The 65,322-nt window shown below is 38.8% G+C and overlaps 2 protein-coding genes and 3 pseudogenes across 3 annotated transcripts; 3 read left to right on the top strand and 2 right to left on the bottom strand.

Annotated features, from left to right (window-relative positions):
• Positions 1-7,037: 7,037 nt before the first annotated feature.
• LOC105734049 (homeobox protein Meis2-like) lies at positions 7,038-8,416 on the bottom strand (annotated as a pseudogene).
• Positions 8,417-13,056: 4,640 nt separating this feature from the next.
• Positions 13,057-13,623, top strand: LOC105734042 (folate receptor alpha-like; annotated as a pseudogene).
• Positions 13,624-19,308: 5,685 nt separating this feature from the next.
• Positions 19,309-21,067, bottom strand: LOC105734048 (N-acetyllactosaminide beta-1,3-N-acetylglucosaminyltransferase 2-like). The gene has a single exon (XM_012476744.2). It carries the CDS (start codon positions 21,065-21,067, stop codon positions 19,919-19,921), a length of 1,149 nt encoding a protein of 382 aa, XP_012332167.2. The 3' UTR covers positions 19,309-19,918.
• Positions 21,068-24,982: 3,915 nt separating this feature from the next.
• CLEC6A (C-type lectin domain containing 6A) lies at positions 24,983-58,009 on the top strand. Of its 2 annotated transcripts, none has more exons than XM_012476764.3 (6): positions 24,983-25,196; positions 26,949-27,038; positions 28,821-28,922; positions 33,774-33,919; positions 54,648-54,763; positions 55,835-58,009. In XM_012476764.3, the coding sequence occupies exons 1-6, from the start codon at positions 25,169-25,171 to the stop codon at positions 55,977-55,979; spliced, it is 627 nt and encodes a 208-aa protein (XP_012332187.1). In that variant the 5' UTR covers positions 24,983-25,168; the 3' UTR covers positions 55,980-58,009. The 2 variants fall into 2 exon arrangements, with proteins under 2 accessions (XP_012332187.1, XP_012332188.1); XM_012476765.3 differs by having other exon boundaries at positions 24,984-25,190.
• On the top strand, positions 29,848-30,492 carry LOC105734063 (large ribosomal subunit protein eL15-like; annotated as a pseudogene).
• Positions 58,010-65,322: the final 7,313 nt, after the last annotated feature.

Genomic DNA, 65,322 nt, shown 5'->3' with positions numbered 1-65,322 from the left:
ACAAATCTTCTGCCAAAGGGAAGACCTGGGAGTGTGGGTGCTTGGGCAGGGCCTTCACTCTTAAACCAATTTCTCAGAGAAAACTCTGTGGAACTGGGGACTGGGATGGGCATTCCTTTTCTCTTAATTTCCAGTATTTTCTGGGAAATACTTGCTCACATTGTATGTTATTTACTTGTGCGTTTGTGTGCAAGCGTCCTTTCCCAGAACTTAAAGGATAATTAAAAAAACATAAGGAAATGCAAAAGCCTCTTTCACTTTATTTTATGCTATACTTGTATATATTTTAGCTCCCATGCATTTGGGAGGTTTTGGCAGTCTGATGATGGACTTTTTTTGGTTGGTACGCTATTAATTACTGCCTCTATTTCAGAACTTGTTATTGGTCTATTCAGGGATTCAACTTCTTTCTGGTTTGGACTTGGGAGTGTGTATGTGTCCAGGAATTTATCCATTTCTTCTAGATTTTCTAGTTTATTTGCATAGAGGTGTTTATAGTATTCTCTGGTGATAGTTTGTGTTTATGTGGAATCAGAGGTGATTTCCCCTATATCATTTTTTATTGCATCTATTTGATTTTTCTCTCTTTTCTTCTTTCTTAATCTGACTAGCAGTCTATCATTTTGTTGATCATTTTAAAAAACCAGCTTCTGGATTCAAAAATTTTTTTGAAGAGTTTTTCTTGTCTCTATCTCCTTCAGTTCTGCTCTGATCTTAGTTATTTCTTGTCTTCTCCTAGCTTTTGAATTTGTTTGCTCTTGCTTCTCTAGTTTTTTTAAATTGTGATATTAGGGTGTCAATTTTAGATCTTTCCTGCTTTCTCTTGTGGACATTTAGTGCTATAAATTTCCCTCTAAACACTGCTTTAGCCATGTCCTAGAGATTCTGGTATGTTGTGTCTTTGTTCTCATCAGTGTCAAAGAACTTCATTATTTCTGCCTTAATTTTGTTATTTACCCAGTAGTCATTCAGGAGCAGGTTGTTCACTGTCCATGTAGTAGTGCAGTTTTGAGTGAGTTTCTTAATCTTGAGTTCTAAGTTGATTGCACTGTTGTTTGAGAGACTGTTTGTTATGATTTCTGTTCTTTTGCATTTGCTGAGGAATGTTTTATTTCCAATTATGTGGTCAATTTTAGAATAAGTGAGATGTGGTGCTGAGAAGGATGTATATTCTGTTCATTTGGGGTGGAGAGTTCTGTAGATGTCTATTAGGTCTGCTTGGTCCATAACTGAGTTCAAGTCCTGAATATCCTTGTTAATTTTCTATCTCATTGATCTGGCTAATATTGATGGTGGGGTGTTAAAGTCTCCCACTATTATTGTGTGGGAGTCTAAGTCTCTTTGTAGGTCTCTAAGAACTTGCTTTATGAATCTAGGTGCTTCTGTATTGGGTGCATATATATTTAGGATAGTTAGCTTTTCCTGTGGCATTGATCCCTGAATTTGAATGTTGGCCTGTCTTGCTAGGTTGGGGAAGTTCTTCTGGATAATATCCTGAAGAGTGTTCTCCAACTTGGTTCCACTCTCCCTGTTACTTTGAGGTACACCAATCAAACATAGGTTTGGTGTTTTCCAATAGTCCCATATTTCTTGGAGGCTTTGTTTGTTCCTTTTCATTCTTTTTTCTCTAATCTTGTCTTCATGCTTTATTTCATTAAGTTGATCTTCATGCTTTATTGCATTAAGTTGTTCTTCAGTCTCTGATATCATTTCTTCCACTTGATCGATTCGGCTATTGATACTTGTGTATGCTTCACAAAGTTCTTGTGTTGTGTTTTTCAGCTCCATCAGGTCATTTATGTTCTTCTCTAAACTGGTTATTCTAGTTAGCAATCTCGCTAACCTTTTTTTAAGGTTCTTAGCTTCCTTGCACTGGGTTAGAACCTGCTCCTTTAGCTTAGAGTTTATTACCCACCTTATGAAGCTTACTTCTGCCAATTTGTCAAACTCATTCTCCATCCAGTTTTGTTCCCTTGCTTGTGAGAAGTTGTGATCCTTTGGAGGAGAAGGGACTTTTTGGAACTTTTAGCCTTTTTGTACTGGTTTTTCCCCATCTTCATGGATTTATCTACCTTTGGTCTTTGATGTTGGTGACCTTCAGATGGGGATTTTGAACAGACATCCTTTTTGTTGATGTTGATGCTATTCCTTTCTGTTCATTAGTTCTCCTTCTAATGGCCAGGCCCTCTGCTGTAGGTCTGCTAGAGTTTGCTGGAGGTCCACTCCAGACGCTGTTTGCTTGGGTATCACCAGTGGAGGCTGCAGAACAGCAAAGATTGCTGCCTGTTTTTTTCCTCTGGAAGATTTGCCCCAGAGGATCACCCACCAGATACAATCCGGAGCTCTCCTGTATGAGATGTCTGTTGACCTCTGCTGGGAGGTGTCTCCCAGTCAGGAGACATGGGGATCAGGGACCCACTTGAGGGGGCAGTCTGACCCTTAGCAGAGCTCAGGCACCATGCTGGGAGATTCGCTGCACTGAGCTGGCAGGCAGGGACGTTTAAGTCAGCTGAAGCTGTGCCCATAGTTGACCCTTCCCCCAGGTGCTCTGTCCCAGGAAGATGGGAGTTTTATCTGTAAGCCCCTGACTGGGGCTGCTGCCTTTTTATCAGAGATGCCCTGCTTGGAGAGGAGGAATCTAGAGATGCAGTCTGGCTATAGTGGCTTTGCTGAGCTGTGGCCGGCTCTGCATAGTTCCAACTTTCCAGCGGCTTTGTTTACACTGTGAGGGGAAAACCGCCTTCTCAAGCCTCAGTAATAGCAGATATTCCTCCCCCACCAAGGTTGAGTGTCCCAGGTCAACTTGAGACTGCTGTGCTGGCAGTGAGAATTTCAAGCCAGTGGATCTTAGCTGCTGAGCTCCATGGAGTTGGGTTTGCTGAGCTAGATCACTCGGCTTCCTGACTTCAGCCCCCTTTCCAGAGGAGTGAACTTCTCTGTCTTGCTGGCATTCCAGGTGCCACTGGGGTATGAGAAAAAAACTCCTGCAGCTAGCTCGGCATCTGCCCAAACAGCTGCCCAGTGTTGTGCTTGAAACCCAGGGTCCTGGTGTCTTAAGCACCTTAGTGAATCTCCTGGTCTGTGGGTTGCAGCCATGGGAAAAGTGTAGTATCTGGACTGGAGTGGAGTGTTCCTCACAGCACAGTCTCTCATGGCTTTTGTTAGCTAGGGGAGGAATTCCTCGACCCCTTGTACTTCCCAGGTGAAGTGACACCCCACCCTGCTTTGGTTTGCCCTCTATGGGCTGCACCCACTGTCTAACCAGTTCCAATGTGATGAACCAGGTACCTCAGTTGGAAACGCAGAAATGCACCCTCTGCATTGATCTTGCTGGGAGTTGCCGACTGGAGCTGTTCCTATTTGGTGTCTTGCCAGGTCTACTTTTGCTTCTTATAGGCAGGGGAGGGCACTAGTAGTCTTTAGTCATCTAAATCCATTTTCAGTGATTAGGTGATTCACAAATGAGCTGCTGGATCTGGGATTGTCAGTCTACTTCTGGTTTACTCTTATTCCTAGAATGTAGAAATCCAGTTCAACTTTACCTAAGTCAAACAGTAGCAATTTACTATTAAGATGTATTTTTAATCAAAACAATTATTTAACTTTGTTTCATTAGTAAAATATTATACTAATTCACTAATTTTTTGGAGAAAACACTCAGAGTGGATGGAGAGGCTATGCTAAACCCGAGGCTAAAGAATGAGGCAGCTGTGAACCCTGTGCGTGGTGCTTGAATGCCAGGGTAATTCCCCACCACACAGAGGCATACCCAGCTCCCTTAATTGCCCCTTTTCCCAGAAGCTGTGCCAGGGAGCTGAGGGACAGCTCACTCTTGTCCTGGACCTCTGAAATCCTAGCTATAAGAGACCCTATGTCTCCTAGGTATGAGCTGGCAGGGTGATCTCCCTGAAAAGCAGGCAGAAACAGGCTTTTGGACAACATAATGCCCAGGAGTTTTTGTGCACTAGGCAGCTCCAGTAGAGTGCAGCTACAGACGCCCATCCCCCAGGTTTCTCCATACCCCTCTGGGAGGCAGGGGTGCCAGGTAATTTCTGAGCTAAGACAGTGAGTCCAATTTCCCTGAGGACCTGTGATGCATCTGCTTTACAAGCCCTTCTGCCCACTGACCCCTCCCAAGGTCCATGTTTAGCTGCCTTGCAGGATTGGGTGCACATTGCAACTCCCACAGCCCAGCCTGAGTGTTTTGCTGCATCTGAGTACTTTTCTGGTATCTCAAGGGCTCAATGGATTGCCCCAGGGTAGCTGGAATGTAAACATGAGCCTCTGTGGGATGTCCTGGTGCCCCAGGGCTGTAGCATGTAGTTTGGGAGTGTGGTGCCAAGATCTGCAGCTGGCATTTGAGTGAGGGAGAAACCCGCATCTTCAGAACACTGAGAAGAGTGAGATGAGCATGCTCTTGGGCAAGGGTGGTAACAGGGCATTCCTCCTTCCACAGGGCCAGTCCAGAGAGAGTGTGGCATATCTCCCTTCTGCAGCCTTGCACCTAACAAAAGATACCTGGGCACAGTGGCAGCGATCGGAGCAGGCTCCCTCAAGGACCAGGAGTGGACCTGGTGGGGGGAGCCATCTCTCTCTCCCACCCTACACAGAGCATGCCTAGGAACACTAGGTATTAACTTAGCTACTGGTCATTACTCTTAAACCCCATCTACTGGACCATGGCCTAAACCACAGCAGCAAAAACTTATCCCACTTTTATGTGCACCTGTGAAATCAAACACAAGAATTCACCTACACATAAAGATTCTATACAGACTTCGACCCTCTGAAAGCATCTAGAAATAAAGCCAACTGAATATATTCAACTTACACCACAGTTAAAGGAACACCAACTCTTCCAGATGAGAAAGAATCAGGTAAGAACTCTGGCAATCCGTGGGCATGGTGGTGCACATCTGTAATCCCAGCACTTTGGGAGGCCAAGGAGGGTAAATCACAAGATCAAGAGATGGAGACCATCCTGGCCAACATGGAGAAACCCTGTCTCTACTAAAAATACAAAAATTAGCTGGGCGTGGTGGCATGTGTCTGTAGTCCTGGCTACTTGGGAGGCTGAGGCAGGAGAATCACTTGAACCCAGGAGGCAGAGGTTGCAGAGAGTTGAGATCACCCCACTGCACTCCAGCCTGGGCGACAGAGCGAAACTGCATATATATACATACACAAAACAATTTTGGCAATCCAAAAAGCCAGAGTATCTCCTTACTTCCAAACAAATCCATTAGGACCCCACTAATGATTCTTAGCCAGTCTGAAATGACTGAAACATCAGACATAGAATTAAGAACCTGAATGACAATGAAGCTCATCAAGATTCAAGAAAAACTAAAACTTACTGTAAGGAATCCAAAGAATCCAGTAAAATAATCGAAAAGCAGAAAGATAAAATAGCCATTTTAAGAAAGAACCAAACTGAACTTCCAGAGCTGAAAAACTCACTTCAAGAACATAATACGATTGGAAGTATTAGCAGCAGAATAGACCAAGCTGAGGAAAGTATCTTAGAGCTTGAAGCCTTGTTCTTTCAGTCAACTTAGACAAAAATAAACAAAAAAGAATTAAGAACAATAAGCAAAGCCTCAGGAAAATATGGAATTATGTAAGGAAACCAAATCTACAACTCATTGTCACTCCTGAAAGAGGAGAGAGAATGAGAAACTTGGAAAATATATTTGAGGATATAGTCCATGAAAATTTCCCTAATCAGAGGTGGACATGCAAATCCAAGAGGTACAGAGATACCCAGCTAGATACAAGATGACCAGCCCAAGGCACATAGTTATCAGATTCACCAAAGTTAATGCAAAAGAAAAAATCATGAAGACATCTAGAGACAAAGGGCAGGTCCCGTGCAGGAGGAACCTCATCAGACCAGTAGCAGACATCTCCACAGAAACCTTACATACCTTCAGAAGAGATTGGTGGCCTATTTTCAGTATCCCTAAAGAAAATAATTTCAACAGAGAATTTAAAATCCACTCAAATTTAGCTTCATAAGTGAAGGAGAAATAAAATCCTTCATAGACAAGCAAATGCTGTGGGAATACATTTCAACTACACTAGCCTTACGAAGGGTTCCTAAGAGAGTCCTAAGAGAGTATGAAGGGAATTGAAAGAATAACATCTGCTACCACAAAAACACACATAAGCACATAGCCCACAGGCACTATAAAGCAGCTATGCAATCAAGTCTACGTAACAACCAGCTAGCGACATGATAAGATCAAAATCACACATGTCAATACTAACCTTGAATGTAAATAGGCTAAACACCCACACTTAAAGGGCACACAGTGGTAATCTAGATCAAAAGATAACATCCAACCATCTGTTGTCTTCGAGAGGCCCATTTTTTTTTTGTTTTTGAGATGGAGTCTCACACTGTCACCCGGGTTGGAGTGCAATGGCACAATCTTGGCTCACTGCAACTTCTGCCTCCTGGGTTCATGTGATTCTCCTGCCTCATACCAAAATCTGGCAGAGACATGACAAAGTAAAAAATCTTCAGGCCCATATCCCTGATTACTATAGACACAAAAATTAATTTCTCTTTCTCTTTCTTTCTTTTCTTTTTCCTTCCCTCCCTCCCTCCCTTCCTTCCTTTTTTCTTTTCTTTCTTTTTTGAGATGAAGTCTCATTCTGTCGCCCAGGCTTGAGTGCAGTGCTATGACATAAGCTCATGGCAACCTCTACCTTCCGGGTTTATGAAATTCTCCTGCCTCAACCTCCTGAGTAGCTGAGATTACAGGTATGCACCACCACGCCTGGCTAATTTTTGTATTTTTAATACAGATGGGTTTTCCCCATTTTGGCCAGGCTGGTCTTGAACTCCTGACCTCAGGTGAGCCACCTGTCTCAGCCTCCCAAAGTGCTGGATTACAGGCATGAGGCACTCACCTGGCTGACAGAAAAACTTCAACAAAGTACTACCAGCGTGTTGGGGTGGTGGCTGCTATCTCTTTACAGCACTCTCTTTAAGTGTCTGTGAGTGGCATGGACACCTAAGCCCACTCATTTTATTGGGCATGAATGTCCATAACGTGTCCACCAACATTGGGATCTACAGAATTTAACATTGTGGGGCTCTGTGCTGACACTGTCATTCTAGGGTGGTTAGGGGTTCCTCTGTGCGTCATCATGGCTGGGTGGTGGTGATGCCTTGGCAAATATGAATGCATTGGGGGTCTATGTCTTAATTGAGTAGGGTGTGGGGTCATCTGGAGAGGAGTATAACTTGGCTGTGCCATACTCATTCCCATAGGACCACCCTGAGAAACGCAGTCCCCTGGCATGCTCTGCAAACCTGCAGGCCAGATCCCCATGTGTTGCTGACCATCTAACACAAAGCTCCCCATGGGCTGACTCTCTGTACTATATGCCGCTCCTTGGCTCACTGCTTGATTTGACTGGTCAATCATGGGCTGTGCTATTCTTCTTTTGGCATTAATAAACCAGTTGTTTACTTGGAGAATTGGAAGTCCTGTGTCTTGGGCTGTTTCTTCTGCTCTTTGGAAGGGTACGGATGTGTTAGATGCTGGAAGAGCCATGCTCTCATGATATTTGTTGCTACTTTGGGGAAAATGCCTCTTTTCTTCTGTTGTTTTTTGTCCTTATCTGGATCATCATCGTCACCTGTACCAGGTGAAGCTACATTGTTGTCTAAACCATCCCCTTGCTCACTGCTGTTGTCTCAGCTCTGGGAGGCATGGCCCCCACTGGAGGGCCCTGAGGTGCCTGCTGAGTGGGTTGAGGTTGCATCATCGTGGTCTCACCAAGAAGAAGGGTTATGGTCAGCGAGATTTGTGGAGGAGTCTGAAAGTTCTTCATGATCTGACTTGGTGCTGTTATCTCTTTCATCGATGACAAGGTTGATGGGCATTTTCCCCGTCAAACAGCTAAGGTATCAGTGGCAGAAGTTATCGCACAGTTCAGGAACCTTTTCTAACTCCAAAAGATGAAACCTTAGTACTTGTATTGCTTGTATCATCAAATTGTCCAGCTCTGGATTTGAGGAGAAAAGTGGCTTTTCGGCACAAACCTTCTTGGCGAAGACTGCGATGTCCTTGTTGAAGGAGTTGGAGGAGCAGACGTCTCCGCCGGCCACTCCAGGTTCCCGGGGAGTGCAGATTGCCAGCTTGCACTTCTCAAAGACCAGAGCTAACAGAGGAAATGATGGGTGCCCATAGATTGTGTCCTTGTCCTGCTTCAAGGTGTCGTTGACAGTGGATCCCATGCTGGCCAGCATGACACTGGGGTGTGGGGCATGCTGTGTGGCGTGGAGCAGCAGCCTGTGGTTCAGGTGGTGAACTAGGGGGATCAGCCGCAGTGGGTGAAGGTCTCTGTACATGGAAGTGGGAACCCCTACTCCATTCATCCTGCCGTAATGGGGCAGCTCATTGTATTCTAGTTCATTTTCCCGTTACTCCCAGCTCCTGCTTAACTGGGTCATGTTGGGGACATTTGGCATGGCACTCTTGTTTTTGTTCTTTTTAATTCCACGGCATCCCTCTCCTCTGCCTACTGATTACAACACCCGGAAGGCTTCCTGCTAAGGTCCAAGGGCAGCAAGCTCTGCAGATGGTACCACTATTGGGGTAAATTTTTTATTAAGTGGCACTTTCTTTTTTGTGCAGATCTAGCAACCTTGTCAATACTCATTTTTCCAGGACCAGAAGAGAAAACTTAACTCATAGCACATTCCCTCCAAGCAGTGTGGACAAGGGGCCACCCTGAGAGTCTTTGGGGGCCATGGTGGAATGGGGAGGGAGGAAGTGAGGAGTGAGTCATTTGGGTCTGATATAGCCAAGAGCCCAGACTGTTTCGTTAAGTGGGACATTGATCCACTTCTCACCAGGTGGGGCCTGCTTGTGGGAATTTCAGCATCCCCAGCCAGGGGTTTATGGACAGAACTCTGATATCCATGAGAGGAGCTCTTAGGAGGAGTGTGAGAGTTCGGTCAGGGTAGTGACAAAAATATTAAGGGAAAAATATTAGAGAAAGTTATAGAATATAGTCACAAACCTTCTTGGAAGGACGAGAAGTTTGCATAGTTTCACGAGAAGTTTCAGCTGAAGGCAGCCTTATCCCCTTTACCTTTAGTTGATAAGAAAAGTAATTAGCTAGGGAATGTGGGGGAGTTTATCTGAATAACTTGTTTACTCATGTGGTTCTATAAACTAACCTTTGATTATTCCAAATGCCTCTCTCGCGAGGAGGTCAACCAGAGATATTACCCACTAATGGTGTTTGCTTTAGGCCTTGGAACCTGTCCTTTAATCTCTATACCCTAAGGTGTTGACTCAAGGCCTTTGTCATTTAATGTGTGCTGAATAAAGGCCAGAGAGGCTGGCGTGGTGGGGTGGTGACTGCTCTCTCTTTACAGCACTCTCTTCAAGTGTCTGTGAGTGGCCTGAACACCTTGGCCCACTCATTCATTGTATTCTGTGCATGAGTGAATTTATTCATTCATTGTTGAGTCAGGTTTTGCAGGACAAACCCCTGCAGGTAGTGACCCCAAAAGATGTGGGGCAGTTGTGGTATCATGGATCAACAGTTTTAGTCTTTTCTGCCTGCTGGTTCTGGAGAATCAGGGAAGCCTGGATGAGGAGGATTTCCCCAGCAAAGCACACCCACTCCACCAAGAGGCAGTCAGACTGCTTATTTAAATGGGTCCCTTATTCTGCTCCTCCTGACTAGGCGAGATGTCCCAACAGGAGTCTCCAGACACCTCATATAGGAGCATTCTGCCTGGCATTACGTCAGTGCCCCTCTGAGATAGAGCTCCCAGAGGAAGGAGCAGACTGCCATCTTTGCTATTCTGCAGCCTCCACTGGTGATATCTTCAGGGGCAGGAAGGAACCAGATGAATAGGGTCTGGAGTGAACCCCCAGCAAATTGCAGCAGCCCTAAGAAAGAGAGGCATGACTGCTAAAAGAAAAACAATCAGAAAGCAACAACAACAACATTAACAAAAAAGACCCCACAAAACCCCCCTCCAAAGGTCAGCAGCCTCAAAGATCAAAGGTAGGTAAGCCCATAGAAATGAGAAAGAATCAAGGCAAAAATCCTGAAAACTAAAAAAAAACCAAAAAAACAAAAAACAGAGTGCCTCTTCTACTCCAAATGATCACAACATATCTCAGCAAGGGCACAGAACTGGGCTGAGGCTGAGATGAATGAATTGACAGAAGTGGGCTTCAGAAGACAGGTAATAATGAACTTTGCTGAGCTAAAGAGGTGTGTTCTAATTCATTGCAAAGAAGCTAAGAATGATAAAACATTACAGGAGCTGTTAACCAGAATATAACCAGTTTAGAGAGGAATATAAATGACTCAACAGAGCTAAAAAACACAACATGAGAACGTCACAATGCAAACACAAGTATCAATAGCTGTATAGACCAAGCAGATGAAAGGATATCAGAGGTTGAAGACTACCCTGTGGAAATAAGGCAGGCAGACAAGATTAGAGAAAAAAATGAGAAGAAACAAACAAAACCTCTGAAATCTATGGGATTGTGCTAAAAGACTGAACCTGTGACTGATAGGGATACCCAAAAGACACAGGGAGAATGAAACCAAGTTGGAAAATCCATTTTAGGATAATATCATCCAGGAGAACTTCCCTACCTAACAAGACAGGGCAACATGCAGGAAATACAGAGAACCCCAGTAAAATACTCCACAAGAAGATCAACCCAAAGACACATAATCACCAGCTTCTCCAAGGTAGAAATAAAGGAAAATATGTTAAGGGTAGTCAGAGAGAAAGGCCAAGTCACCTATAAAGGGAAGTCCTTCAAACTAACAGCAGACATCTCAGTAGAAATCCTAGAAGCCAGAAGACATTGAGGGCCAAAATTCAATATTCTTAAAGAAAAGAATTTCCAACTGAGAACTTCATATTCAGCCAAACTAAGCTTCATAAGCGAAGGAGAAATAAAATCCTTTTCAGACAAGCAAATGCTGAGAAAATTCATCACCACCAGGCCTGCCTTGCAAGAGATTCTGAAGGAAGCACTAAACATGGAAAGGAAAAAGCATTACCAGCCACTAAAAAAACACACTGAAGTACACAGACCAACAAGACTATGAAGCAACTACATAAACAAGTCTGCAAAATAACCAGCTAACATCATGATGACAGGATGAAATTTACACATAACAATATTAATCTTAAATGTAAATGGGCTAAATGACCCAATTAAAAGACACAGAATGGCAAGCTAGATAGAGCAAAGATCTATTGGTGTGCTGTATTCAAGAGACCCATCTCACATGCAAAAAGATACACATAGACTAAAATAAATGATGGAGAAAAATTTATCAAGCAATTTGAAAACAGAAAAAAGCAGGAGTTCTAATCCTAGTTTCTGACAAAACAGACTTTAAACCAGCAAAGGTAAAAAGAGACAAAGAAAGGCATTACATAGTAGTAGAGGGGTCAATTCAATAAGAAGAGCTAACTATCCTAAACATATATGCACGCAATACAGAGCATCCAGATTCATAAAACAAGTTCTTAGAAACCTAAAAGAGACTTAGACGCCCACGCAATAATAGCAAGAGACTTTAACACCCCACTGTCAATATTAGACAGATCGACAAAACAAAATTAACAAAGATATTCAGGATTTGAACTCAGCTCTGGATCAAGTGGACCTTATAGATATCTACAGACCTCTCCACCCCAAAGCAACAGAATATATACTGTTAGCTCCACATGGCACCTACTGTAAAACTGATCCCATAATTGGAAGCAAATCACTCCTCAGCAAATGCAAAAGAACTGAAATAATAATAGTCTCTCAGACCACAGCACAATCAAATTAGAACTAAAGATTAAGAAACTTACTGAAAACCACACAACTTCATGGAAATTGAACAACTTGCTCCTGAATGACTCCTGGGTAAATAAGGAAATTAAGGCATAAATCAAAAAGTTCTTTGAAACCAATGAGAAAAAGAGACAATCTACCAGAATCTGGGACACAGCTAAAGCAGTGTTGAGGGAAATTTATAGCACTAAATGCCCACATCAAAAAGACCGAAAGATTTAAAACTGATACCCTAATGTTGCAAATGAAAGAACTAGAGAACAAAGAGCAAATAAACCTAAAGCTAGAAGACAAGAAATAGCCAAGATTAGAGTGGAACTCAAGAAAATAGAGACAGAAAAACCCTTCAAAAATAATGAATTCAGGAGCTGGTTTTTTGAAAAAATTAATAAAATAGATAGATTGCTAGCTAGATTAATAAGGAAAGAGAAGTGAATCAAATAAACACAATAAAAAAAAATAAAGGGAATATCACCACTAAAACCAAAGAAATACAAACAACCATCAGAGAACATTATAAACACCTCTATGCAAATAAACCAGAAAATCTTCCAGAAGTGAATAAATTTTTGGATACATACACCCTCCCAAGACTGACCCAGGAAGAAGTTGAATCCCTGAATAGACCAATAACAAGCTCTGAAATCGAGCAGTGATAAATAGCCTACAAACCAAAAAATAGACCAGGACCAAATGGATTTACAGATGAATTCTACCAGAGGTATAAAGAGGAACTGGCATCATTTCTTCTCAAATGATTCCAAACAATTGAAAAGGAGGGACTCCCCCCAACTCATTCTATGAGGCCAGCATAATCCTGATACCAAAGCCTGGCAGAGATACAACAGAAAAAGAAAACTTCAGGGCAATATCCCTGATGAACATCAATGCAAAAATTCTCAATAAAATACTGGCAAACTGAATCCAGCAGTACATCAAAAAGCTTACCCGTCACTATCAAGTTGGCTTCATCTTCAGGATGCAAGGCTGGTTCAACATATGAAAATCAGCAAACATAATTCATCACATAAACAGTTCTAAAGACAAAAAACACATGATTATCTTGATAGATTCAGAAAGGCCTTCTATAAAATTCAATATTCCTTCATGTTAAAAACTGTTAACAAACTGTGTATCGAAGGAACATACCTCAAAATAGTAAGTCATTTATGACAAACTCACAGCCAATATTCTACTGAATGGGCAAAAGCTGGAAGCATTCCCCTTGTTTTCTACCTATATAGATTCAACTGGAACCACTGCAGAGAGATGGCACCTGCCTGCAAACAGCATTTCATCCAGGACACCTGTCCCTACAAGCGCTCCTCCAACTTTGGGCCCTGGATCCAGCAGGTGGATCAGAGCTGGTGCAAAGAGCAGGTACTGAACATGCCCCTGTACAAAGAGGATTGTGGGCAATGGTGGAAAGATCGTTGCACCTCCTACACCTGCAAGAGCAACTGGCACGAGGGCTGGAACTGGACCTCAGGATTTAACAAGTCCCTGGTGGGAGCTGCCTGCGTACCTTTTCATTTCTACTTTCCCACACCCACTGCTCTGTGCAATGAAATCTGGAGTTACTCCTACTAGGTCAGCAACTACAGTCAAGGGAGTGGCTGCAGCATCCAGATGTGATTTGACCTGGCCCAGGGCAACCCCAACGAGGAGACGGCAAGGTTCTATGCTGCAGCCTTGAGTGGGGCAGGGCCCTGGGTGGCCTCTCCTGCTCAGCATGGCCCTAATGCTGTTCTGGCTGCTCAACTGACCTCCTTTTACCTTCTGATACCTGGAAATTCCTGCCCTGTTCAACCCCACAGCTCCCAACTAATTGGTTTCTGCTCCATGGTTGGGCCTCTGACAGCCACTTTGAATAAACCAGACACCCCATCTCCCCCACAAAAAAGAAAAAAGCAAACAACCCCCTTAAATCCCATAGGCAAATGACATAAACAGATACTTCTCAAAAGAAGACATTCATGTGGTCAACAAACACTTCAAAAAAAGCTCAACATCACTGATCATTAGAGAAATGCAAATGAAAACCATAATGAGAGGCCATCATGCCAATCAGAGTGGCAATTATTAAAAAGTCAAGAAACAACAGATTCTGGCAAGCCTGTGGAGAAATAGAAATGCCTTTACACTGTTGGTGGGAATCTAAATTAGTTCCACCGTTGTGGAAGATAGTGTGATGATTTCTCACAGAACTAGAACCAGAAATACAATTTGACCCAGCAATCACCTTACTGTATATATACCCAAAGGAATATAAATCATTCTGTTATAAAGATACATGCATGTGTATGTTCATTGCAGCACTGTTTACAATAGCAAAGACAGGGAATCAACCCAAATGCCCATCAATAATAGACTGAATAAAGAACATGTGGTACGTATACACCATGGAATACTATGCAGCCATAAAAAGGAATAAGATTATGTCCTTTGCAGGGCCATGGATGGAGCTGGAAGTCATTATCCTCAGCATAAGTGGGAACTGCCCATATAAATGGGAACTGAACGATGAGAACATATGGACACAGGGAGTGGAACAACACACATGGTAGCCTGTTAGGAAGTGGGGTGGGGGAGGTAGAGCATTATGAAAAATAGCTAATGAATGCTGGGCTTAACACCTAGGTGATGGGTTGATCTGTGCAGCAAACCACCATGGCACACATTTACCTATGTAACAAACCTGCACATCCTGCACATGTACTCTGGAACTTAAAAATTAAAATAAAAAAAGCATATCACAAAGAAAAAAAGACTCCACCAAATGGATATTCAAACTGAATATCAGTTTTAAGGTTTCAGAATACAAAATCAACATGAAAAATCAGGAGCATTTCTAGACACCAATAATGTCCAGGCTGAGAATCAAATCAAGAACATAACCCTGTTTACAATAGCCACAAGGAGAATGAAATACCGAGGAATACAGCTAAACAAGGATGTGAAAGATCTTTACAAGAAAATCTGTATATCACTGAAAGAAATCAGAGATGATGCAAATAAATGGAGAAACATACCATGCTCAAGGAGTGAAAGAATCAATATCATTAAGATGATCATACTGGCCAAAGCAATTTATAGATTCAATGCTATTTCTGTCAAACTATCAATTCGTTCTTCACAGAATTAGAAAAAAGTATTATAAAATTCATACAGAACCAAAGAAGAGTCTCAATAACCAAAGCAAATTCTAAGTAAAAAGAGCATAGGAAGAGTCATCACCCTACCTGACTTCAAATTATACTGTAAGACTACAGTAATCAAAACAGCATGATACTGATACAAAAACAGACCCACAGACAAATGGAACAGAATTGAAAGCTCAGAAATAAAGCCACACACCTACAACCAATTGAACTTCACCAAGGTTGACAAAAACAAGCAATGGGGAAAGGACTCCTTGTTCAATAAATGGTGCTACAATTGTTGGCTGGGGCATAAGCAGAAGAACGAAACTAGACTCTTATCTTTCACCATATGGAAAAATTAACTTAAGATGGATTAAAGATTTAAATGTAAGTCTTCAAACTATAAAAATCATAGAAGAAAACTGGCCAGATACGGTGGCTCACACCTGTAATCCCAGAACTTTGGGAGGCTGAGGCAGGTGGCTCACCTGAAGTTGGGAGTTTGAGACCAGCCTGACCAATAGGGAGAAACCCTGTTTCTACTAAAAATACAAAATTAGCCGGGCATGGTGGCACATGCCTGTAATCCCAGCTACTTGGGAGGCTGAGGCAGGAGAATCCCTTGAACCTGAGAGGTGGAAGTTGCGGTGAGCTGAGATTGCACCATTTGATTGTCCAGACTGCAGCCTGGACAACAAGAGTGAAACTCTGTCTCAAACACCAAAAAGAAAAAGAAAAAGAAATCATAGAAGAAAACCTAGGAAATACCTTTCTTAACATCTTGACAAAGGATTTATGGCTAATTCCCCAAAAGTGATTGACAAACAAAAATTGGCAAGTGGGACCTAATTAAACTAAAGAGCTTTGGCACAGCAAAAGAAGTGATCGACAGAGTAAACAGACAACACACAGAGTGGGACAAAATATCCACAAACTATGCACCTAATATCCAGAATCTATAAAATACTTAAATCTATAAGCAAAACATTAAAAAAACCTCATTAAAAGGATGTGATCAGAGACTTTTCCAAAGCAGATATACAAGTGGCCAACAATATGGAAAAATGCTCATCATCACTAATCATCAGAGAAATGCAAATCAAAACCACAATGAGATACCATCTCACACCAGTCAGAAGGGGTATTATTAAAAAGTCAAAAAACAACAGATGCTGGTGAGGCTGTGGAGAAAAGGGAACACAAAGTCTGCTGTTGGGAATGTAACTTAGTTCAGCTACTGTGGAAAGCAGTTTGAAGATTTCTCAAAGAACTTAAAACAGGGCTACCAGTCAATGCAGAAATTCCATTAGAGTATATAACCAAAGGAATATAGATTATTACACCAAAAAGACACATGCACTCATATTTTCATTGCTGTGCTAGTCACCATTGCAAAGACGTGGAATCAACCTAGGTGTCCATCAATGGTGGATTGGATAAAAATAATGTGGTACATATACAACATGGAATACTACATAGCCATGAAAAAAGGAATCATGTCCTTTGTAGCAACATGGATGGAGCTGGAGACCATAATCCTAAAGAAATTAACACCAGAACAGGAAACCAAATACTGCATGTCCTCACTTAGGAGTGGGAGTTAAATATTGAGCACACATGGATATAAACATGAAAACAATAGACACAGTGGTATACTAGTTGGGAGAGGAAGTATGGGGACAAAGTTTGAAAAACTATCTTTTGGGTACTGTGCTCACTAGCTGGGTCCAATATGATCAATGAATAATGCTACACATGTACCCCTTGTATCTAAAATAAAAGCTGAAATATAAAGAAAAAAGAAAGGACCTTAATATTTATATGACAATTAAAAAGAGCTTTTTTTTGGGGGGGGGGCAGAGTTTTGCTCTGTTGCCTGGTGCCAGGTTGGAGTGCAGTGGCGCAATCTCAGCTCACTGCAACCTCCATCTCCTGGATTCAAGCAATTCTCCTGCCTTAGCCTCCCGAGTAGCTGGGACTACAGGTGCGTGCCACCACACCCAGCTAAGTTTTGTATTTTTAGTAGAGACGGGGTTTCACCACTTTGGCCAGGATGGTCTCGATCTCTTGACCTCGTGATCTGCTTGCCTTGGCCTCCCAAAGTGCTGGGATTACAGGCGTGAGCCACTGCGCCCGGCTAAAAAGAGACTTTTTTGGAGGGTAAAAATAGCTTATCCTGTTGATGTTAAGGAAGTTAATTTTTGATAAAAATATTATATATTTTTGTGTTATGTATTTATGAAAATAATAGCTTGTTATTGAGTTCAAATCTTTCATCAGAATCTCACATGGGTCATTGGCCCATGAGAGTTTAGTCATTATTTATCTAGATTGATTTCAACTTCCCAACAAGTCCACTCCACTACTCCAAACCCCTGGAAAGGGTTAAGCGAAAACAAAATCTTTTAGGGTTACCCAAATGAACTATCCCATTCTAGTAATGATGAACTAGCTTGCTGATCAACTCCTGCACAAAAAACAAACAGGACCAAGTTGGCTTCAAAGCACTGGAGAGGCATCATGGCACTGAGGGCTTGGGGCACATGAGGGTACAGACATGACCAGTGTGGATCCATGAACAATAAAACGTCATTTTTCCCTTCTTCAATTTCTGGATCGACATAATCTCTAGAATCTTTTTTTTTTTTTTTTTGAGACAGAGTCTCGCTCCATTGCCAGGCGCCAGGCTGGAGTGCAGTGGCACGATCTCAGCTCACTGCAACCTCCTCCTCCTGGGTTCAAGCAATTCTCCTGCCTCGGCCTCCGGAGTAGCTGGGACAACAGGCGTGTGCCACCACACCCAGCTAATTTTTGTATTTTTAGTAGAGACGGTGTTTCACCATGTTGACCAGGATGGTCTTGATCTCTTGACCTCGTGATCCGCCTGTCTCTGCCTCCCAAAGTGCTGGGTTTACAGGCGTGAGCCACCGCGCCCGGCCTAGAATCTTGATATAATCCCAGGGAGAGAGGATAGTCCCAAGAATGACTTTCAAGGAATTTCTTATCAGCTGATGGTAATACGAATCAAAAACAACAAAAAAACCGAAGAAATTGAAAATAATGAGATGCTATAGGTCTTGTGTATTTGAGGATATTTTATACTAATTTGTGTGGACCTCATATGTGAGTCTAAACATCTCCTTGTTATTATTTTACAGATAATAAATCTATAAATAAATCTATAAAATTGGGGGCAATGTTTGTCACTAACAATCGATGTAATTGTTTTTTTAAATACAGGGGCTTTATTTCCATTGTTTATAGTCCCCGGCAACCCATCTGATAAGAACCTTCAATTCTATAAACAAAAATATTTCAAGAAAATATGTTACACGATAGTACATATAAGTAATAGTTTGGCAGAATTTTATCAACTCTAGTAGTTCTTACCCCCAAAAAACAAATTTTAAAATTCAAAAATAACAGCTTTATTTAACATATGTTACATCTTAACATTTAAAATACCGTGCTCTAGTTAAATATTTCAACAACACTGTATACAAATAAAATATTACACAAAATATATTTAAGAATATGCTTTGGTCTTTGATCTGAACAATAAATAAAAACACAGGCACTTCTACATAGACAGGGAAGCAATTACTACTCAGAATAACAATCTTGTATAAGCAACATGTGAAAATATGGCAATAATAAATTCTGGAGTTTTAAACTGACAAACCACCTATGCAAAAGTCTGCAACTTCAATCTTTTCACTCAAGTTCAAAATTTACATATACTTTCCTGGTCCACACTGATAATTCACAAACACGGTATGCTTGTTCCGGACAATTCAATCTTCAGTTGGCCATTAAGGAATCATACTCATTATTTTCAAATACTAAAATTAGGTTATGATATGACCCAGCAAACCAAATACAAGAAAAATTAAACCCTCTTTCTCCTTATTATGACCATAAGATCACAACAGGATAAATTAGATGAGTGTCAGACAATGATTCTCATTTTGCAAAATTAATTAACACAAGAAAATACTGTTGGGGCGTTAGGAAATTTCCACAATTGAAAAAGTGAATTCCAGGCCGAGCGCGGTGGCTCAAGCCTGTAATCCCAGCACTTTGGGAGGCCGGGGCGGGCGGATCACGAGGTCAAAGGATCGAGACCATCCTGGCCAACATGGTGAAACCCGTCTCTACTAAAAAAAATACAACAAAAATTAGTTGGGCGTGGTGGCTCCTGCCTGTAGTGTCAGCTACCCAGGAGGCTGAGGCAGGAGAATTGCTTGAACCTGGGAGGCGGAGGTTGCAGTGAGCCGAGATCGTGCCACTATACTCCAGCCCGGCGCCTGGCGACAGAGCAAGACTCTGTCTCAAAAACAAACAAACAAACAAACAACAACAACAACAACAACAAAAAAAAGAAAATAAAAAGTGAATTCCACAATTGAAAATTAAAGTATCAGTTTTCTAGACAATTTAAAATTTATCCAAATCCCATTAAAAAAACATAATTCCATTTCACGAAAACCACCGGATCACGTTAACAAAGTCTTTGTAGCCAATAGGTTGATAAACACCTGAATTGCAGATAAATCAGTCATTACTATGGGAAGTAGGAATATTATAGAAGAGAGTAAAACAAAAATAACTTAAAGTGGTAAAATTCCAGAAACATGATTTCAGATAAGAGGGGACAAGGTTTTTAAAAATGACCACTAGCCGGTAAGATCAGAACCAATCATTCTGCCGTATCACCCGTAAAAAAATTACCATCTTCCGCTTTCCCTCTTCACTTAAGTACCAGATTGAAGGGGTTAGAGGCCCTCAAATGGATACCACTCATAAAGGCAATTTTCATGGTTTAATATAGAAATTGCTCTAATGTGAGAACATAACATGGGAACCATTCAAATACACCTTTCTATGCAAAATTGAGTTTGTATATATTTTAGCATTTTAAATGAGCACTCTGCAACTGAGACCAATATCAATCATCTCTTGAGGTTTTCTACTATGTACTAACATCAGATCTACGTAGGAGCAGATGTTATTCTTGTTTTTCTCCTCAATATCAAATGTCCTGAAGCCTTTGTGTTTCTCTGGAACGAGGCCGAGTTTCTGAAGGCACATTCCAGTATAAACGTCATCAATGGGGTATAGATGCACCTGGTCAGTGATATGGTACAGCCTCCGCGCCAGGTGGCCGGAGTAGAGGAACCCCACCCCCACCCCCCCGCCCCGCATAGGGTGGGTAGAGGCCGGAGTAAAAACTTCTGGGATGTAGTACTTCAGCTTCTTACCCCGATGAGGTCCAGCATTGTGGATCACATCACCTATAAACAGATCTTTGGCTTTGCTCTTGGATAAGCTACTCAAGTAATTCAGGATGTGATGGGTGTTCACAAAAACATCATCATCGCCCTTGGAAACAAACTCAGTGTCTGGGCAGGAAGTACTTACCCACCTGAGAAACAGCACTTCCTTCAGAGACAAGTTGAAGAAAGTGTCTCTGTAGTTCCACGTAAGAATGTCTTGGTGCTTCTCACTCTCGAGTTTCAGCATATCTGAAAGGTCGGGGTGGTTGTCCTCTGGGGGTGTCTGGCCCAGCAGGAAGACTCGCACCATCGTTCGGTTCCCCGCGTTGCTTTCTCGGACCCAGGATTCCCGAATCGCTTGCCTTCTGGCAAAGTGTGGAGTGAGGGACTTAATCGCCAGCAACAAGAAGGGTTTCTTTGCACACTTCTCCGGCTGATCTATAAGCAGTGAATAATTGCGGCATCTCAGATACAGCAGAAAGTCTAAATCGTCCAGCAAGTTGTTAAAACCCGTGACCACTGACGTGACCCTGAGGTCAGGTTCGCAGGAGTTCAGATGGCTCACGTTGGAGAGCCTGCCTGCCTCCGCAGTCTGGTTGGCCAGCATGCTCAGGATGGGGCTGTACCGCCGGCTCAGTTTCTCTTGCTCTCCGTTCCAGTATGCTTCGGGAGGGGTAGATATCTTCCAGAACTTTTCTTTGGGTATTATTACTTCTCCTTTTCCATTTTTTCCTTGGCTACTGCTTTTGGAGACTTCCACAATGAAATAAATGAAGACATTTGCCATCATCAGGATACCCAACAACTTCTTCGACGTCCAACACTCATTTCTCATGTGTTGTCCGGGAGCAGCTCCATCTCGGTGGGGCGGCGGCAGAGGCGGGAGATCGCAGCCGCGTCCACGTCCCGGTCGCTCCGCGCGGCTCAGCCCGGCAACCGCCGCCGCTAACGCTCCATGCGCGGCACCCGGGACCGGTGGCCCGGCGGTGGGGACAGCTCCGGCTTGGCTCTTCTGGCCTCCGGCACTTGTTGACGCCGCTGCCCTGTAATTGTTTTTATCTCAATTCAGATACAAGAGAATCAAGTTGTGACTACTTAATTCAATCATGGACACCAGTTTTCAAAAGAACAGCCCAATGCTGCTTTTAGGAAAAGGATTCGGTTCACAATGTTAATTCACCTCTCATGTCTCCTTTTTTTTTTTTTTTTTTTTTTTTTTAGACGGGGTTTCACCATGTTGGTCAGGCTGGTCTTGAACTCCCGACCTCAGGTGATCCTGCAAAGTGCTTGGATTACAGGCGTGAGCCACCGCTCCAGGCCTTCATGTCTCCTTTAAAAGAGATCAGGTTAAAACAACAATTTTCACTTTGTCTCTGTCTACTAGTATACTAGTATATGCTTTTATTTTCAATCTCTACTAGTTCCTGTCTTCTCCATTGCTTGTTTTTGCATTACTCCCTGGACAGGCTCAAATAACTCATGTTTGTCTGGAGATCTGACCTGAGCCTGCCCACAGTCGTGCTTTAGCTCTGATTTAGCATTCTCTCTCTTGATTTTGTGTCGTATTATATTTTATATCGGCATAGCTCTTCTTTTTGTCTTTGCTCCTACCAATTCAGCACTCTTGATTCAAAGGCATACCACTGTAATCTAGAAATTTATACAGACAAAGGAACGGAAAGAAACAAAGAGAAGAGAGCACAGGATTGCTAATGGTCAAGACCAGAACGTGATTAGGGGAGCGTAAACAGGAGACAGACGAGAAAAAAAGGGGCTTTGAAACTACGTTACCTCCAGATGGCTAAGGAGAATGTGTTCTTTTACTGGACCTTCAAGTGACTCAGTCCTTGGGTTTGTGTTTCTCTGTCTCTGAGGGGAACTGGAAACAGTTGATGTCTTATAGCCACTGTTGGTGCTGTATAGCCACTTCTCCATTGTTCTTTTATGATCAAATGCATCTCAAATTAACTATTGGGGAAGTTTTCTGAGCCTTTATCCTGTTTCTCAATGTCCATTTCATCACTGGCTATAGCTATAACTATCTTGTCACTTTAAAAATCCCTGTTCAGTTTGAACCCATTGTTTAGCGTTTTTATGGAGGCTCTATTATGAAGGCATGCTTGGTTACATCATTAGCCATTAGTGATTGAACTCAGCAACCAACCCCCATCCTAAAGTGGTCTTGGGGATCATCAAAAGTAACCTCATGAGCATAGGCACCAGGCTTGGATAAAGGGTCTTGTTATGAATAATAAAAGACACTCTTTTCATCTTAAAAAAAATTTTTTTTAAATGTTCAACTAGGTAACTATCGTTAATTTTTATCTTCCTAATAGATTTTCTTGTATTTAAGACTGTTTACTCGAGAATGTGGAAATGTTCGTGATGTAAATAGAGTGATCTACATTTTAGAGACTGTATGTAAATGATAAAGTGTTTGAAAACCCTTGGGTAATGATTGGAGGAAACAAAAATGACCCTCTCTAAGATAACTGCATATTATTGAGCTGAAAAAGGATGTAGGAGAACATTCTTCCCCTCCTTCTGCTTGCCTGATGGCAGAACAACAATTTACAAAGATGAAGTTCTTTCTGCCCTTCTTTCCACTTTTCCCAGCTAAGGATTAGCTCCTTTACAATACTTGTAAAAGGATTTAAAAGCAGACATTACTCTTCCCATAAAAATGTCTTCCTGTATTTCATTTCCTTTTGGAATCCTGAAGATACTCTCTTCTTTGTCTTTTCACTGTCATCCTAAAGGAAGTAGCTGAAGTCACATTAATACAGAGTTTATTTGGGCCAAGGTTGAGGACAGCTTCTTGGGAAAACACTTCCAAGTTGCCTTGGTAAGTGGACTGGAGAATAAAGGAAAGACTGAAGATTTTAAAGAAAAAAACACTTTGGGAGGCCGAGGCGGGTGGATCACGAGGTCAAGAGATTGAGACCGTCCTGGTCAACATGGTGAAACCCCGTCTCTACTAAAAATACAAAAATTAGCTGGGCATGGTGGCACACGCCTGTAGTCCCAGCTACTCAGGAGGCTGAGGCAGGAGAATTGCTTGAACCCAGGAGGCGGAGGTTGTGGTGAGCCGAGATCGCGCCATTGCACTCCAGCCTGGGTAACAAGAGCGAAACTCCGTCTCAAAACAAAAAAAAAAAAAAAGAAAAAAGAAAAAAAAAAAAAAAAAAGAATCTGTGAAATCATGGAACCAGCCCAAATGTCCATCAGTCGGTAAGTGGATAAAGAAACTGTGGTATAAATATATGATGGAATACTACTCAGTCATAAGAAGGAATGAACAGCATTTGCACTGACCTGGATGAGATTGGAGACTATTATTCTAAGTGAAGTACCTCAGAAATGGAAAACCAAATATTTTATTTTCTCACTGATATGGGAAGCTAAGCTATGAAGACGTAGAGATATAAGAATAATACAATGGACTTTGAGGACTTGGGCGGAAGAATGGGAGAGGGATGAGGGATAAAAGACAACAAATATGGTACAGTGTATACCGCTTGGGTAATGGGTGCAAAAAAAATCTCACAAATCACCACTAAAGAAAGAACTTACTTCTGTAACCAAATACCACCTGTACCCCCAATAGCTTATGGAAAAATAAATAAAAAGTAAAAAAAGAATGAATAAGGAGAGGGAGTGATTTGAAAAGTTTTTCATCGGTAAATTGTCATTGGTTTACAGAAACCACATTGATTAGTAATTGGCTATACACGGTTAAACTGAAGGGTTCAGTTAGTTTAGAAGCCACATAACAAGTGGCTTCAAGAGGTAATTGTTGAGCTCAAGGTGGCAGTGAGGCATGACCCTTGTCACGTCTGTCTCATGATTCCACTCTGGACTTGATCGTTTCAAGGGGCTCACATTTCTCAAATAAAAAGTTTTTTTCCTTTCTTACCACCCCGTAAGATTTATAGCTCTTTGTTAAAATACTATTTAAGCAAGGCCTATAAGCCACTGCCTTGAAAGAGTTAAATACATTTGAACTCTCTCCTGAGTGATGGGTACAGCACACATCAATAAACAACTGGTTTTTCTCTTGTTTCTCTAACTTTTGTTTTCAGGAGAGTGTCTCTACTTAGAATCTATGAGGACAAGAAAACTAACTATATTTTCTGTGCTACAATATCAAATTTACGAAGCCTGTTTCTGATTTTATATCACTTCGGCTCCCTTTCACCTAGTCAGGGAGATTATAAAATATCACTGATATCTGCCTAGTATTAGTCTTGATGCAGTAAGAATGTTTCATCACCTGTGCAGACTGATTTCAGAATGTTTCATTTTGCAGTCACATTCCTTAACAATGTTCATAGGTTTTGTTATTTACTATGTTACCCTTCATATCTAAACCATATCCATTCAATCAGACTTGTACTTACTTCCTAGGACACTGTTTAAAACATGGATTAAGGCTTGCATACAATAAGTAACCAATGTAAAGGTTAGTTAGGGAGTACTTAATTTAACCAAGGTCTCCAAATAGATTTCTTTTAGAGGATATAAAATGTTCTATTTTGCATGCCAGAATGAATAGGAATCAGAGTGAGAAATTTTATATTAGGAACTGAAGAAATGATCTAAGTATTCTTGCCAAAGTTCTCATGAATGGTTTTCAATATGTTTCTTAATTCCTCTTTCTCCACGCCCCCGCCACCCCCGTGTATTGAAATCACTGGAAACTTTAGTTGTAACGGTGACTTCTTCTTTTGAGGTACACTTAATATTGGAAGTCTCTTAGTCCTGTGAGTGAATGTGTAGCAGTTTGTCTCTGAGCTCCGGCTTCTTTAAATGAAACTGGGTCTCTGGGCAACATCTTTAGGGAGAGAGATACAAAGCTTCCTGGACCTCAACACAGGGAGCCTGCGTAAGGATGCAAGAGCGGCAACTTCAAGGTACAGGCGAGTATTTTCTCAGTTTCAGAGGAGGAAGTGTGTGATGTAATAAGATCACCTGGAGAGAAGTAGCTAAAGAACAGATTGAAGAGCTAGTGATTGGACATATGCAGTAGACCCAAAGGAATTGGAAAGAAAGAGTAATTCTTCAGAGCCGTAAGCACTTGAAAGAATAAGAAAGCAAATATTTTTTGGGAGGTTTGTATTAGATTTTCTTGAAAGTTTAGGGAGACAGAAAAGATTTACGTGATAGAAGGTAAACAGGGAAAGTATTCATTATTAGATAGCTGCTCTTGAAAGTCTTTTGACTAATTTTGAAATCCAGACAGCAGCATTCTTTCCAATTACCCTGAGATTTTTTTTGTACTTTCTTTTCTCTTTTTTTTTTGTAAGAAAAAAGCTTCCCATTTTTAATGCATGAAAATTTGACTTTAGCTTCAACCTTTTGCATGTCAATGAATAATGTTTTAAAATTTTTTTATTAAAATTTTTTATGGATACAAAAATTGTGCATATTTATAGGGTACATGTGATATTTTGATACAAGAATATGATGTGTAATGATAAAATCTGGAAAATTAGATTATCCATCACCTCAAATATTTATCCTTTCTTTGTGTTGGGAACATTCCAAATCTCTTTTAGCTACTTTGAAATATACAATAAATTACTGTTGGGCTAGGCACAGTGGCCCACACCTGTAATCTCAGCATTTTGGAAGGCTGAGGTGGGTGGATCACTTGCTGTCAGGAGTTCCAAACCAGCCTGGCCAACATGGTGAAATCCCCGTCTCTACTAAAAAGAAAAAAATAAGCCAGACATGGTGGCATGTGCCTGTAATCCCAGCCACTCAGGAGGCTGATAGGAAGAACAGCTTCAACCCGGGAGATAGAGGTTGCAATGAGCCAAGATTTCCTCACTGCACTCTAGCCTGGATGACAGAGTGGGACTCCATGCCAAAAAAAAAAAAAAAAAATCGTTAATTACAATTGTCCTACTGTGCTAAGGGACACTAGATTTTATTTCTTCTATCTAATTGTATTTTTGTACCCATGAAGCAACCCTTCTTTATCTTCTCTTCCCTGTTACCCTTCCTGACCTCTGGTAACCACCATTCTATTCACTATCTCCATGAGATCAATTTTTTAGCTCCCACATATGAGTCAGAACATGCAATGTTTGTCTTTCTGTGTCTGGCTCATTTCACTTAACATGATGTCCTCCAGTTCCATCTATGCTGTTGCAAATGGCAGGATTTTATTCTTTTTTATGATGGAATAATATGCCATTGCATACATTATACTACATTTTCTTCATCCATTCATCTGTTGATAGATACTTAGGTTGATTTTGTATTTTGGCTACTGTGAATAGTGCTGCAATAAAAATGGGAGTGCAGATATCTCTTGGATATCTTGGATGCTGAAGAAACCAAATGTCAATACAGGGATATGAGAAATGGGAGACAAAAGTGATGTTGTGAGAAAGGAAATAAATGGAAATACATAATAGTTAAGAAGAAAGAATAAAGATATGGAAATTCCAGTCGATTGAGCATGTGTTTTACCTGGATTCTTTTGGGCCACAGAGCTACTCCCTGGTTATTTACTCTAAGGGAGTTTGTAAGATCTCTTTTTGCTTTAAGTTTTTAATTGCTCTAAGGTTCTTCATCTAGTTTGATTATTACTGCAAGCTTTCTGGGGATTTTGGCTCCCTCACCCCCTGGTAACTGCATTTGTTGTCTTCCTGATTGAACAGAGAAAAGAGGCTGGTATTCCCTGAAACACTGGTCTGTAGCTGGGATTTTCATTGCACTCCTCAGCGTTTGCTTCATCGTGAGCTGTGTGGGTAAGTTCTTCACTGAGGTGCTTCCCTTCCCTAGAATATTGGTTTCCTAGGATATATTCTCCTTTGCCCCATTAATATGTCAGCTCTTACTTGGAATACTAGCCTTTCCTTGATTTCTCCTTTTCCCTTTGTTATTCTTCCTCTATCCTTTGAAAATTGAATTTTTGTAGATTTACTTTACCTGGTTTTATTAGCATTTTCTGAATCATGGCCTCACATATCCATGTTGTCACTATAGCCATTATCTAAGACACCATCTTTTAGGACTGGGTTCACCAGCAATCATGTGTTTTCTAGTCACAAAAGTCCTCTATTGGGAGTGCAACTCTCATTGCTGTCATAAGTGTAATATTTTATATTGGGTTATTTGCTTCATATGCAGATCCTTTCCAGTGTGAGAGGAAAAAGTATTCAAATGAAATAATGGAGATAAAGGGAATAAAAGATTTCTTTCCTGTTCTGCTTTCCTCTGAACACGTCTCAGGTTCATTGGGTGAGAAGTCTTAAAGACCTTTGTCCTCTCTGATTCACAAATTGACTTTCTATTCACTGATAAGGTGATTAAAAATAGTTATTGAATAGTCTGGGAGGAAGTAAAAGTGACTTCCCCTGTCAATCAGGTCATAGCTGTAGTTCCCTCAGAGATTTAGATAAATCTGACAATATTCAGTAAAATACAATTAATTATCACCAAAGTTGGAATCTGTTTTGCTTTTTATAATCAAGTGCAAGAGAGAAGGGAGTTTAAGAGTAATTATTTCATAAAAAGAAACACCATTCTTTTCATGTACCCCAAAACCTAAAATGCAATAAAAAAAAAAGGAGAAAAAAATTTCATCCAATTAAATAAAACTGTCAATCCATCTCAGTCAAAAAAAAAAAAGGAACGCAAATTCAGGACCTCAAAACATGGACTAACGAGCAAGGTAGAAAGATTTGACTGTATTGAGTTTTAGTTATAGAAGGACAAAAAAGAAATGAATGAAGAATTAGATCAGATTCTGCGAGATAAAAGATCTTGCTGAATGTGAACATTAACATAAAAGTTAACATTCATTTGAGACATCCAAAATATCTTTATAAGTGTTTAAAGTTTCCCCTTTGTTGTTACTTAGCCCATATGTTTATGTGTGGCTACTTGCAGCTAGTATTATTTAGAAAACATCAAAATAAACTGTGTGCTCGCATCAAGGTTATTAAGGCCAAAGAGAAGCAGACATCCAGTGAGTCAATAAATATTTATTGATGACTTTGTGACAGTTACCCTTTTAGGTGTTTGTGATTAAAAAAAAATTATTAGTTTTCACCTTCAGACTTCCTCCTTATTTTTTTAATAATAAAATATTTTAAAATCATTTAAAAATTTTGTGGGTGCATAGTAGGTGTATATATTTACGAGGTATATGAGATGTTTTGATACAAGCATGCAGTGTGAAATAAGCATGTTATGGAGAATGGAGTATTTACCTTCTCAAGCGTTTGTCCTGTCCTTTAAGTTGTGTTTGTGATTACTTGTTGTAGGAAACAGGCAGAATCTCTGTCCATGTGTATGGAGCCTAAATCCTAGTGGTGAAAAGACCGAACAATTAAATGGGAGATATATATATAAAAGCAAGTAAGACAAATGAGTACAAGCAAATAATAATTTGGCATGGTCTTTACTGGGCTTGCATAGAGAAAGAGTGGTGGGGGTCAGAGGTAAGCCAGCACTGTACAGATATAGAGCCTGAGGCTCCATAGCAAAACAATAGATGAACACTAATCCTTCGTCTTCCTTTACAGTAACTTACCATTTTACACATGGCAAAACTGGCAAAACTCTGTCTGAACTACACTCATATCATTCAAGTCTCACCTGCTTCAGCGAAGGGACAAAGGTGACAGGTAAAGCTTTAAAATGCTTAAATAGACTTTCTTATTTCTCAGGGAGAGATCAGGGTTGAGTTCAAAATTGGTCTATTCTATTGTGCATTTGTGTGTGTTATGTTTTATTAAGGTTTCTGCTTGGATATTTTCATGATTTCTCTAAACATACATGTTCATATCAGGCTCTAGACACGCCCCCAAAATAATTTCTTCTTCATGCTTCTTGAGCTTGGTAAATACTATAAACCTACATGCATGTAATTTGCTCAGGCCAACCCTGGAAATTATTCATAACAAATCTCAGTTTTTACATTCTCCTTACCCTCCATTAAACGCATAAAATACTTTCTTTGATATTTAAAGTTCCCAATTAATACTACCTATCTCCATCCCAAATACCAGCTTTACTACTGGTCAAATTGGTTCAGGATGAGATTGATCCCTGTCCAAAACATACTGTTGTTAACTTCATACGTGGAGAGTTGGCAGAGTTGAATTAAGATCATGGTTGGTGTATTAGTCAGTTTTCATGCTGCAGATAAAGACATACATAACCCGAGACTGGGCAATTTACAAAAGAAAGAGGTTTATTGGTTTCAGAGTTCCACGTGGCTGGGAGACCTCACAATCATGGTGGAAGGTGAAAGTCACGTCTCACGTGGCAGCAGATAAGAGAAGAGAGACTGAGAGCCAAGTGAAACGAGTTTCCTCTTATCAAACCATCAGATCTTGTGAGACTTATTCACTACCACGAGAACAGTATGGGGGAACCACCCCATGATTCACTTATCTCCCACAGGGTGCCTCCCACAGCACGTAGGAATTACGGGAGTACAATTCAAGATGAGATTTGGGTGGAGACACAGAGCCAGACAGTGTCAGTCAGCTGCAAGAAAAAGGGAAAGAGGCTTTCCGTCTGGCGGCAGCTCTCCGGTGAGCCAAGATGGGTGCACATAAGCACATCCAGGAGTTATAGAGAAAGAAGCAGTGTGCTGTCCTGCGCTTTCTTTCGAGGGTCTGCGGCTGGCGGTACCACCAGCTCTCTGCTCTCCACAGGTCTCCCTGCCCCACCCGCCCTGATAAAGCGCAGCGACTGGGCTACAAGGACAAGCAAGGTTACGTTATATACAGGATTCGTGTTCGTCGTGGTGGCCAGGACGCCCAGTTCCTGAGTGTAACTTAGGGCAAGCCTGTCCCTCAGGGTGTTAACCAGCTGAAGTTTGCTCCAAGCCTTCAGTCTGTTGCAGAGGAGCGAGCTGGACGCATTGTGGGGCTCTAAGAGTCCTGAATTCTTACTGGGTTGGTGAAGATTCCACATAAAAAAGTTTTGAGCTTATCCTCATTGATCCATTCTATAAAGCTATAGGAAGAAATCCTGACACCCAGTGGATCTCCAAACCAGTCTACAAGCACAGGGAGACGCGCGGGCTGACATCTGCAGTCCGAAAGCCATGGTCTTGGAAAGGGCTGTAAGTTCCACCACACATTTGTGGTTCTCGTCGGCAGCTTGGAGAAGGCGCAATACTCTCCAGCTCCGCTGTTACTCCTGATATGAGTAAACTTTGTAAACTTCATATCTAATAAACAATTTAGAACAGTCAAAAAAAAAAAAAAGAAAAAAAGAAAAAAAAAGAAAAAAGAAAAAGGGAAAGAGAAGTAAATAGTGGTCTTTATGGGCTTCCAAACTAAAGAAATGTAATCTAGACAGATGTCAGACTCTTGCTATTTCAAACACCAATTAATTCCTCTGCTTTTATTGAGAAGCCTGTGAGAATTGAAGAAAGGAAGAAGCTTCTTTGTACTTCCAGGAGATTCAGGAATTTTCTTTTTGGAATTTGTCAAGAACATGGTACATGGGGGATGTAAAGGGTTTTTTTTTTTTTTAACTTTCCCCGACTTCCATCATGCTGAGGGTTTTTTAGTGAAACAATTTGGAGCGGACTCTTCTTGTCGGGGGGTGGGGTAGGGGGGATCATAATTCTACCAGGATAGTCTTCCTCCCACCTGTGTGGAACACTGCTTCAACAGCTAGCATTTGAATGCATATTTTCCTAGAAGCAACAATGGGCACCTTAGATTTTGCCTTCAGAATGCTCTGAAATGGGACAGAGATGGATATTAATTAAATTAACTCTATATCCATCTGACATAAGAGACTGTTAATTTGCCCCCTAAGTATATCCAATGTAAAATTATGACCAGCCAAGTTGTCCAATAAAACTACTTAAAGTTACAGAAAAGCTTATGCGATAAAATACAATTATTTTATATACCATATCAGCCAATAAAAGTGCTCTAATTGTAACAACATCCTTTCAAATTATCATTACAACGAAAAATAAAAAGTCCAAACACAAAATTTCCGTTTTGATTAAGGTTAAAGAATAATTGAAATCCACACCGTATCGTCTTCAGTTTGTTTCCCACTCAGTCTCAGTGTGTGGAGACATTCAGCCGCATAGGAAGAGCTAGAGTTCCTTCAATCCACTTGCACTCCGCTTAGACCAGTTTGCTTCTAACTGTTTTGCTTGTCAACCCCCAGAAAGGATTATGAAAACATATGTACTCTCCTATACAGTTTAATTTGACATTAAATTTTTCATCATGCTATAGAAGCAAAAGCTTTAATTTCTGGAACATTGTAAATGTTGACTTTAAAAATCCAAACTGTTATTTCTCTTTTAAAATGTATTTACTTGTGTGTAAATACTATTACAAAGTGTTAACCCCCATCATCCATTGAAACAATAATAAACATGTATTATTTAACGGTTGGATGTTTTACACCATTCTTCTATCCCCTTGAGCTAAAATTTACATTATGCTTCCCTCATCTGTGAAAATATGTAGATAAGCATGCCTAATATTTTGATTTCCTCTGGACCATTAGGCTTCAAGTGTTATAAAATGTGTTCTGGATTGATTTACTATCATAATTAGTATCAGGACATAATATCAAAACATCACAAGTTTATTATAGACTTTGATAAATCATTAATAATAAAGTATTGGAAGTCTAAATCTTAATGAGATAAATGAAACTTTTAAAAAGTTATCAAATGTAACTATAATATTATTGCTAACATATTCAACATCAATTCAACTCTTATTTTCCAATTTAACAACATTAACTGAAAAATCTTGCTCACCTTAATCAGTAGATAAGAATGAAAAAATTTTGCTTGAATGTAACTCAATTTTTGATATTCTTTCAGCATTATCTGCTTAAGACTATATAGTAATTTATTGCCAAAAATTATTTATAATGATTTGTAAACTGAGAATTTGATCAGGTTACCCCCAGTGTTGTTGAAAGTAAAGAATAAGAAATATTGTAGAGTAATTTTGCAAGAGATTTGTTATTTCTGTCAGTAGTTGTTTGCTTTCTCAAAAGTATACCCAAAAGTGTTCTAATAAGGCTTATCAAATGATTATGATTTTCATCTGTTACTTTCTACACTTGCAAAGTAACTTGATCAGCTCATTATTCTCAGCATAAACTGAGAAAATAAAATATAATTAATGTTAGTTAATTATACGCTTCTAATATATAATTATATATTAGATGCTTTTATTGATCACAGCTGTCAATATTTTTTGTCAACCTTGGAGTAGCAATTTCACATGTTCAGCTTATGAAAAATTTTTGGCATATATATCTCAGTTGGCAAAGTCAAATTTGACTTTTAAAAATTCAAATCATATGTTAAGACATACATTGGGACATATTAAAGCAATCATTAATAATGAGCAGAATGCACATATATTTCTAAAAGCAGCCAACATGTAAATAATATAGAGGTGGTTAATCTATTTTATTCATTTTATAACATTATAAAAGGAAGAATAAGCTTTTTGGTTTTAAATCACTGAATATGTAATGATGTAATAATGTAAAAAAGGAATAAATTAGAACTATATGTGATAACATGGATGAATATTAGCAATGCAAAATAAAAAAAAAAGCCCAAGAAGATCACATACATTATAATTACTGTTTCAAATTTCAAAACCCAACATATCTAAACAATTTACTATTTAGGCATACATAGATATTTGTTTAAATTATATGAAATCAAAATCATATTGATTTTAAGTATAATGAAAATATATCAGTGGATTTATATATGACTAGCTATGGATTTCTTTAATCCTAGGATAGTGGCAAACTGGTACTTGTAAGGGGACGGGAGAGCACTGCTAATTGTTTAAGATGCTTAAGCACTTAATACAGTGTGAAAATTAGTAATAGGTAACATTTATTGAGCAATTATTTTACGTTAAGCATCTTTTAAAATGCTTTATACTTATTATGTGATTAAATCCCCCTGTGAGGTTGACTCTATTATTATTTCCATTTTGGAGATGCAATAATTGAGGCTCAAGGAGGTTACGAATTTGCTCAAAGACATGCCTGATAAATAGGGAAGCCAGAATTCTAAAGAGGCATAATTCTAATTCTCATAACTAACCTGTGAGTAGTTATTATTTTAAAAACCTAAGTCTCTGTGGCTTCTGCAAGATTACTGAGCAGAACTGGGTTTCTAGGTTCGTCTGTGTTAGTCATTTAAAACTCTAGGAGGACTTGCTGCTCATAATGCATAAGGGACATGAAAAAAAACTCAATCGTAATTTTTTTTTTTAAAAGACAATCCAGAGAAATTTTGCAGGTAACTTTAATACATACTGAGGACTTAATGCTAAAGAATATTTATTTGAAATTAATTCTAGGACCCCAAATTATATAATTCAGGAAACAGTAAAACATGAATTAGGAAACTGTCTGTGGAAAGCAACCATAGATCATTAATCTTATTTATCTCATCTTGCACTCACTCTTTTTTTTTTTTTCATGTAACACAAAAATAGCCTGGGGATGTTGCCCAACTTCTTGGAAGTCATTTGGTTCCAGTTGCTATTTCATTTCTAGTAAAGAGAAGTTTTGGTCTAAGAGTGAGCAGAACTGTGCTGAGATGGGAGCACATTTGCTTGTGATCAACACGGAAGCAGAGCAGGTACTGTTTTCATTTTTAAATTATTTAATTGCAGAAAAAACACATAACATAAAATTTACTGTCACAACCATTTTTAAGTGTACAGTTCAGTAGTGTTTACTATTTTCACATTGCTGTGTAACAGATCTCTAGAACTTCTTCATCTTGCAAAACGGAACTCCACCCATTGAACGGCAACTATCCATTTCCCCATTCCTGAAAGCCCTGGGAATCACTTCTCTGCTTTCGTTTCTATGAGACTATTTTAAACACTTTATATAAGTGAAATTATATAGTATGTGTCATTTTTTGAATAACCTATTTTATTTAGTATAATATCCTCAAGATTCATCCATGTTCTAGTATATGACAGGACTTTCTTTCACTCCAGGGCTGAATAACGTTCCATTGTTTGTGCATCTCACACTTTCTTTTTTGTTTCTTTGTTTTATTTAAGGTGTGCACTGTGATGATTTGATATACATATATATTGTGAAATGGTTACCACAATCGAGCTAATTAATATATCCATTACCTCATGTATTTAACCTTCTTTTTCTCCTTTTTTGTGGTGAGAATTTGTAAGATGCCACACTTCCATTCATTTACTTGTCAATTGTCATTTAGGTTGCTTCCACTCTGTGGCTATTGTGAATAATTCTGCCATAAATGAGGGTGTGCAAATAATCTTTTAGAGTTCCTGTTCTCAATTCTTTGGATATATACCCATAAATGGGATTTCTGGATCATGTGGTGGTTCTAGTTTTAATTTTTTGAGGAACCTTCATACTATTTTGATACCAACTGCGCCATTTAACATCACCAGCAAGAGTACCCAAGGGCCTCACTTCACATTCTTGTCAACACTTGTTATTTTGTTTTGTTTTGCTTTTTGAATAGTGGCAATCCTAATGGAGGTGAGGTAATATCTCATTGTAATTTTGATTTGTATTTCTTTAATAGTAATGTTGAGCAACATTTTTTTTTTTTTTTTGAGACAGAGTCTCCCTCTGTCACACAGGTTGGAGTGCAGTGGCAGTGATCTTGGCTCACTGCAACCTCTGCCTCCCAGGTTCAAGCAATTCTCTGCCTCAGCCTCTGGAGTAGCTGGGATTACAGGTGCCAGCCACCATGCCTGGCTAATTTTTGTATTTTAGTAGAGACAGAGTTTCACCATGTTGGCCAGGCTGGTCTTGAACTCCTGACCTTGTGATCCACACACCTTGGCCTCCCAAAGTGCTGGGATCAGAGGCGTGAGCCACCACACCCAGCCGAGCAACATTTTAAATGTACTGTTGACAATGTGTACATCTTCTTTGGAGAAATGTCTATTCAAGTCCTGTGCCCACTTTTTAACTGGGTTATTTGTTTTATTGTTGGAGGTTACATTGTTTTACTGAGTTGGAGGCATTCCTTATATATTCTTGAAATTAACTCCTTATTAGATATATGATTTGCATGTATTTTCTTTCATTTCATATGCTGTCTTTTCATTAGTTGATTGTTTCTTTTGCTTTGTAGAAACTTTTTAGTTTGATGAAGTTCCATTTTTCTATTTTTTTTTTTTTTTTTGCTTTTAGTCCCCGTGATTTTGGTTTCATATCCAATACATTGCCAATGTCAATGTTGTGAATCTTTTTGCTTATGTTTTTTTCCAGGAGTTTTACAGTTTTAGGCCTTTGTTTAGGTCTTTAAAACATTTTGAGTTAATTTCTGTATATGATGTTAGGTAAGGATTCAACTTGATTCTTTTGCCTGTGGATATCCAGCATTTCTAGCACCATTCATTAAAGAGATTGTCCTTTCCCCATTGTGTGGTCTTGGCACCTTTTGGAGATTATTTGACCATATGTGTGAGGGTTTATTACTGGACTTTCTATCCTCTTACATTGGTCTCTGTGTCTGTCTTTATGCCAGCACTGCACTGTTTCAATTACTGTAACTTTGGAACATATTTTGAAATCAGGAAGTGTGAGGCATCCAACTTTGTTCTTTTTCAAGGTTATTTTGGTTAGTAGGGATTTCATAATATTCCATATGAATTTTAGAATTTTTTTTCTTTCTGCAAAAAATAACATTGGGATTATGGTAGGGATCACACTGAATTATTAGATTGCATTTCAACTATATTAACCCTACCAGTCTATAAACATGAGATGTATTTCCATTGATCTGTGTCTTCTTTGGTTTCCTTTATCAATGTTTTATAGTTTTTATAGCACAATTGCTTTGCCTTCTTGGTTAATATTATTTCTAAGTATTTTATAATTTTTGATGCTACTTTATTTATTTTATTTTGCTTTTTTTTTTTTTTTTTATTAAATGAAATTTCACTCTGTCAGCCAGACTGAAGTGCAGTGGCATGATCTCGGCTCACTGAAACCTCTGCCTCCCAAATTCAAATGATTCTCCCACCTCAGCCTCCCCAGTAGCTGGGATTACAGGAGTGTGCCACAATGCCCAGCTAATTTTTTGTATTTTTAGTAGAGATGAGGTTTTACCATGTTGGTCAGGCTGGTCTCGAACTCCTGACCTCAAGTGTTTAGCCCACCTCAGCCTCCCAAAGTTCTGGGATTACAGGCATGAGCCACCACATCTGGCCTTGATGCTACTTTAAATGGAATTATTTTCTCAATTTTCTTTTAGATTGTTTATTTTTAGCATTTAGAAATGATAATAATTTTCTCTACATTGATTTTGCATTCTGAAACCACTGAATTTGCTTCTGAGTTCTAACAGATTTTTTGTTTAATATTTAGGGTTTTTAATATATAAGATTATGTCATCTGTGAACAGAGACAATTTTACTTCTTACTTTCCGATTTGGATTATTTTTATCTCTTTTTCTTGCCAAGTTGCTCTGGATAGACATTCTAGTACTATGTTGAAAAGAAGTGATGAGAATAGGCATTCTTGCCTTGTTCTGATCTTAGAGAAAAGCTTTTAATTTCTCAAAATTTAGTATGATCCAGGGATGCAAGGATGGTTTAACATCTGCAAGTCAATAAATGTGATACACCATATAAACAGAATTAAAAACAAAATCACGGCTGGGCGCGGTGGCTCACGCCTGTAATCCCAGCACTTTGGGAGGCCGAGGCGGGTAGACCACAAGGTCAAGAGATCAAGACCATCCTGGTCAACATGGTGAAACCCCGTCTCTACTAAAAATACAAAAAATTAGTTGGGCGTGGTGGCGCAGGCCTGTAATCCCAGCTACTCGGGAGGCTGAGGCAGGAGAATTGCCTGAACCCAGGAAGCGGAGGTTGCGGTGAGCCGAGATCACGCCATTGCACTCCAGCCTGGGTAACAAGAGTGAAACTCCGTCTCAAAAAAACAAAAAAACAAAATCACATAATTATCTCGATAGACACAGAAGAAGCATTTGACAAAACTCAGCGTCCCATTATTATTAAAACCCTCATTAAAATCTCATCTATAGCAAACCCACAGCCAACATTATACTCAACAGGGAAAAGTTAAAAGCATTCCCCCTGTGAATTGGAACAAGACAAGGATGCCCACTCTCACCACTTTTATTCAGCATAGTATTGGAAGTCCTAGCCAGAGCAATCAGACAAGAGAGAAAAACAAAGGGCATCCAAATTGGTAATGAGGAAGTCAAACTGCCACTGTTAGCTGATGATGTGATTATATACCTAGAAAACCCTAAATACTCCTCCAAAAATTCCTAGAACTGATAAATAAATTCAGCAAAATTTCAGGATACAAAATTACTGTACTCAAATCAGTAGCTCTGCTATACACTAACAGTGACCATACTGAGAATCAAATCAAGGACTCAATCCCTTTTACAATAGCTGCAAAAACAAAAATACTTAGGAATATACTTAACTGAAGAGGTGAAAGACCTCTCTAAGGAAAACTACAAAACACTGCTGAAAGAAATAACATGACACAAGCAAATGGAAACACAACCTATGCTCATCAGTGGTTAGAATCAATTTTGTTAAAATGACCATATTTCCAAAAGCGATGACAAATTCAATGTAATTTTCATCAAAATACCACCATCATTCTTCACAGAACTAGAAAAAAAAAATCCTAAATTCATATGGAACCAAAAAGGAACTTGCATAGCCAAAGAAAGACTAAGCAAAAAGGACAGACCTGGAGGCATTACATTACCTGATTCCAAACTATGCTATAAGGCCATAGTCACCAAAACAACATGCTACTGGTATAAAAATACACACATAGATCAATGAAGTAGAATAGAAAACCCAGAAATAAAGCCAAATACTTACAGTCAACTGATCTTCAACAAAGCAAACAAAAACATAAAGTGGGAGAAGGACATGCTATTCAACAAATGGTGGTGGGGTAATTGGCAAGCCATATGTAGAAGAATGAAACTAGACCCTCATTTCTCACCTTATAAAAAATCAACTCAAGATGAATCAAGGACTTAAATCTAAGACCTAGAAGCATAAAAATTCTGGAAGATAACATTGGAAAAACCCTTCTAGACATTGGCTTAGGCAAAGACTTCATGACCAAGAACCCAAAAGCAAATGCAACCAAAAAAAAGCTAAACAGTTGGGACTTAGACTAAAAAAGCTTTTGTACAGCAAAAGAAATAATCAGTAGAGAAAGCAGACATCCAACAGAGTAGGAGAAAATCTTTGCAATCTATGTATCTGACACAGGACTAATATCCAGAGTCTACAAAGAACTGAAACAAATCAGCAAGGAAAAAAACAAACAATCCCATCCAAAAAATGGGCTAAGGACATGAATAGACAATTCTCAAAAGAAGATATACAAACGACCAACAAACTTAGGAAAAAATGCTCAACATCACTAATGGTGAGGGAAATGCAAATCAAAACTGCAATGTAATAGCACATTATTCCTGCAAGAATAGCCATAATCAAAACACCAAAATATAATAGATGTTGGTGTGGATGTGGTGAAAAGGGAACACTTTTACACTGTTGGTGGGAATGCAAACTGGTACAACCACTATGGAAAACAGTGTGGAGATTCCTTAAAGAACTAAAAATAGTTTAGTTTGTTCCAGCAACCCCACTACTGGGTATCTACTCAGAGGGAAAAAAGTCATTATATGAAAAAGATACTTGCACATACATGTTTGCATCAGCACAATTTGCAATTGAAAAAATATGGAACCAGCCTAAATGCCTATCAATCAATGAGTGGATAAAGAAAATTATGTGTGTGTGTATATATATATAAAAATACAATTTTATAGCTGAGTAGTATTATGTTCTATGCTTTTTATATATATATATAAAACATTTTCTTTATCTAAATATTATGTATATTATATATAATTTATTATATCTCTATTTATATCTGTATTTTTATATATCTAATATCTATATTTAGATAAAGAAAATGTTATATATATATGTGTGTGTATATATATATATGTATATATAAAACACAGAACATAATACTACTCAGCCATAAAAAAAATGAAATAATGGCATCTGCAGCAACTTGGATGGAATTAGAGACCATTATTCTAAGTAAAGTAACTCAAGAATGGAAAACCAAATACGTATATTCTCACTCATAAGTGGGAGTTAAGCTATGTGGATGCAAAGGCATAAGAATAATATGATGGACTTTGGAAAGTCAGGGGAAAGGGTGGGAGGTGAGTGAGGGATAAAAGACTACACATTGGGTACAGTGTACACTGCTTGGGTGATGAATGCGCCAGAATCTCAGAAATCACCACTAAATAATTTATTTATGTAACCAAACACCATCTCTTCCCCCAAAACCTATCAAAATAAAAAATAATTGAGTATGATGTTAGTGGTGGGCTTTATATATGACTTTTATCATGTTGAGATACTTTCTTTCTGTTCCTTGTTTGCTGAGTGTTATTATTAGTAAAAGATGTTGGATTTTATCAAATGGTTTTTATGCATCAACTAAGATAATCATGAGGTTTTTGTTCTTAATATTCTTAATGTGGTTTATTCCATTGATTTTCATATGTTGAATAATTTTTACATTCCAGAAATAAATCCCAGTTGGTCATTGTGTTTAACCCTTTCAGTATACTATTGGAGTGGTTTGTAGTATTCTGCTGAGAATTTTTATATTAATTTTCATCAGGCTTATTAGTCTGTTGTTTTTTCATAGTATCTTTTTCTAGTTTTGATACCAGGAAAATGCTGACCTCATCAAATGAGTTCAGAAATGTTTCCTCCTCTTCAATTTTTTGATATTGTTTCAGGAGGATTAGTGTTAATTCTTTAAATGTGTGGTAGAATGCACCAGTGAAGACTTCTGATTCTGGGCTTTTCTTGTTGGGAGGTTTTGACTATGGATTAATTTTTCTACTAGTTATTGATCTATTCAGGTTTTTATTTCTTTATCATTCAGTCTTGGCAGGTGGTATGTTTCTAGCATTTTATCAATTTCTTCTGTCATCTAACTTGTTGGTATATAATTGTTTACAGTATTCTCTTTTAATCCCTTTTATTTCTGCAGATTTTTTGTAATATGTTATATTTCACCTCTCATTTTGTCATTTGAGTCTTCTTTCATTTTTCTTACTTAGTATAGATAAGCATTTGTCAATGTCTCTCACTTGTAGCTGAGCTCCCACTAATTATTCCGCCCTTCACTTCAGTAATGTTTGCCTTATATATTTAGGTGCTCTGATATTGGGTTCATATATACTTATAATTGCCATGTTTTCCTTCTTTCTCCCTTAGGGCAGCTTTTGAATTAAATTTTATCTGTCTGACATAAATATGGTGATCTGTGCTCTCTCTTTGTTAACATTTGCATGGAACAATATCTTTTCCCTTCTTTTCACTTTCATCCTGTGAGTGCTTTTGAGCTAACATAAGTCTTTTATATATGGCATATGGTTGGATCTTGTTTTTTATTAATAATTGCACCAATCTAGGTCTTGGGAAGTTTAACACATTTGCATTTAAAGCAATCTTTACAGAGAAGGACTTAATATTGCCGTTTTGCTCAGTATTTCTGTATATCTTGTGTATTTTGTTCTTTTATTCCTCTTTTGCTGCTATCTCTTGTGTTTCATTGATTTTCTAGAGTAGTAGGTTTTGATTCCTTTCTCGCTTCCTTTTGTGTATTTCCTATAAGTATTTCGTTGTTGTTATTCTTATGGGGATTACATAAAACATACTAAAGTTATTAAAATTATAACCATTTTAAGATGATAACAACTTCAATTGTATAAAGAATCCCTCTATCCTTCAGATATCCGCTCCTCTCCCACCCCCATTTATGTTACTGCTGCCACGAATTACTTATTTTTACATCATGCCTCCATTAAAATACATTTTATAGCTATTTTAATACATTTTTAAAGAAATATATTAGAAGAATGTAAGAAAGAATCAGTCAACTTGAGGGCAAGTCAATTGAATTCTGTTCCAGAATTAAAGGTGATTCATGCACTAACATTACAATATTACAGAAGTCTGTATTTATGTATATATTTACTTTTACCAGAAAGCTTGCATATGTTTTCATGATTCTATCTATCAGTCTTTAACTTCAACTTAAAGGATTCCATTTAGCATTTGTTTTAGGGTAGATCTAGTGGCAATGAATTCTCTCAACTTTTGCTTATCTGGGAAATTCTTAATTTTTTTTTTTTTTGAAGCAGAGTCTTCCTCTTTCTTCCAGGCTGGGGTGCAGTGGTGCCATCTTGGCTCACTGCAACCTCTGCCTCCCAGGCTCAGGAGATTCTTGTGCTTCAGCCTCCCGAGTAGCTGAGATTACAGGCATGTGCCACCACACCCAGCTATATTTTCACCATATTGGCCAGGTTTGTCTAGAACTCCCGGCCTCAAGTGATTCACCTGTCTCAGACTCTCAGAGTGCTGCGATTGCAGATGTGAGCCACCACTCCCAGCATCTTCTTTAGTTTTTAATGATAACTTTCCCAGATACAATTTTTTTAGTTGGCGGTTTTTTTTTTCTTCAGTATTTTGATATATCATTACAGTCCCTTCTGTTCTGCAAGGTTTCATTGAGAAACCTCCTGCTAGTTATGGGAGCTTGCTTGTACATAATGAGCACTTTTCTCTTGCTGCTTTTAACATTATTTCTCTGTGACTTTTTTTTTTTAAAAGGAAGAAAGAAAAAAAAGAATGAACAAGAGGAATAAAAAGGAAGAGAAAGAGAGAGGGAGAATGGGAGTATTGCTTTCTTGCCCAGGCTAGAATGCAGTTTAGAAATGGGTATTGAAAACCTCTTTTATACCATTAATTATACTTAATAATGTAGACAGGAAGGAATAAGGGAAGAAAATAACAAACAAGCATCCAACCAATATTTCATTTAAACCTATGAAATGCTATGCAATTATTGAGGAGTGATTTACTTCCAATTATGTAGTCACTTTTGGAATAGGTGTGAAGTGGTAACGTATGTTTTGTGTATTTGCAGTGGAGAGTTCTATAAATGTTTATTAAGTTTACTTGTTCCGGGTCTGAGTTCAAGTCCTGGATGTCCTTGTTAATTTTCTGTCTCATTGATCTACAGAATCATTAGCTCTTCTTGTTACATTGATCCTTTTGCCATTATGTAATGTCCTTCTTTGCCTCTTTTGATCTTTGTTGCTTTAAAGTCTATTTTATCAGAGGCGAGAATTGCATCTCCTGCTTTTTATTTATTTGTTTATTTTTACTCTCTGTTTGGTTGGTAAATCTTCCTCTTTCTCTTTGTTTTGAGTCTTTGTGTATCATTGCATGTGAGATGTGTCTGGATGTAGCATACCGATGGGTTTTGGCTTTTTATCCAATTTGAATATATCTGAGTTTAATACTGCCATTTGATGCTAGCTGGCTGTTTTGCCCATTAGTTGGTGTAAATTTTTCATTGTGTTGATGCTCTTTGCTTTTTGATATATTTTTGGAAAGGCTGATATTGGTTGTTCCTTTATATGTATAGTGCTTCTTTCAGAAGCTCTTGTAAAGAAGACCTGGTGGTGGTGAAGTCTCTAAGTACTTGCTTGTTTGCAAAAGATTTAATTTTTCTTTAGCTTATAAAGCTTAGTTTGGCTGGATATGAAATTCTAGGTTGAAAGTTCTTTTCTTTAAGGATGTTAAATATTGGTCCCCACTCTTTTCCGGCTTGTAGGGTTTCTGCTGAGAGATCTGCTATAAGTCTGATAGGTTTCCCTTTGTGGGTAACCTGACCTTTCTCTCTGGCTGCCCTTAGTATTTTCTCGTTCATTTCAACCCTAATAAATCTGGCGATTATGTGCCTTGGGGTTGGTCTTCTTGAAGAATATCTTTGTGGTGTTCTCTGTATTACCTGGAGTTGAATATTACCCTGCCTTGCTAGGTTGGGAAAGTTTTCCTGAATGATATCCTGAAGAGTATTTTCCAACTTGGATTCATTCTCTTCGTCACATTCAGGTACACCTATCAAACGTAAATTAGGGCTTTTCACATAGTCCCACATTTCCTGAAGACTTTGCTCTTTCCTTTTTATCCTTTTTTCTCCAATCTTGTCTTCTTGTTTCATTTCACTGAGCTGGTCCTCGACATCTGATATCCTTTCTTCTGCTTGATCAATTCGACTGTTTAAACTTGTGCATACTTCGCAAAGTTCTCGTGTTGTGTTTTTCAGCTCCATCAATTCACTTATATTCCTCTCTAAATTGTCCATTCTCGTTAGCATTTTGTCAAACCTTTTTTCAAGGTTCTTAGTTTCTTTGCATTGGGTTAGAACAAGTTCTTTTAATTCACAGAAGTTTCTTATCACCCACCTTTTAAAACCTGCTTCTGATAATGGAACACACTCATTCTCCATTAAGCCTTGTTCCATTGCTGCTGAGGAACTGCGATCCCCTGTAGAGAGAGAGGCATTCTGATTTTGAGTATTCTCTGCCTCTTTAGGCTGGTTTCTTCCCTTCATTATATATTTAGCCCTCTGTCGTCTTTGTAATTAGCAACTTTCTAACTAGGTCTCTGAGCGGACGTCCAACTTGTTGATTCCCAGCGCCGAAATCTGAGCAATCCACTGTGCCGGCCAAAACAGCGGTGTTAAGATTGATGGTGCTTTTCTGCCTGGGAATCTCTGGACTCTGCACCAAGAACTGCTGCGCTGAGGTGCCAGCAAAACCAATGTGCCAGTCACAAGAGTCACCCTGGCAACCTGTGGGGCTCTCCGCTGGGAATCTCTTGGTCTGTGAGCAACAAAAATTCGTCTGAAAGTGTGGCATCCCCTCGTTCTCTGCACTTTCACTGCGAGCTACAATCCCAAGCTGCTAGTGATCAGCCATCTTGGATCTCTCTCTCTCTCTGTGACTTTTGACAGTTTGATTAAATGCATCTTAGTATGAGTCTCTTTGGATTTGTTCTAGTTGTACTTGAGTTTCTTGAATTTTGTATGTCCATTTCTCTCACAAAATTTGGGAAATTTTTGGCCATGATTTCTTGAAATAGGTTTTCTTTTCCCCCCTTTTTAAAAAATTCTCCTCCTATGACTCCCACAATGCATATGTTGGTCAACTTCATGGTTTCCACAAATCATTAGGCTCTCTCTACTTTTCTTCATTCCTTTTTCTTTCTGCTCCTGTGACTTGATAATTTCAAATGACTTGTCCTCAAGTTCACTGATTGTTTCTTCACTTGATCAAGTTTTCTGTTTAACCTCTCTAGTGAATTTTTAAATTCATTTATTGGATTCTTCAGTTCTAGTATATTTTTGAAAAAAATCAATAGTTCCTGTTTGTTGATATTCTCATTTTGTTTGTGCATCATTTTCCAGACTTTGTTTAGTACTCTATCTGTGTAGTCTTTTAACTCATTGAGATTTTTAAGATAGTAACTTTGAAGTCTTTGTTAGTTTATTTATAAATCTTTTTGCTTTAGGTCCAGTACCTGGAGATCTACTTTGTTCATTAATTTAGCCTTATTTTTCTGTTTCATTGTATGTTTTGAGATCTTCTGTTTATATTTAGGCATTAAAAAAACACCTATTCTAGTGTTTATTGTCTGGCTTTGTACAGACCTTCACCAATAAGCCTGAGTATAGATCCTAGGAGTCTCTCAAATTTTTTCTGGTGCTGCATCTTCTCTGGACATGTGTGTGTACTTTTCCAGATAAAGTAATTTACACAGGTTTTATTTGTAGAAGCTTGCATTCTCTTGCTTTACCTGGTGTCTATATGCAGTTCCAGTGTATCTGGAAGCAGTAATAAGCTGCCATGCTTGTTTTTGTTCTCAGCAGCTACCAAATATCCCCAATATGTTGTGTTTCCCATCAGTGGTCTGAATTAGGTGTGACAGAAATCAGTTCCTAAGGCAGGCCCCTGGAAAGCCAGAAAGCTGATGCTTGTTTCACTGTTCTCTTTCCCTTCCAAAAAAGATGCTTAGAGATGAATGGTTTTTCTCTATTGCTTTGTGCAGTGCCTCGTATGAGGAGGGCCTATGGCAAGTAAATGCAGCAGACTTTCTTAACTGCTTCAATGTGTTCTCTTGGATTTGGTCTTACCAGTGGTGCTGCAACCTTTTAACTATTTTCTTCTCTTTTTTTTCTTTGTACTTTAGGTTCTGGGGTACATGTGCAGATCATGCAGGATTGTTGCATAGGTACATACATGGCAATGTGGTTTGCTGCCTCCATCCCCCGTCACGCACGTATATCTGGCATTTCTCCCCATGTTATCCATCCCCAACCTCCCCACCCCCCACTGTCCCTTCCCTAGCCCCCTCAACAGATCCCAGTGTGTGATGCTCCCCTCCCTGTGTCCGTGTGTTCTCATTTTTCAACACCTGCCTATGAGAGAGTATATGCAGTGTTTGATTTTTCTGTTCTTGTATCAGTTTGCTGAGAATGATGGTTTCCAGGTTCATCCATGTCCCTACAAAAGACACAGACTCATTGTTTTTTATGGCTGCATAATATTCTATGGTGTATATGTGCCACACTTTCCTTGTCCAGTCTATCATTGATGTGCATTTGGGTTGGTTCCAGGTCTTTGCTATTGTAAACAGTGCCACAATGAACATACGTGTTCATGTGTCTTTATAATGGAATGATTTATAATCCTTTGGATTATAAATCCCAGTAAAGGGATTGCTGGATCAAATGGAATTTCTATTTCTAGGTCCTTGAGGAATTGCCACACTGTCTTCCACAATGGTTGAACTAATTTACACTCCCACCGACAGTGTAAAACTGTTATTTCTCCACAACCTCTCCAGCATCTGTTGTCTCTAGATTTTTTAATGATTGCCATTCTAACTGGTGTGAGATGGTATCTCAATGTGGCTTTGATTTGCATTTCTCTAATGACCAATGATGATGAGCATTTTTTCATGCGTTTGTTGGCCTCATATATGTCTTCTTTTGAAAAGTATCTGTTCATGTCCTTTGCCCACTTTAGAATGGGTTTGTTTGTTTTTTTCTTGTAAATGTGTTTTAGTTCTTTGTAGATTCTGGATATTAGCCCTTTGTCAGATGGATAGATTGCAAAAATTTTTTCTCATTCTGTTGGTTGCTGATTCACTCTAATGATTGTTTCTTTTGTGGTACAGAAGCTCTGGAGTTTAATGAGCTCCCATTTGTCTATTTTGGCTTTTGTTGCCAATGCTTTTGGTATTTTAGTCATGAAGTCCTTCCCTATGCCTATGTCCTGAATGGTTTTGCCTAGGTTTTCTTCTAGGTTTTTATGGTGTTAGGTTTATATTTAAGTCTTTAATCCACCTGGATTTAATTTTAGTATAAGGTGTCAGGAAGGGTTCCAGTTTCTGTTTTCTGCACATGGCTAGCCAGTTTTCCCAACACCATTTATTAAATAGGGAATCCTTTCCCCATTGCTTGTTTTGTCAAGTTTGTCAAAGATCAGATGATTGTAGATGTGTGGTATTGCCTCCAAGGCCTCTGTTCTGTTCCATTAGTCTGTATCTCTGTTTTTGTACCAGTACCATGCTGTTTTGATTACTGTAGCCTTGTAGTATAGTTTGAAGTCAGGTAGCATGATGCCTCGAGCTTTGTTCTTTTTGCTTAGGATTGTCTTGGCTATGCAGGCTCCCTTTTGGTTCCATATGAAGTTTAAGGTGGTTTTTTCCAGTTCTGTGAAGAGGTCATTGATAGGGATAGTGTTGAGTCTATAAATTACTTTGGGCAGTATGGCCATTTTCACAATATTGATTCTTCCTAACCATGAACATGGAATGTTTCTCCATCTGTTTGTGTCCTCTCTTATTTCCTTGAGCAGTGGTTTGTAGTTCTCGTTGAAGAGATCCTTTACATTCTTTGTTAGTTGTATTCCTAGGTGTTTTATTCTCTTTGAAGCAATTGTGAATGGGAGTTTGCTCTTGCTTTGGCTCTCTGTTAGTCTGTTACTGGTGTATAGAAATGCTTCTGATTTCTGCATATTGATTTTGCATCCTGAGACTTTGCTGAAGTTGCTTATCAGTTTAAGGAGATTTTGGGCTGAGATGATGAGGTCTTCTAAGTATACAGTCATGTCATCTACAAATGGAGACAGTTTGAGTTTTTCCTTTCCTTATTGAATACCCTTTATTTCTTTGCCTTGCCTGATTACTCTGGTTAGAACTTCCAGTACTATATTGAATAGGGGTGGTGAGAGAGAGCATCCTTGTCTAGTGCCAGATTTCAAAGGGAATGCTTCAAGTTTTTGCCCATTCAGTATGATATTGGCTGTGGGTTTGTTGTAAATAGCTTTTATTATTTTGAGATACATTCTATCGATACCTAGTTTATTGAGAGCTTTTAGCATAAAGGGCTGCTGACTTGTGTTGAAGACCTTCATCTAATGAGATAATCATGTGGTTTCTGTCTTTGGTTCTGTTTATGTGGTGGATTATGTTTATAGACTTGCATATGTTGAACCAGCCTTGCATTCCTGGGATGAAGCCTACTTGATCATAATGGATAAGTTTTTTGATGTGCCGTTGCAATCAATTTGACAGCATTTTATTGAAGATTTTTGCATCTATGTTCATCATGGATATTGGCCTGAAGTTTTCTTTTTTAGTTGAGTCTGCTGGGTTTTGGTATCCGCATGATGCTTGCTCATAAAATGATTTTGGAAGGATTTCCTCTTTTTGGATTATTTGGAATATTTTCAGAAGGAATGGTACCAGCTCCTCTTTGTACATCTGGTAGAATTTGGCTTTGAACCCATCTGGACCTTGACTTTTTTTGATTGGTAGGCTATTAATTGCTGCCTCAACTTTAGCCCTTGCTATTGGTCTGTTCAGTGTTTCAAGCAAGTGTCCAGGAAGTTATCCATTTCTTCCAGGTTTACTGGTTTATGTGCATAGAGTTGTTTGTAGTAAACTCTGATGGTAGTTTTTATTTCTGTTGGAATCAGTGGTGATAACCTCTTTATCATTTTTTATTGCATCTATTTGATTCTTCTCTCTTTTTTATTAATCTGGTGAGGGGTCTGTTTTTTTTGTTGATATGTTCAAAAAACCAGCTCCTGGATTTGTTGATTTTTTGAAGGGTTTTGTTTGTCTCTGTCTCCTTCAGTTCTGCTCTGATCTTAGTTATTACTTGTCTTCTGCTTGCTTTTGAGTTTTTTTGATCTTGCTCCTCTAGCTCTTTCAATTTTGATGATAGGGTGTCGATTTTAGATCTTTCCTCACTTCTTCTGTGAGCATTTATTGCTATAAATTTTCCTCTAGACACTGCTTTAAATGTGTCCCAGAGATTCTGGTACATTGTGTCTTCATTCTTGTTGGTTTCAAATAACATCTCTATTTCTGCCTTCATTTCATGATTTATCCATTAGACATTCAGGAGCCAGTAGTTCAGTTCCCATGAAGTTGTGCAGTTCTGAGTTAGTTTCTTAGTCCTGAGTTGATTGCACTGTGGTCTGAGAGACTATTTGTTGTGATTTCTGTTCTTTTGCGTTTGCTGAGGAGTGATTTACTTCCAATTATGTGGTCAGTTTTAAATTAGATGTGATGTGGTGCTGTGAAGAATGTATATTCTGTGGATTTGGGGTGGAGAGTTCTGTAGAGGTCTGTTAGGTCTGCTTGGTCCACATCTGAGTCCAAGTCCTGGATATTCTTGTTAATTTTCTGTCTTCTTGATCTGTCTAATACTGACTGTGGAGTGTTAAAGTCTCTCATTATTATTGTGCTGGAGTCTAATTCTCTTTGTAGGTCATTAAGAACTTGCTTTATGAATCTGGGTGCTCCTTTATTGGGTGCATATATATTTAGGATCATTAGCTCTTCTTGTTGCATTGATCCTTTTTCCATTATGCAATGCCCTTCTTTGTCTTTTTTGATCCTTATTGGTTTAACATCTCTTTTATCAGAGACTAGGATTGCAACTCCTGCTTTTTTTTTTTTGCTTTCTGTTTGCTTGGTAAATCTTTCTCCATCCTTTTATTTTGAGCCTATGTGTGTCTTTGCATGTGAGATGGGTTTCCTGAATACAGCACACTGATGGGTCTTATCCAATTTGCCATTCTGTGTCTTTTGATTGGGGCATTTATCCCATTTACATTTAAGGTTAATATTGTTATGTGTGAATTTGATCCTGCCATTTTGATGTTAGCTGGTTGTTTTGTCCATTAGTTGATGCAGTTTCTTCATTGTGTCAATTGTCTTTACTATTGGTATGTTTTTGCAGTGCCTGGTACTGGCTGTTCCTTTCCACATTTAGTGCTTCTTTCAGGAAAGAAAGCACTTTTCAGGAAAGAAAGTAAGGCAGGCCTGGTGGTGACAAAATCTCTCAGGAATTGCTTGTTCATAAAGGATTTTATTTCTCTTTCACTTATGAAGCTTAGTTTGACTGGATATGAAATTCTGAGTTGAAAGTTCTTTTCTTTAAGGATGTTGAATATTGGCCCCCGCTCTCTTCTGGCTTGTAGGGTTTTTGCTGAGAGATCTGCTGTGAGTCTGATGGGCTTCTTTTTGTGGGTAACCTGACCTATCTCTCTGGATGCCCTTAGCATTTTTTCCTTCATTTCAACCCTGGTGAATCTGATGATTATGTGTCCTTGGATTGCTCTACTTGAGGAATATCTTTGTGGTGTTCTCTGTATTTCCTGGACTTGAATATTATCATGTCTTGCTAGGTTGGGGAAGTTCTCCTGGATAATATCCTGAAGAGTGTTTTCCAGCTCAGATTCATTCTCTCTGTCACATTTGGGTACACCACACCTATCAAACGTAGATTAGGTCTTTTCACATAATCCCATATTTCTTGGAGGCTTTGTTTATTTCTTTTCCTTCTTTTTTCCCTAACCTTGCCTTCTCATTTTATTTCATTGAGTTGATCTTCAGTCTCTGATATTCTTTCTTCTGCTTGGTCAATTTGGCTATTGAAACTTGTGTATGCTTTGCGAAGTTCTCGTGTTGTGTTTTGAGCTCCATTAAGTCATTTGTATTCTTCTCTCAGATGTTTATTCTCATTAGCATTTTGTCAAACTTTTTTTCAAGGTTCTTAGTTTCTTTGCATTGGGTTAGAACATGTTCTTTTAGTTCAGAGAAATTTGTTATTACCCACATTTTGAAGGCTGTTTCTGTCAATTCATCAGACTCATTCTCAATCCAGCCTTGTTCCTTTGCTGGTGATAAGTTGTGATCCCTTGTAGGAGGAGAGGCATTCTGGTTTTTGGTGTTTTCATCCTTTTTGCACTGGTTTCTTCCCATCTTAGTTGCTTTATCTAACTGTGGTCTTTGTAGTTGGTGACTTTTGGATGGGGTCTCTGAGTAGACGTCTTTTTTGTTGATGTTGAAGCTATTTCTTTCTGTTTTTAAATTTTTCTTCTAATAGTCAGTTCTCTCTGCTGCAGGACTGCTGAAGGTCCACTCCAGACTCTGCTTGCCTGGGGAAAACTCTCTTTGCTGCAGTGGCTGTAGAATAGTAAGGATTGCTGCCAGTTTCTTCTTCTGTTATCTTCATCCCAGAAGGTTCCCGCCAGATGTCAGCCAGAGCTCTCCTTTATGAGGTGTCTCTTTGGATATATGGGGGTCAGGGAGCTGCTTGATGTGACAGTCTGTCCCTTATGGGACCTCAAGTGCTGTGCTGAGAGCTCTGTTGTTCTGTTCAGAGCTGCTGGGAAGGTATGTTTAAGTGTGCTGTAGCACAACTCATACCCATCTCTTCACCCAGGTGCTCTGACCTAGGAAGGTGGGGCTTTATTTATAAGTTCCTGAAGTGCTGCTGTCTTTTCTCAGAGAGGTTCTCCCTAGCAAGGAGGTAGTCTAGTCACAGTCTGCCAGCAGAGGTGTTGCTGAGCTGCCACAGGCTCTGCCCAGCTGCTGTGTAAACTTCCTTGTGGTATTGTTTACAGAGGTACAGTTAGAACTTCCTCAATAATGGTGGACTTCCTTGGTAATGACAGACTGCCTCAGTAATGGTGGACTGCCTTGGTAGTGGCAGACTGCCTCAGTAATGGCAGTCACCCTTCCCCTAACCAAGCTGGACCATCACTGCACTTGCTATGAAACTCTCAATCCAGAGCCTTTCAGATTTCTGGTCTTTGTGGTGGTGATACCTGCTGAACCAGATGACCTGGCTCCCTGTTTCAGCCCCCTCTTTTTCAGTTGAATTGGGTGGCTCTGTCTTCCAGACATTCCAGGTGCCAGTTGAAATGGCCACCCAGATTTGTGTGAGTTTTTGTGCAGAGACCCACGGTGATGGCTGAAACAACTGTGCTGGAAACTCGTGGCACTTTTCAGCCCAGGAATCTCCTGGTCTGTGGGCAGTAAAAACTTGTTTGGAAATGTGGTGATCACCCACACTCTGCGTTGTTCTTACTTGGAACTGCACTCCAGAGCTGTTCCTATTTGGCCATCTTCTTAACTATTTTCTGAAGTTCACAAAGGTAGTTTGGTTCACATATTGTTAAGTCAGTGTCTTAATGGGGAAACTAGGGCATGGGGTTTCTATTCTGCCATCTTATTGACATCAGTGGAGCATGTACTTTTAAAAAATAATTTCAACTTTTAGATTTAGGAAGTACATGTTCACATTTGTTATTTGAGTATATTGTGCAATGCTGAGGTTTGGGGTACAATTGATTCTGTCACCCAGGTACTTAGCACAATACCCAATAGTCAGTTTTTCAACCATTGCCTCACTCCATTCCTCCTCCCTTCCTTCTCTACTAGTCCCCAGTATCTATTTTTCTACATTTATATCCATGAGTACTCAATATTTAGCTCCCACTTCTTATAAGTGAGAACATGCGGTATTTGGTTTTCTGTTTCTGCGTTAGTTCACTTAGGATAACGGCCTCCAGTTGCATCCATGTTGCTGCAAAGAACACAATTTAAATCATTGTAATGACTATGTAGTATTCCATTTTGTATATATATTATATTTTCTTTATCCAATTCACCATTGATGGGCACCTAGGTTGATTTCATGTTTTTACTATTACAAATGCTATTGCAATGAACATATGAGCACATACTTTTTTTGGTCAAATTATTTATTTTCTGCTGGATATATACCCAGTAATGGGATTTCTGGGTTGAATAGCACTTCTGTTTTATGTTTTTTGAGAAATCTCCAAATTGCTTTCCATGGAGGCTGAACTAATTTACATTCCCACCAGCAGTGTATATAAGTGTTCCATTTTCTCACTAGCCTCTCAAGCATCTGTTGTTTTTGACTTTAAAGGAATAGCCATTCTAATTGCCGTGAGATTATATCACAGTGCTTTTGTTTGCATTTCTCTGATGACTAGAGATGTGTATTTTTTCATATGTTTGTTGCCTGTTTATATGTCTTCTTTTGAGAAGTGTCTGCTTATATCTTTTGTCCATTTTTAAATGGGGTTGTTTCTTGTTTATTCAGTTGTTTAAGCTCCTTATAGATTCTGAATATTAGACCTTCATTGGATGTGTAGTTTGTGAACATTTTCTCCTATTCTGTAGGTGGTCTGTTTGCTCCGTTGATAGTTTCTTCTGCTAAGATGCACTTTAGTTTAATTAGGTCCCACTTGAGAATTTTTGTTTTTGTTGCAATTGCTTTTGAGGACTTAGTCATAAATTATTTCCTAAGGCTGATGTCCAGAATGGTGGTTCCTAAGGTTTCTTCTAGGATTCTTATATTTGAGGTCATATATTTAAACTTTTAATCCATTTTGGGTTAATTTTTGTCTATGGTGAAAGCTAGGGATTCAGTTACATTCTTCTGCATATGATTACCCAGCTATCCAGCCCCATTTATTGAATAGGGAGTCCTTTCTCTATTGCTTGCTATTGTCAACTTTGTCAAAGATCAGATGGCTACAGGTGTTTGGCTTGATTTCTAGGATCTCAATTTTGTTCCATTGGTCTATGTGTCTATAGTAGTACCACTACTCTAATATTTTGGTTACTACAGCCTTATAGTATAGTTTGAAGCTGGGTAATGTGATGTATCTGGTTTTGTTCTTTTGAGCAGATACTTTTAAAAATAGAAATTAGTATCAGAAAACCTTTCTGATGTAGTATGTAACATCTTTGGCTGAGAAGCACTTCTCCCCACCCTGGAATATTAGATTTGTTAGAAAGTCTCACGGAAATACACAACAAATGCTTCTTAAGCCTTCAGGTTCAATTCAAAATTAATTTTCACTGGCCTCAGTGAAAATTATAGGAAAACAATAGGAAATAAGAAAATGACTTTTTTATAAGTTATAAGTTATAAGTTATAGGAAAACTATAGGAAACAATCTGGACATATCTAAAGATATTTTAGAAGCCTAATTGGAAAGAAAGGAAGAATTTTTTTTATGAAATAAATAAATCGACTGTAGTTAAAACCTAGTAAGCTCTCTATTATGTTTAACTTTTTCGAATAATTTGCTGCTTTCTAGGGAAGAAGTAGTCAGGGGAGTAGAAAAACAAATTTGTATTTTAAGAACCCAGATGCAATTTCACTGAAAAACAATAGGAAATTAATATGGAACATATCTTAGCAGTCAACATGCTCCAGAAAAACTCTCTCTCTCTCTCTCTCTCTCTCTCTCTCTCTATATATATATATATATATATATATATACGTGTGTGTGTGTGTATAGACACACACACACATATATGAATAAATTTATATGAAAAAAATTAGCTCATATGATCATAGAGGCTAAGAAGTCCCACAGTCTGCCATCAGGAAATAGAAGACCCTGAAAAGCCAGTGGCGTAGGTCCAGTTTGAGTTCAAAGGCCTGAGATACAGGGGAACCAATGGTGTAAATCCTAGTCCAGGGCAGTAAAAGACCGAAGTCTCAGGTCAAGCAGGCAGGCAGGAAGGAATAAAAAATGGATGAATTCCTTCTTCCTCTGCCTTTTGTTCTATTCAGGCCCTCAACAGATTGGTTGATGAATACCCATACTGGGGAGGGCAATCTACTACTGAGCTTACCAATTCAAATGCTAATCTCATCTGAAAACACCCTTACTCTCATCTGGTCACCCCTTGGTCCAGTCAGGCTGACACATAGAATTAATCATTACACCATCCGAACATATAAAATTAAAAAAAAAAATTGAAAACACAAAAAATAAATGTATGTACTTTTAAAGACAATTCTGTTTCTTGGTAAAGAAAAGAATGAAATTCTGAGATGGGAACTCATGTATTAGGACTGTCTCTTTCATGTAATGATGATGTTTTAGGCCTGTACTCTTGGTCAGTAGGCCATCAGGTGACTACTCTTTGCGCCTTGTGTTTTCATCTAAAGAGTAGCTCTGAAGGCTAAAAGGAATCTTTACTCTGTTCAATCTGGAAATACCAAAGTCTCTGACTCCTTTTTTTCCTTCATGCAGAATTTCATTGTCCAGCAGCTGAATGAGTCATTTTCTTATTTTCTGGGGCTTTCAGACCCACAAGGTAATAATAATTGGCAATGGATTGATAAGACACCTTTTGAGAAAAATGTCAGGTGAGTGCACATCTGGGGCCTTGTTTACATAGAAAATCTGGGGAAATTTTGTTAGGAGTGACTAATAATGTTAATCTGATAATTATGATGATAACAGGATATAACAATTATTAAGCATTACTAAGGATATGCATTATCTCACTTAAACTTCATGAAAACTTCTCTTTTTTTGAACTAGTTTTACAGATGAAAAACTAAATAACTTGCCCCAAATCAGTAAACTATTAAGATCAGAAACTGGATTTCAACCCCATGTCTATCTGACTCCAGAGATGGTGGTCTAAACTATTATATTTTGCTGACTTTAAACACAAGTAGACACATAAACTGATCTCTAAATAATAAAATGTAAAATATCTGGTCAGAACTATGTATAATTTTACATAATAATACTATTTACTTGTGGCTTTAAAAAAGAATTCAATTATACATCATCTTATTTGATTCTTCCAATATCTTGTGAATTACTTAGAGGCCTTATTATGATTCCCATTTTTAAAGATGAGGAATCTAATACCTGGGGATATTGAATTACTTGCCCAAGATCAAGATGAGTGAGTATCAAAACCAGGTCTTGTAATTCCAAAAGTTATGTGCAATCTCCCAGTCTTTACCCAGAATGTATTCCCTGGAGGCAGGGTAACTTTTACATCCAGACTCAGGCATCCAAACATTCACTTAAGGCAGATCCATGAGAATAAAGACACTTAGGAAGGTGATTAGAATACACAGATGTAAAGAGATAGTCTCTTTATTACATGTCAGTAAGAAGGAAATTATTTAATAAGCCCAGTCAGGATAAAGGGTCTGTAAAAAGGAAAAAGATTGCTGCAGAAAGACCTAAGAATAAACCATCTCATAAAATTTTTGCCAGGAGAATGTTAAAGAAGCAAGTTTAAAAGTATGTGTCCATACTTGAAGATTTGAGGAGGGCAGCATGAAAAGAAGGAACAATCATTGGAATGTTCTCTTTTCTTAAATCCCACTCTGTTCACCCCAAACTTACATACTTTCTAATTGTTCATCATGCATTCATTGAAGATGTATATCTACCTTTTTGTTTTCCTTTAGATTTTGGCACCCAAATGAACCCAATAATTCTGAAGAGCAATGTGGTTCAATAGTCTTCTGGAAACCTAAAGGATGGGGATGGAATGATGTTCTCTGTGAATCTAGAAGAAATTCAATTTGTGAGATGAATAAGATTTATCTATGAGTGGAACTTCTCTCACTGACATTTTTAAAACTGAAACCTATCATGAAATGATAATTTCTTCCTGTAATTTACACATAATCCTTATGTTATAGAGGTTCATAGAAATGGAAAGATACCTGTCTCCCTGTAATCAATCTTCTTCTAATTTCCTCTTTTCCACTAATGATAGAATGAGCTCTTCCTCTCTTTCTTCCATTCTTTCACTTGTTATTCATTTTGTTCTTTCTTCATACTTCATTACACAAACATTTGTTGTTTCAGAGACTGTACTACTTTGTTTGTTAGAAGATTTATAAGGCAGTATCTTTTGATAATGATGACCTTTCTTCCTCAAAATACCATAAAGAAATCTTTTTGGTTGAAAACTGTGATCATCTGAAGACCTGACAAGGGTTGAAAGATCTGTTTTCTAGACAGCTCACTTGCATGGCTGGCAACTTGGTGTTGGCCATTGCTAGGAGGCCTCAGTATCTCACCATGGGGTACTCTCCAGAGGGCTAACTGAATCTCCTTACAATATAGTGGCCAGCTGCCATTGGAACAAGTGAGCCATAAAAACAAGTTAAAGTAACGTCTTTAATGAATTAGACTCAGCAGTTATGGACCATAACTTCTGCTGTACCCCATTGGTCACATAAAACAGATCTGACATAATAAAGAATGGGACTACCCAAAGGCATGAATACCAGAATGTGAGAATCACTGAGGGCCATCTTGGAGGCTATCACAGCAAAATTTATTTAAAAAGATACCAAAAAAAAAAGTGTAGTAAAAATTAAATTATTAAAAAAATCTCCTACACTAAAATTAAGGACTTCTGTTCATCAAAACATTATTAAGAAAATTAAAATAAAAATGACTGGGGGAAGATATTTTAAACACTTATAACTGACACAATAGTAATGCCAAACATATATAAACATCTATTACAAATCAGTTAGAAGAACACAAAAAATGAGCAAAATATTTGAACAAGCACTTTATAGATGGGGAAATACAGACAATAAACATGTTTTTATAGAGATGCTCAGCTTCATTCATAATGTAATAACGGCAAGTCAAGACAATAAAACATCATTTTATGTCAATTTTAATGGTAAAATTAAAAAATATAATTCCAAAATTTGGAGGAAATATAAATTGATAAGACTACTTATACATTACTAATTTTTGTTTAACTTTGTACAACTGCTTTGGAAAGTACATAAATATATATTTTCCTTACTTAAACACCATCCAAAAAGATGCTGTATTGAGAGAGATTCAAGATCTATGACATATGGGTATTAAAATGGAGAGGTGTTCTAAGATTCTAAGTTTTTTATTGGGCAGTAAAGTTAACATAAATATCCAACAAAAAAAATAAAATGAAACAAGAGTGTAAAGAGGACAGCATAGGATGAATCTAAAATTATGATCAGGCCGGGCATAGTGGCTCATGCCTGTAATTCCAGCACTTTGGGAGGTTGAGTGGGGTGGATTACCTGAGGTCAGGAGTTTGAGACCAGCCTGGCCAGTATGGCAAAACCCCGTCTCTACTAAAAATACAAAAAATAACCAGGCATGGTTGCATGAGCCTGTAATCCCAACTACTTGGGAGGCTGAGGCAGGAGAATCACATGAATCCAGGAGGTGGAGATTGCAGTGAGCGGAGATCGTGCCATTGCACTCCAGCCTGGGAGACAAGAGCAAAACTTTGTCTCAAAAATAAATAGAAAATCATCTATTTCATATTAAATTTAATTTGTTGATTTAATCTGTGAATAGTGTATGTATATAATTCTAATCTACCCTTGCATCTAAAAAATGTGTAGCATTTTTAGTTTTAATTAATTTTGCATGTATCTTTCTTCTTTTAACTTGATCAAGCTTGTCAAAGTTATATTAAATGTCCTTTAAAAAAAGTCAGCTTTCCTGATGGTATGTACTTTTATTCTATTTAATTAATAACTGTTTTTGTTATTAATTGATCCTTCATTCTTTGAATTTATTTTAATCTTATCTAGCTTCTTAAAATAAATTAATATAAAAGAATTCATTGGTCTTCAGTCTTTTTTTTTTCAAATAAAACATTAAAGGCTATATTTCTATCTTGGGTATTATTTTAACCAACAGGACTTTTAAATTTTAATAATCTCATTATTTCTCATTTTTACATAGTAACAATTGTGGGAAGGACTTTTTCTTGGTCTAGGAGATATTTAGTATAGTATTTTAAAATTTTTATGAGACTAGATCAGTTTTGGCTTCTATTTTGAAATTTTCTTACTATATTTTGTTTAAAGAATGCAACATATGCATTCTATAATACTTTTAAGAGTTTATTATATTTTCTTTGTGGCCTTGAATTAATTCAGACAAGAAAAGCTAAACTGTATCAGAAAATTGGTGAGGATAACGGCTTAGGCTTATTTAGGACTGCTTTCATTCTGGTTTATTACATAACAAGGAAACAAAACATACAATGAGGAAACCTCCTCCTCAGTGGAGAGTATTCACAGGGATTAACAAGTATCCTCACACTCTGAGTCTATTCTGAGAGGCATAACCTCATACCTCCTTCCCAAACGTGCTTAATGTTAATTCAGCAACATTGTTCTTTCCAAGTCCCTGAACACTCAGCCAAGCCATCAGGTACTGACTGTGAACTGATACAGATTGTTATCTCAAGCCATCTTTCCTTCTAGGCAAAGTTAACCATCAGGTGCACAGTTTGAAGTTACTTTCAGTGAGAAGGTTTCCATTTTTCACAGGCTTCCCGAGCTAGTTCTGAGTAGAGCTATAACTTTCAACTGTCTTCCTCTAGTGAGTGCCAAATAATGAGCACAATCATGTGAAAACAAAACTTTTTTTCCTTGTGAGATAAGTAGTCATAGAGAACTCCCTAGGAGGTCTAGGTGAGGATTTACAGAGAAGTAACATTATGGCAGAAATAAGGACACAGAGATTGTGAATCAATGCGTTTTGAAGCCAATTTGTATCCAATCATATTTAAAATGCTCCAAAATTTCCCATGATGCATCAGCTAACACAGTGTATGAAGGTCTTCCATGGTGATATGGTGTCTCTGTGTCCCCATCCAAATCTTATCTTGAACTGTAATTCCCATGTGGCAGAGGAGGGGCTCATGGGAAATGATTGAATCATGGGGACAGACTTCCCTTTTTATGATAGAGTTCTCACAAGATCTGTTTGTTTGATAAGTGTGTAGCTCTTCTTCTTTATCTTGCTCTCTCCTGCCACCATGGTAAGGTGTACTTGCTCTCCCTTTGCCTTCTGCCATGACTGTAAGCTTCCCAATGCCTCCCAGTCATGCTTCCTTCAGTCTGCAGAACTGGGAGTCAAACCTCTTTTCTTCAATTACCCATTCTCAGGTAGTTCTTTATAGCAAGTGTGAAAATGGACTAATACAGAAAATTGGCACCATGATAGTGGAGCACTGCTATAAAGATACCCCACATGAATATGTGGAAGTGACTTTGGAAGTGGGTAACCGACAGAGGTTGGAACAGTTTGGAGGGCTTGGAAGAGGACAGGAAGATGTGGGAAAGCTTGGAACTTCAAAGAGACTTGTCAAATGGTTTTGACCAAAGTGCTGATGGTGATATGGACAATAAAGTCCAGGCCGAGGTGCTCACAGATGGAGATGAGAAACTTGTTGGGTACTGAAGTAAATATCACTCCTGCTATGCTTTAGCAAAGATACTGGTGGCATTTTGCTTAGAGATCTGTGGAACTTTGAACTTGAGAGAGATTATTTAGGATATCTGGCAGAAGAAATTTCTAAACAGCAAAGCATTTAAGATGTGACCTGGCTCTTTCTAAAACTGTATGCTCATATGTGTGAACAAAGAGATGATCTGAAACTGCAACTTATATTTAAAAGGGAAGTAGAGCACAAAAGTTTGGAAACTTTGCAGCCCAGCCATGCAGTAGAAAACAAAAACCTACTTTTTGGGAGAAAGTCAAGCCTGCTGCAGAAATTTGTGTAAGTAAAGAGGAACTGGAGCCAAAATGGGAAAAATGTCTTCAGGTCATTTCAGAAATTTTCTTGGTAGTGCCTCCCATCACAGGCTTGGAGTCCTAGGAAGGATACGTGGTTTCATTGGCTCGGCCCATAGGTGTACCTGAATGTGACAAAGAGAATGAATCCAAGTTGGAAAATATTCTTCAGGATATTATCCAGGAAAACTTTCCCAACATAGCAAGGCAGGCCAATATTAAAGTCCAGGAAACACAGAGAACACCACAAAGATATTCCTCAAGAAAAGCAACCCCAAAGCACATAATCATCAGATTCACCAGGGTTGAAATGAAGGAGAAAATGCTAAGGGCAGCCAGAGAGAAAGGCCAGGTTACCCACAAAGGAAAGCCTATCAGACTCGTAGCAGATCTCTCAGCAGAAACCCTACAGGCCAGAAGAGAGTGGGGGCCAATATTCAACATCCTTAAAGAAAAGAACTTTCAACCCAGAATTTTGTATCCAGCCAAACTAAGCCTCATAAGTGAAAGGAAAATAAAATATTTTGTGAACAAGCAAGTACTCAGAGATTTCATCACCACCAGGCCTGCTTTATAAGAGCTTCTGAAAGAGGCACTACACATAGAAAGGAACAAGCAGTACCAGCCACTCCAAAAACATACCAAATGGTAAAGAGCATCAACACAATGAAGAATCTGCATCAACTAATGGGCAAAACAGCCAGCTAGCATTAAATCACAGTATTAAACTCAGATATATTAATGTTAATCCTAAATTTAAATTGACTAAATGCCCCAGTCAAAGAGACTCAAGACAAAGGGATGGAGGAAGATTTACCAACCAAATGGAGAGCAAAAAAAAAAAAAAAAAGCAGGAGTTGCAATTCTTACCTCTAATAAAATAGACTTTAAAGTAACAAAGATCAAAAGAGGCAAAGAAGGGCATTACATAATGGTAAAAGGATCAATGCAACAAGAAGAGTGGATCCTAAATATATATGCACCCAATATAGGAGCACTCAGATACATAAGGCAAGTTCTTAATGACTTACAAAGAGACTTAGACTCCCACACAATAATAGTGGGAGACTTTAATATCACATTGTCAATATTAGACAGATCAACGAGATAGAAAATTAACAAGGATATCCAGGACTTGAACTCAGACCTGGAACAAGTAAACTTAATAAACATTTATGGAACTCTCCACCCCAAATCCACAAAACGTACGTTCTTCTCAGTACCACATCACACCTACTCTAAAAGTGACTACATAATTGGAAGTAAATCACTCCTCAGTAATTGCATAGCATTTCACAGGTTTAAATGAAATATTGGTTGGCTGCTTGTTTGTTATCTTCCTCCCTTATTCCTTCCTGTCTCCATTTTTAAGCACAATTATTGACATAAAAGAGGTTTTTAATACCCATTTTTAGACTGCATTCTAGCCTGGGCAATAGAGCAAGATTCCCATTCTCTCTCCCTCTTTCTCTTCCTCTTTCTTTCTCTCTTTCATTCTTTTTTTCCTTTCTTTTTCTTTCTTTCTCTTTTCCAAAACAAACAAACAAACAAACAAACAAACAAACAAACAAACAAACTGTTGAGAAAGCATGATTGGTTTTGAAATGTGAAAAAAAATGAGGACCTGGCTGGCAAGACGGCCAAATAGGAACAGCTCCTGTCTGCAGCTCCCAGTGAGATCAATGCAGAAGGCTGGTGATTTATGCATTTCCAACTGAGGTACCTGGATCATCTCATTGGGACTGGTTAGAAGAGTGCGTGCAGCCCATGGAGAGGGTGAACCAAAGCAGGGTGGGGTGCTGCATCACCTGGGAAGCACAAGGGGTCAGGGAACTCCCTCCTCTAGGCAAGAGAAGCTGTGACCTTACTCCAAGCCAAACAAGTATTGTTTGATCAGTCATAGTTGGCATCAGTTCAATGGGATCCACTGAATCAGGGATATCAGGCCTACCCATTGATATATTATCATCTTCATCCATATCATTATGTGCAGGCTGCTCTGGCAACATCATCCTTGCCTCAGAGAGGGCAGGGGGATCATCAAAGATACTGCCATCATTATTTCTTATAAGTTTGTCATCTAATATTCCACCATGATTTCCTTCTCCAAAATTATTCTCCTTACATTGGTCTTCATATTCTAAATGGTTAATTTTCTCATTTAGATTGCTGTTGCTCTGCTCAGACTCTAATCGGTAGTTAGAAGCAGTAGTGCTAATTAACATGTCCTCATTGTCAAAAGCACAGTCTTCTCTCATTTTCTCATAATCATCCATTCCAAAATTGCAAAAATTATTTTCTTGTAAGATACTGATGTTCCCAATTTCTTCTCTCATGGTTACCTCTTCTACCATACTTTGATTCAAGATGAACTGCTGGGCTACTTTGATGTCATCTAAGTCAGCTTATAATGCCATTACTTGAAGACTAAAGTAATGGCATTATAAGCTGCTTCCTGATTTTCCTCAAGTAGGTCAACAACGCCTGGCCAAAAAGCCATCTTTTTGTTAATGAATGCTTCATTACAGTCTGCAAAAAGGTATTTGTCTCTCCTGTGATAGATTCAAACAACTCCCAGTAAGAGATGTCCTGATATCCCTAATGCCATTTCCACCTTTGGTGAGGTGATACTCTCCATGCTGCTCTCTAAATTGCACTCAAATCCATTAGCTTTGGTTAACTTTTTATCCCAATGGGCCACTAGCCAAATTTTGGTCAGAGACCCTTTTTTACTGAGGAGAAAATGTGCATAGAACATTGTTCTGGTTGGCTATGAAAATAGAAGGAAACCTTGCTCTCTTCTGGGAGTTGGGTGGGCTGGGTGGCCCGGGGAGAGAAAAAGGGTTGAGGGAGGGGCAGAAAAGGGGAGAACCCTTGTGAGGTGTAGCTTCAGAGAAGCTCCTGTTGCCTACTGCAGCCACTGCCTCCTTTCTAATTCACTCAAACAAACAAGATGGCTTGCTCCAACATGTTTTATGTTCCTTTTTTTCTTCCTACTGCCTTGCCTTCCATTCAACTGATTATTTAAAAAATCATTATTTTCCTCATTTGTCATTTTGGCAGTCACATGCTTTTTGACTACTTATAGTAGTTATTCTAGAAATTACAACATGCAACAATGACCTATCAAACCACATTTCCTTATCCATTCCATCCACTGATGAACACTTGAGTTGCTTTCTCTTTATGGCTCTTGCGAATAATGCTGCTATGAACATGGGAGCAGAAATATCACTTTGAGAGCCTACTTTCAATTTTTTTTGGGTATATATTAGAAGTGCAATTGCTGGATCATACAGTAGTTTTATTTTTAAATTTTTGAGAAACTACCATACTGTTTTCCATAGTGGTTGCACCATTTTACATTCTGACTGACAGTAAACAAAGGTTCCATTTTTTCCACATCTTTGTCAACAATTATTATTTGTATTTTTTGGTAGCCATCTTAATGGGTATAAGATTGCATTACATTGTGTCTTTGATTTGCATTTCCCTAATGATTAGTGATGTTGAGCACATTTTCATGTGCTTGTTAGCCATTGATATTTATAGAACATTAAAAATACAGCTTTTTAATGTCTTCCTCAGGATGTCCAATTTACCTAGTCTGCAATAACTAGATTTGGAATTTAGAAATTTAGACATCTTGATGTTTTACTGGGACAATAAAATATTTTGAACCTTTCCCTAGTGGGCTGAATAGTGATTCCCCAAAGATGTCCATATTCTAATCCTGTGAATCTGTGAACATATTACCTTATGTTGTGAAAGGGTCTTTGCAGGTATGATTAAGTTAAGAATTTTGAATTGAAGAGATTATCCTGAATTATCTGGGTGAGCCCAATATTATCATGTGGGTCTTTAAAAGAGGAAGATGGAGAATCAGAGTCAGGGAAGGAGATAGGATGACAATTGCAGACATCAGAGTTAGTGTGAGATATTTGAAGATGCTATACTGCTGACTTTGAAGATGGAGGAAGGGGCCATGAGCCAGTGAATGCAGGAAGCCTCTAAAAGCTGGAGAAGGCAAAATGGATTTTCCTCTAGAGCTCTAGAAGAAACATAGCCTTGCCAACCCATTCTAGGCTTCTCACCTTCAGAGCTAGAAGACAACACATTTGTGTGGCACAGTTTGTGACAGCAGAATTAGAAAATTAATACAATTTCTTGATGGAGAGATCCAAGATGGCCGCTTAGGAGGAACTCGGGAATGCAGCTCCGAGAGAAAGCACAGAGGGTGAGTGGACGCCGTATTTCCAGACTGATTTTTACTGCCCACAGACCAGGAGATTCACACGCAGAGAAGCCACACGGGTCGCCAGCGCCGCTGGCGCCGCTGGCTTGAACGGCGCAGCCGCTGGGCCGGCACCCTGAGGCAACGGCTCACTGTACAAAGTGAGAGAGTCTGAGTCCCCTATAAACCAGCAAGGGGAGCTGAAACGGGTAGCCAGGCCAGCGCCACGAATCTCAGAGCCACGGCTTTAGCCAACGCAGCGGCTCCGGAGGCAGATCAGATGAGACGGTGTCCCCTCTTACCCAACAAGAAGACCTGAAACACAACTGAAACCGGGACGGTCCAGCTCTGTGGAGGAGGGGCGTTCTCCATAGGCACCCTGCTGTTCCCAGGGCAATCTAACAAGGCAATCCGCCACTACAGAGACTCCGTCACTACAGGGGCGGGCCAACATCGCGGAAGCAGTTCTAACTACACCCAGAAGTTCACACGGAAGCTGGGTGGAGCCCACAGCAGCTTAGCGAAGCCTCTGCAATCTGAGTGTGACTAGGCTGCCACCTTGTGGGCAGGGAAAACAGCAACCGCACAGGGGAACATCATAAAACCGTAACTCCCTGGGACAGAACACCTGGGGGGAAGAGCAGGGGGTTTATGAGTTCTGCCACAGCAGACTTAAAATTACCAAAATCAGAAAGACAACAACTACAAAGTCAGCAGGTGGATAAATCCACAAAGATGGGAAGAAACCAGCGCAAAAAGGATGAAAACACCCAAAACCAGAACACTTCTCCTCCTACAAGGGATCACAACTCCTCACCAGCAAGGGAACAAGACTGGATGGAGAATGAGTGTGATGAAATGACAGAATCAGCTTTCAGAAAGTGGATAATAAGAAACTTCCGTGAGCTAAAAGAACATGTTCTAACCCAATGCAAAGAAACTAAGAACCTTGAAAAAAGACTTGATGAAATGCTAACAAGAATGGACAACTTAGAGAGGAATATGAGCGAATTGATGGAGCTGAAAAACACAACACGAGAACTTCGTGAAGCATGCACAAGTTTCAACAGCCGAATTGACCAAGCAGAAGAAAGGATATCAGAGGTC

The sequence above is a fragment of the Aotus nancymaae genome, unplaced genomic scaffold (genome assembly GCF_030222135.1).
Source record: "Aotus nancymaae isolate 86718 unplaced genomic scaffold, 86718_ANA_hifiasm-v0.15.2.pri h1tg000016l, whole genome shotgun sequence".
NCBI classification, from domain to species: Eukaryota; Metazoa; Chordata; class Mammalia; order Primates; family Aotidae; genus Aotus; species Aotus nancymaae.
This window is presented reverse-complemented; position numbering and strand designations above follow the sequence as displayed.

Bases quoted from the DNA above. Each gene is read 5' to 3' on its own strand.
- LOC105734048 (XM_012476744.2), bottom strand. From the start codon at position 21,067: ATGATGGCAAATGTCTTCATTTATTTCATTGTGGAAGTCTCCAAAAGC.
- CLEC6A (XM_012476764.3), top strand. From the start codon at position 25,169: ATGCAAGAGCGGCAACTTCAAGGTACAG. The intron at 25,197-26,948 runs GCGAGTATTTTC...CTGATTGAACAG, and splicing joins GCGGCAACTTCAAGGTACAG to AGAAAAGAGGCTGGTATTCC. The intron at 33,920-54,647 runs GTACTGTTTTCA...TCCTTCATGCAG, and splicing joins TCAACACGGAAGCAGAGCAG to AATTTCATTGTCCAGCAGCT.